We start from the raw sequence: 60,948 nt of genomic DNA, 5'->3' as shown, positions 1-60,948 counted from the left end.
ATCTATCCACCCACCCATCCATCCACCCACCCATCCATCTACCCATCCACCCATCTATCCATCCATCCACCCATCCATCCATTCATCCATCCATCCACCCATCCACCCACCCATCCATCCACCCACCCATCCATCCACCTACCCATCCACCCATCCATCCACCCACCCATCCATCCACCTACCCATCCACCCACATATCCATCCACCCACCCATCAATTCATCCATCCACCCACCCATCCACCCCATCCATCCACCCATCCACCCATCCATCCATCCATCCACCCATCCATCCATCCATCCACCCACCCATCCACACATCCACCCATCCATCCATCCATCCATCCACCCATCCATCTATCCATCCATCCATCCACCCATCCACACACCCATCCATACATCCATCCATCCATCCACCCATCCATCCATCCACCCAATCCATCCATCCATCCATCCATCCATCCATCGCAGTGGCACTACAGCTCATGGAGGGTTCTGTCCTGCCTCAACACATCCCCCCATTCAGATCTCTCATGAGCCTTTCGTCTCCACGCCCTAACCCCAAACAGTTGTAGATCTGTCTCCACACCATCAATCCATCGTATTTGTGGTCTGCCTTTGGGTCGCCTGCATTTTGGGTTTTGCCAGTATACAGTTTATCAAAAATATAAAAAAAAATATGTCACTTTCTCACGGGTTCTCACCGATCCTAAAGTTTTTGACTTTCTAGATAAGATTAAATCTATTGGGAGTAAACAGCTTACAACGCAGTGGAAACACTTGGAACAAAAGAAATGTCCGTCAATGACGTTGTGCTGTTATCCATTTGTGTTTTATTCATTTCCAGTTCAAGTTGCCAAGGTAAAAGTTAATAGGCCTATTAATTAGAGCTAGATCAGTCGCGTGAGTTACGCTTTAAATGAAATGTAGATAGTCTATTTATTAGGTTATAAAATACGAAGGATTTAATGTGAACAAATAGGATCACACGTAGACTTGCATATGTATGGGCTATAAATAATAGGCATATATTGATATAGCCCTATTACTGAAACATGTTAATTCATACTGGGATGGATGCCTGGTCGAGCTGTATGCGCGCTAGATTGTCGTTCGGTCGTCTCAATGATTCCGGGTTCCTGCCCTGCCCGCTGCCATCCCCCGTCGTCCTGCAGGATGTTTTTGGACCAGGGAAATAGATTATCTTCAACTCTGAAGGAATATCCGAATAATGTAAAACATTTTACAAACATTTTTACAATGAGGCTGTAGGTAGGCTGAATGTTTAACCCCCCCCCCCCCCCCCCCCCCCAAAAAAAAAAAAAAAAAATTTCGCCTCAATTATTTTTCGTCAACCCATATTTCTCTGTATGTATGACTAGACCTAGACATGTTATAGATTAATGACTTTTTTTTATTGCATTATAATAAGTGTAAGTAAGTAGTAGGCTAAGCAAGTGCAATCGTAGCCTTAAATAATTTAGTAAAGTGGGAAAACAGTCACTTGCTTAGAAGATTTATTTTGAAAAAGACAAAATGACTTTACTCTTGCCAATTATAAATTGTTTGGTTTTTTAATTTAATTTAAATATTCTATACTCTATACTAAGAAATAGTGAATTTTCTTTTATTGTATTGTATGTAAATGAAAACAAAGGGACATAATTGTATCGTATGAGAAGCACAAAGAAATAGGTCTATAGGTTACTGCATATTATGTTATCCTCTAAAGTCTAAACGTATAACTTCTGAACGTACAAAATGACCTATATTTTGACATGATGCACTAAACTGGCCTAGCACCTTCCAACTTGACGTCATTCTGTGGATAGTCAATAAGGGTCAAGTGATGTGATAGTCCTCTCCAGACGACACTTGCATGATACTCCAAGGGAATGTAAGCGAGTCACGCTACGGCAGATCTTTCTTGTACGCGTGTGTGTTAATGTGTGTGTGTGTGTGTACAGGTGTATGTACCAAGGTAAATATTTAATTAAGATAATGTACATCTTACTTACAGTGTGTGTGAACTAAATGAGATACATATTTTATGCGTAATGTGGCCCACGGTTAACGAGAGTGTCATGTGGCCAGCACATCGACCAAGCGCCTTTGCTCAGAGGCGCCCAAAGATCCCTAAATGAAAAATTCCCCAGTCTTCATCAGGATTCGAACCTGGGACCGCCGGTTCGGAAGCCAAGCGCTTTACCGCTCAGCCACCGCTCCTCCAGTGTCCAACGTAGCTCGCTAAATATTGAATGTGTGAAAAACGTGGGAGAGATTGTCGCAAAATATTTGTATGAAAAACGTGGGAGAGATTGTCGCAAAATATTTGTGTGAAAAACGTGGGAGAGATTATCGCTAAACATTGGATGTGTGAAAAACGTGGGAGAGATTATCGCTAAACATTGGATGTGTGAATAACGTGGGAGAGATTATCGCTAAACATTGGATGTGTGAAAAACGTGGGAGAGATTATCGCTAAACATTGGATGTGTGAATAACGTGGGAGAGATTATCGCTAAACATTGGATGTGTGAAAAACGTGGGAGAGATTATCGCTAAACATTGGATGTGTGAAAAACGTGGGAGAGATTATCGCTAAACATTGGATGTGTGAATAACGTGGGAGAGATTATCGCTAAACATTGGATGTGTGAATAACGTGGGAGAGATTATCGCTAAACATTGGATGTGTGAATAACGTGGGAGAGATTATCGCTAAACATTGGATGTGTGAAAAACGTGGGAGAGATTATCGCTAAACATTGGATGTGTGAAAAACGTGGGAGAGATTATCGCTAAACATTGGATGTGTGAAAAACGTGGGAGAGATTATCGCTAAACATTGGATGTGTGAAAAACGTGGGAGAGATTATCGCTAAACATTGGATGTGTGAAAAACGTGGGAGAGATTATCGCTAAACATTGGATGTGTGAAAAACGTGGGAGAGATTATCGCTAAACATTGGATGTGTGAAAAACGTGGGAGAGATTATCGCTAAACATTGGATGTGTGAAAAACGTGGGAGAGATTATCGCTAAACATTGGATGTGTGAATAACGTGGGAGAGATTATCGCTAAACATTGGATGTGTGAAAAACGTGGGAGAGATTATCGCTAAACATTGGATGTGTGAATAACGTGGGAGAGATTATCGCTAAACATTGGATGTGTGAAAAACGTGGGAGAGATTATCGCTAAACATTGGATGTGTGAAAAACGTGGGAGAGATTATCGCTAAACATTGGATGTGTGAATAACGTGGGAGAGATTATCGCTAAACATTGGATGTGTGAATAACGTGGGAGAGATTATCGCTAAACATTGGATGTGTGAATAACGTGGGAGAGATTATCGCTAAACATTGGATGTGTGAAAAACGTGGGAGAGATTATCGCTAAACATTGGATGTGTGAAAAACGTGGGAGAGATTATCGCTAAACATTGGATGTGTGAAAAACGTGGGAGAGATTATCGCTAAACATTGGATGTGTGAAAAACGTGGGAGAGATTATCGCTAAACATTGGATGTGTGAAAAACGTGGGAGAGATTATCGCTAAACATTGGATGTGTGAATAACGTGGGAGAGATTATCGCTAAACATTGGATGTGTGAAAAACGTGGGAGAGATTATCGCTAAACATTGGATGTGTGAAAAACGTGGGAGAGATTATCGCTAAACATTGGATGTGTGAAAAACGTGGGAGAGATTATCGCTAAACATTGGATGTGTGAATAACGTGGGAGAGATTATCGCTAAACATTGGATGTGTGAAAAACGTGGGAGAGATTGTGAACAAAAAATCATCCCCTTTCATTTCTTCTGTAAAGCTGTTCGTTCCTATTTCTATCTATTTCAAAAATCACACACATACACTGTTAAATACAACTTACCGTCCACAGAAAATTGCCCAAATATCAACTCTAGGTCACTATGGGGCGCCAGATCGCCCTTGTCTGTGAGCTACATGTCCGGAAGTCCGTCACTGGTCATCGTGAAAGAAACGGGGACGACTGAGTGCATGAGCAGAGGGAACTGCCTGTCAGCGGTAAAGAACATTCAGAACAGCGATGTCCTCATTCATGGTCAGTACCACAAGTTTCCTTAAATGGTGGTAGATGATGGTACAGCAGAATTTAAATTTTTAGTGGTCAATAGTCCGAATGAACCATAGCGCATGATGTAACACATCATTTCTTTATAACTGAAGAAAATGTAAGGATTCAAATTATTATTTGAATTTTGGTCTTACATTTTTTTCCTACATTGTTTTTTTTACAAAGCTTATATCAACTCACTCGGTCTTTCTGCCTGTCTGTCTGTCTGGTAAAAAGTGTGTACACGTTATTTCTTCCACATCCATTCTCGGATCAAATTGAAACTTTGCACAATTATTCATTGACATAGACAAGACATCAATCAATAAAAAATGTAACCAATTAGACTATTTATTACTGGTTATTATTTATTTTGTTTAATAGCAACAAGGGAAACTAATACTTCAGTATTCACAGATATGGCTAAATTTGTTGGGTTTAGTAAAGTAAAGTTTCGTTTTCAGACCTTGTGATCTATAGGGCAGACGATGTAAAGGTCATCTGTTTCTGTGGCCTACGGTTTACGAGGTTATCATGTGACCAGCACAACGACCAACTCATTATGGTTTTAAAATGTGTGGTACATCAATAATTCCGTCTTCTGTAGACCGGATGCAAAAAGTTTGCATTTCAAGGCTTCGTCTCCATTTTTTGAAATCTTCAATAAACAAATTTCAAATGAATACTGATTTGAGTGTTTATGTCGGAAAATGTAACATCATTCACATAAGAAGGTAGGCTACAAAGGAACCCTAATAGCACAAAGCCAAAAAATCTTAAAACGTGTTCATGGCGCAGACCAATGAAAGCCAACGAGAACCTGGTGTGCCGACAGGATGGACAGCAGAGTCCAATGGCGAAGTACTGTTGCGGTGTTATGAACAGTGTGTATGTGTTGCCATGCTCCACCGGGAGTCACGCGGACTAAGTTAAATCAAGTCATACCGACGGTAAAGATATACAAGAAAAAAAACAAATCTTATACAGGTGTGAATGTATCAATGGACCCAGGGCTGGTCCTACAGGTTGCGGGGCCCTATGCGAAATGGCTTGCGCGGGGCCTAATTTGAGTTGTGATAAGGATAATAAGTGAAAATTAAGATTTTGTGTTAGAAACGAAATTCGTCTTTGCATTTTATTTATAATTTACTAAGTACAAAATCACTGTCAAATTAACTTTACGAGCCATCTACAGTAGATTGTAGTTTTCCAACAAAAAGCCGATAAACATTCAGATCTGTCTTTTAGATTTAGCCTAATATCGACTAGCAAAATATCGCTTTAGTTGTTTTTTTTTCCCTAAGAAGTCGAGATAAACATCTATATTTGTATGCCAGTGACTATTGAAGTAAATTAAGCATTTGAATTTTTTGTTTTGGTTAAAATTCGGATTATTATTACATTTTTTAGCGGCCCCCGTAAGGGGAAAAAGCCGCTATTAGGTTTGTGCAAAATGTCCGTCTGTCCGTCTGTCCGTCTGTCCGTCTGTCACACTCAGATCTCGAAAACTAGAACAGATATGAAAAATATTATTTCATCATTAAATCCGGCTTGAAAAGTTTAGGTGCAACGGCTACTTTTGGTTTTCTAAAAGCAAACCGTTTAATTTATAAAATTAATTATGCAAGCGATTTTTTCATAAAAATACACCAATTCTAAAACAATTACGTAAATGTAAGGGAGGCAATGTTACAATATGCTAACAAAGATGGACAATTTTTGTGTATTTTCAGTATCACTAAGTCAAATATATTTTTAAAATGTACAGGAAATGTTTACAACAAATACAAATAATAGTTAAAGATGTTTTTTCTGGTCAACTAGCTGCTAAAATTAAAAGAAAACATTTCTGTTTGTTTATAAAGGCTAATAATGCACTTTGTATGTAAATATCACGCACATTTTTTTAAATGGACTTTTTATGCAGCGATTTTCGTGCAGTAGCGTAACGTCGCAACATGATATGGTACTAAACCAATTCCTTAAATTTTTTTAAAAAATCAGATTTTATTTATTTTTTGTTTAGTGCCCCCATCCGAATAAAAGAAGCTTATTTTTGTGCGTTTTGTCTGTTGGTCGGTCTGTCCGTCACGATTAGATTTAAAAAACTAGAACTCTAAAAGCTATTGAAAATCTGATTTACCCTTTAATGTTCCTCCCATAACATCTCAATAGTTTTAAGTATCTAAAATTGATTGTTCCGGATTTTTTTGTGCAAAACTAATCAACGCCAACAAATGTTTGTTTGCTCTTCTAACTTATAATATTACATTCAATTTCCATGCTTAAACGTTGCAAAAACACATTATCAATAATATGTTGTTCCGTTTTTTATGTAAATAGCATATTAATGCTAAATCATAATCTCTATACTGACTTATATTTCATTAAGTGTAAAAATGTTCCGGATATTGTTTTATAAAACATGAATTATGCCTAATGATTGTTTGAAATCGCATAAGGCTTTTAAAAAAAGTAATTTACTAGAATTGATTACTGAAAATTACTTTTTAGACATTTAATTTTCTTGTAAAACATAACATAGAAGTTTTGAAATCGATAAAGAAAGTTCCGGATTTTGTTTCTTACAAATCGTCGCCAGAAATTTCCGAATTTATTTAAAAATCTACTAACGCCAAATAATTGTTTGAACTCCCTCTTCTAATTAATAAACAAATAATCTTCTCATTTACGAAATAATGTTTTTACGGATTTTTATGAAAAATATTTTAACTCACTACTCTCTTACAGTACATTTAACTTTCTACCTAAAACATTAAAAAATCTAATTATCGTTAATATTATGTTCCGATTTTTAAGGAAAACAGAATCCAAACACCAAAGTAAGGTATGAAAATCTCTCCACGTGGCTGTAGTACATCTAATTTTTATACGAGACCATCCAAAAAATTTAATTAACGGTATTACATTTATCTGAAATGCTCTTTTTCTTTTACTATTTATACAAACATCCGGAACAATCTATTATATAAACTTTTCAATTGTGTTCATACCTAAAAATTATTGCGATGTTTTGAAACGTAAAATAAAGGTTAATCAATTTTTAATAACTTTTAGTTGTTTTTTTTATATCAAGATAACGGACAGACCGACTGACAGACAAAACGCAAAAACAATGTGGCTTTGATCCTTTTTAAATAATATCTATTAGAACTCAGTGCACCAATGTCTATGAACCCTCGTTAAATATCTCGTGTAAATAAAGACATTTTTTTTTATGGTACCGGTACTAGCCTATTGTGAGGTAATGGAATTTTTTTTCTTTGACGTCATATGAATGGACTCTTTAAATGTAATGTTAAAAGAACGCACTCGGTGCACCAATGTCTATTAACCCTCGAAAAAATTGCTTGTATTAATGAAAACATATTTTAGTCTAACTAAGCCGTGTGACGTAGTGTTTTTTTTTCCTTTGACGTCACATGGAATGAATTCTTTAAATGAAATGCTAAAAGAACGCACTCGGTGCACCAATGTCTATGAACACTCGAGAAATGGCTCGTGTTGATAAAGGTGATTTTTAGTCTAGCTAGGCCTTGTGACGTAGTGTTTTTTTTCCTTTGACGTCATATGGAATGAATTCTTTAAATGAAATGCTAAAAGAACGCACTCGGTGCACCAATGTCTATGAACACTCGATAAAAGGCTCGTAATGATGAAGGCGATTTTTATTCTAGCTAGGCCGTGTGACGTATTGTTTTTTTTCCTTTGACGTCATATGGAATGAATTCTTTAAATGAAATGCTTAAAGAACGCACTCGATGCACCAAAGTCTATGAACACTCGGATAAATGGCTCGTATCGATGAAGGCGATTTTTAGTCTAGCTAGGCCGTGTGACGTAGTGTTTTTTTTTCCTCTGACGTTATATGGAATTAATTCTTCAAATGAAATGAAAAAAGAACTCGGTATAGTAATGTTTATTAAGCCTCGTTATGTGACTCGCGTTTAAAAAAGGAATGATATCTTGATTTAGATCTAATCTAGATTTTTTAAACTAGATCTAGATTTTTATTACAGTATATCTAGATCTGGATTTATATTCTAATTAAAATTATTTTAGAGTCTAGATCTAGAATTTCTAGATCTAGTTTAGACTAAAATAGACTAGATTAAGATGTAGAATTTCAATTTCTAAACTTAAAGTGTAAAAAAAAAGTGTAGATTTTCATTTCCAAACGTTTTGATCAATATTGTAATGTTTTAATATACTAAAACTAATCTACTATTTTTTTTATTAAATTTAAATTTACGGCAAATGAATCTTTGAAACATTATTACTTTTGACCATCGGATGGCTGCCTGGTCGTGCGGTTTGCGCGCTGGACTGTCGTTCAGATTTATGGATGGCCCAGGGTTCAAACCCTGCCCGCTCCCATCCCCCGTCGTCCTGCGGGAGGTTTGGACTAGGAAGTAATTATCTTCAACTCTGAAGGAACATCCGAAACGTGTAAAACATTTTACATCAAAATTAAATCACCTCTTGAATATTATTTGCGAATATGCAGATCCGACAGGGATCCGACTTCGACGGGGGCCGCCTCTGAGTTTGTGTAACACAAACTCTCTTTGTAATCTTGTTAAAATGAAATCTGACAATGCGTTTTTTTTTTAAATCGCGAGTAGGATTGGCGTTTTCCATATGGAATGATACCCCGAAATGACAACTTTGTCTGTTTTAAGATTTCCATGAGTTTTCAGAAGATTTTAATAATTTCAGATTTTCATGACTTTTTCTTATATTTCATAATTTTAGGAGAATTCCATGAACCCTTTAATGACAAGTTAAAATGGTTTAGTTTAATAATTTACACCTAGAATTCGCATTGCGCGGGGCCTATGAAAGTGCGGGGCCCACTGCGGCCGCATAAGTTATTGCAGTGGCCTAAGACCGGCCCTGCTATGGACCTCATTCACCAATCGTAAACAAACAACATTTAGCCACGTGATAATATTGATAAAACAATGAGAAAAAAACGTATCACGTGACAGCCTTTATGGATGTGGCTAAATTTTTGTTTGTTTAAGATTAGTGGAATGAGGTCCATTCTTTGGATCAGTCACGTAATAAAACTGTAATAGCTGTAGACCAAGAACAATAAATCTGTCCGATTAGAAATATTTTTTTATCGATTTTTGTCAGGTAAAAGAAATAACTGTGCAAAATATCAGCTTGATTCGAGATTGGGTGTCGGAGAAATAACACGTACAAACTTTTTTACCAGCCAGACAGATTCAGTTGATACCGGTATAAGCTTTGTAAAAATATTCTACAATAGAGAAGATACCCTTTTTTTTCTCATTAGGTAAACAAGATATTGCTTGCAGCTTTCTAGTTGGAGGAGATGGCTTAGTCTACGAAGGTCGAGGCTGGGACATACAACCAGAGTACCCAGACAGTTTAGGTAAGGAATTTACATTTCAGATGACCGGTTCTAATAGTGAAATTATGCTAGATATGTTAGCCTCGCAAGGAGTAGCTAGCACTCTGGCACAAAAGAAATGGGAATTGTGGGGTTTCCAAGATTCACTCATGTGCCTATTTTATTTAAGCTGCGGCTATCTAGATGCAGGATTTTAGCGGCTTTTTTTTTTCGCCAAATAACGCAAGTTTGTGTATAATTGTATGGCCTGTTTACAATTTTAAGGAAATCTAATTAATGCATATAAAGAGGATCGAATCTGTTTCTATGGTAGGCGATTAAAGAAGGTGTCATGTGGCCAGCATAACGACTTTACGTCGCTCCCTCCCAAACTAATGTTAGATACCCAATACAGTTGCGGATGGAGTGTCCAGAAAGTTTCGAAGTTAAAACGCCCATTCTTCACCGACATTCGAACTCTGGATTTCTCGCTTCGTAAGCAAAGCACTTTACTACTTATAACCACCAAGCCCCTTCTCGTTTTACCAAAACAAAAAATATATAAAAAAATCTTTGTTTCAGCTCATCTAGCTGAACATTTTGTGCTGGGTTGGCCACGCATACGATTATGAAATAATAAATAACCACCTATACACCAATGAAATGATAATCTTTATATGCAGGTACTTCGAATTTATAGGATCTCGCTAAGGTCATGTGACCTAAGTCTATGACCTATATAAATTATGACAGTCATGAGTATAATAATTTTACAGTTCAACAAAAAGTTCGAGTAGAACTGAAAGTCTACTGGCAGGGGCGGCATTAGTAGTACGCGGAGCCCTGTGTCCTACTAAGTAGCCCACCAGTACCGTACGACAAAGCTTTGCGGGTAATGATTGTCCCACTCCCAACCTTAAAGGACGCCTCTGTCGATATGCTACATTCTGTGCATAATTAAGTATGTAAAAATTTTCCATTGACCAAATATTAGGCCAAATGACGTTGATAGACTATTTATCAGTGATATCACGATGTAGATAAAAACATTTAATATTTAAAGCGCTTTTAATCTGTTGAATGCTTGTTTGTTTTCACTCGTAGATAACTAACTTTATTTGTTTTTTTTTTCCATAGAGATTTGTGTTATAGGCAAGTTTGATAAAAACACCCCGACCAGCGCCCAGATAAGCGCACTGGCGGCATTGATCGAGTGCGCTATAAGTAAAGGCAAGTTGACCAGTGCGTACACGGTCCAGACACCACGTGATCTGACAGCCACCTCGGACAACCCTGGCGACATGCTGTATAGCCTGGTGAAGCAACTGCCCCATTATTTTGTCACCACGAGTAGCGCGACGTCTATAACACAAGCCACGACAATAAGCACATAAGGGAACATAAAGACAGTGAAAAGATTCATGTGAATCAACTTGTTTTACGTCTAAAACTAACAAAATCTAGTTTTCTCAACTACAATTTCATTCATAAATAAATATATTTCAAAATGCATTGACCAACAGAAGTTTCTTTCTGATAGATCTAGCTTTTTTTTTTTTACAAAGCTAATATCAACTCACTCCGGCTGTCTGTCTGTCCGTCTGTCTGTCACAAAATTTTGTACACGTTATTTCTCCCACTTTCCCATCTCGATCAAATTGAAGCTTTGCAGTGCTACTTACAACACATGAATCAATCAAAACATTAACCAAATAGTTAAATAAAAAAGAAACTGGCAATTAAATATGTTCGTTATCAAAAAAGGGAAATAATTCTTACAGCATTGAGAGACATGGCTATAAATGTGGAATAATTTCCCTCAGATAAGCTTTGCTCTTTTTCTTAAAAAGTCTTTTATATTCTGTTTGATTATAATATAGGAGGCGCGGTGGCGGGGACCGGGGTTCGAATCCTGGTGAAGACTGGGATTTTTAATTTCGGGATCTTCTGGCGCCTCTGAGTCCACCCAGCTCTAATGGGTACCTGACATTAGTTAGGGAAAAGTAAAGGCGGTTGGTCGTTGTGCTGGCCACATGATACCCTTGTTAACCGTAGGCCACAGAAACAGATAACCTTTACATCATCTGCCCTATAGACCACAAGGTCTGAAAGGGGAACTTTACTTGTTTATAATAAAAAAAAAAGGATCATTTGGGTTCACGCTGCGTAAATAGTTAATTATTAATTACCTAAGTGGGCATGCAGAGTTAAAATGTTAAAGAGTCTGCTCAAGTGTGTGATAGTTTCCATAGGGGGCTAGATGATATCATCAAACGACTTATCTTCTTTAAAAAAAAAAAGAGTCTGTTTGTCGGACAAATTGTTAAAATATTTCATGACCTCTGATGCGAGATAAGGGTGGAACAATCCGTCACAGCCAGGTATCTCCAAGGGTTCTAAAATTGCAACAAGACGTTAAGTTCTAGTTGATATTGGGGACGACAAAACTTGCAAATGGAACGGCTAATGTCAAGGGAAGTAATACTTTTAAGCATCATTTTATTACTGGAAAACAAAAAGTAGCATTGACCTCCCTTGAATGTCTCGACCAACGACAAATAATGAACCTTCTTTTTTTTTTTTTTTAAAGATATTTCAGAATGTTCTATGAATGAATAAACCCATTCCTTAAACATCAAATCTTCTAAAGCAGTTTTCATTTCTTTTCATTTTTAACAATGCCATTCAGTTAGTAAATAAAACACATAATAAAGACCACAAAATTGACAAGTTATGTGAAAAAATATATTTATTAGTCAATAGGTTTACAATATTACAGGTCATAGGTGTAAGACATCACTTCTGTAGCTTCTATAAACAGATTCCATTAATTGGAATATTATTAAACCACAATCACTTTGGGCACTTGGCTCCTACAGGCCACCTACCTCAGATCCTGAAATGGGGCCCTTCATGTTTCTACATTAGGAAAGCAGCTTCCTCAGGAACATGATGCAGATTGTGGGTTGGTTGAACTTTACTTCCAATGTGTAATGTACCATTTGTTAGGGCATGGCATCAGAGGTTGTCATTGGTTTAAAGTGTGTCTTTCTAGTCTCTCATCACATACACTTCAATAATAAGTACATTCATTTTTATTTTATTTCCAGTAGCGATGGAAGAATATAAGTGAAAAAGACCTTGCTATCTATAGGGCAGATGATGTTAAGGTCATCCATTTCTTTGGCCAACCATTATCAAGCAGGGTGTCATGTGGCTAACACAACGACTTACCACCTTTACTTTTCCCCAACTTATGTCAGGTACCCATCCGAATTGGCTGAACTCAGGGGCGCCCTATAAATCCTGAAATTCATAATCCCAGTCTTTACAGAAATTCGAACCGAGGACCCAGGTTTGGAAGCCAAGTGCTTAACCATTCCCCTGAAAAGACTCTAGGATAACTTATTACCTTTATCAGGAGGAGTATATTTATTCCATAAATTACAGTAACTATTACGAAGCTATAATATTAGCAGAGCAGTTGAAATATAAACAAAGTATTTCATTGTAAGAGTATTCATCACAATTGTTGAGCTTTTTATTACATTTACAAGAGAAGAAAGTACAATACTGACTTGTGCACATTCCTGTAGTGGAGCATTCCATTTACTTTAAACAATATACAAAAACAATGATACATACTTTTTTCACTTAAACTCCTACAAAATTTGGATAAACTTTGAAAGTAAAAATATTTCTCCACCATTTGAAATGAAAAAAGAAATAGATACTTGCTTATTTAAGACTTAGATCCCCCAGCGCCATTTGGCACATTGGGCATCAAGCTTGTCTCCATACAGGTCTTTCACTGGCAATATCTGAAGCCTCATTCCACCTCGTGTCCACTGCTCTGAGGTTTTACATGAAAGTGGGGTGCCAAGTTATACGAGTATGCCCGTTTGCACTTTCCTCCTATTGGCCTCCAAAACAATGCAACTCTTGGTATGCTTAATTTGTTCTGTTAGAGGACATGTCCCGCAAACCTCATAAGACGCTCGATCGCGACCTCATTAAACGGTCGAGACGAAGTTCGACAAGATTTCTTTGTTGAGACCCGATCTTTGTAACTAACTCCTAAAATCCGTCTAAGCCATTTTTTGTTGAGCCACATTTAGTCTTCTCAAGGTTCATAATTTATAGATCAGTGCATCTCAAAATGTGATCGGTAGACACACAGGGGTGGATAATGTGAATAATAATCAACTTGCCCCTCAATGCTGTTTAATACGTCTATTGTGTACTGTTCTTTGACAACCTAAACCAAAGATTTGAAGATGTTCTTCACTTGGATATTCCCAACTGGGTATTTAACCCTTTGCACATCGACTAACTCAGATCCCAATCACAGTTAGTTCCATTCTAATACAGGAGCAGCTTATTGAAATAGCCAAAAACGAGGAACTGAAACCAATGTTTGAATAAGGAGACCACAGATCCCAATTGAATATCCTGCATTATGTGTCATTGTATAGAAGTCGTTAACTGCTTTCCTGTCTTTTTATTTGGTAACATTGTGGATTCACTGCGATAATGAACCTTATCACAAATAATAGAAATCGACTAAAAATGTGTGCTCAGTGAGATTTGGGTTTGCTAATTGAGTCAGACAAAAATACACTCATAATATCTCATCCATGTCATCATTATTTTGACATAATTTAATTTTAAAGAAAAACTTTCTATAATTTCAATAAACATATTTCGCACATTTTAAAAAATATTTATAATTTATATGCTATGCATTTCTGTAGCTGTTTTCTTTTAGGGGTCCGTGGGCACATGTTGACTATATATATAGGGGTTCTCAAGTTAAAAAAAAAGGTTTGGGTGCACAGTTTTACTTAGTAGTGGCAGGTAATTTGGGGGAAGGAGGAGTTGTTTCTAAGCTTTTTGAGAAGAAAAAAAAAGCTTTCTGTGTTTGTATTTATGATAAAAGAGGAAACTGAGCACCTCTTTTTTTTATAAATTACATACATTCTACTGACCACTACTCATGAAAAGTCTATTTACAAATCACATGAGAGAAAAACAATTTGAGAAATTGTGAAAAAAATGATGCCAAAAAAAAAACAAAAATAATACAAAATATCTTTTTTTGTATGAAATATTCAGAGTGGAGATTGTTAAAATGACCCAGTAATGAGAATTTAAAATATCGCAACTATGAGGCTATCCCTGATTAACTTCAATAAGTAAACTATTTGTTTATTAGAGTTATCTGTGCTACACTAAGACCCCTGGAGGATCTTCTCTAGTTCTTCTGATGAATTCACAGGTAATGAACAGGTAAAGTTTTGACAAACATAGGCAGTTGCCTTGTCCTCTAGTTTTTGGAAGGAGTCCATCAAACTGAGGTTTTCCTTTAAAAATTCATCCGTTTTTCCATCTGTCGCCAAGAGAACTTTGTTGGGCAGGAAGTGGCGATGGACTGTTGCGATTAGTTCTCTCGTGTCATCACTTTCTTTGTCTCCAACAATGACAATCTTTTAGAATAAACAAAATTCTGGTAAACATTATGATGAATAGTTTTATTAGAATCCTGATAATCAAAGACTTAAAAGAGGAGAACTATATCTTAGGCATTCATTTGATGAGAAGGTAATTTCTCTGATCTCCCCCCCCCCACACACAAGCCCACAATGTGGTGCAATAACTCTGTCTAAAAAATAAGCATATATTGCTTAGTGTAAGTCTGCACTATTAGTTCATGGATATGTTTAAATTCATTGCATTCTGATCCTTACTGATGTATGAAGGTCCTATTTGAGGAATTATCTCCAAGACTTAAATAGAACATATTCAAAACTTTTCTAATCTTTTTCTTAGTATTAATTTGGAATATTAAGTTGGAAGTCAATAAACAAGTTTAACAATGGTATATAAGGATGTAACTATCTTGCTGGAAAGAATTGGGGTAAATTAAAAAAAAAAATTAGTAAAAAGTAACATTCTTATCATTGAGACAATTTTTTTTTTCAGCAATGTTTTGATCTGTTTTTGTAGTTTATTGGCCTCACAGTTGCGTAGACATTTAATTTTTACACACCATCAGTGAGATAACAAGCTATATTATTATTACTATATTATATTATTACTTTTAACAATATATCAATTTGGAAACATGACATCAATGAAAACAAAAATGGACCAACATAAACACATTCTAAATGGACAGTGGGGAAAAGCAAAAGTAGACGTGACATGATAAACAAATATGACAATTTGGCTTCACTTCTCACATATTGTTAGGTAAAAGGCGTTTCATCTGCTAGGCACTATGTTCATTAATTACCTGTCTTCTGTTTGAGTGATAAAACACAAGAGCAGATACGAGCTCGGGCACAGCCATGGGAACTTTCTGTATCCTCTCTGCATATACTTTGAATATTCTCTCAGCCATTGCTGACCAATCAGGTTTGTTCAAGATAGCAGACAACCTTAGCAGGTTCATGGCTGAAACAGAGTTGGCACTAGGTTCTGCACCATCTTGATCTGTCAATTTTGTAAAAGTAAATTTGGTTATCTTGAGACAATCAGTGCTAGAAAACAACATGGTGCTAATACAAGACAGGGTATAAGGCAGCGGTTCTCAACTTTTTTAGCTTGGCGACTCCTTATTACAATTCCTCACTTTTTCCCGACCCCCCCACATTAAATTATTGTCGTTTATAAGTATGATGTTACAAAATTATAATTGGAGGCCTAATGTAACTATCTAATTTGCATTGCCAATGCTTAATGTTTAATCACGGTACAATATGTAATAATATTCTTGAAAAAAGATATTTCTCCTTATTGCCTAATTACAAATTAATGAAATAACTTCTTTTTGACGTGCATCTATTCACATTAGTATTTCCTATTCACATTCCACACACGTGACAATTTTCTGTATTTAAATTTGATAACTAACAGGCTGTTTCGAGAAATAAATATATTATTGCAAATGGACGAAGACGGTGCAACAGAGATAAATCAGAACATGGCTGCAAACCCTTGATCCAGAATTGTGTAGGCCTAATTAACGAGAAATGTTTCACTTTTAAACTGTTTATGTCTACTAAAAAAAATTTAACTTTGACTTTCATAGGATTTCTGACAAGTGCAAATGAGATGCTGAGTAGTATCAGTATCACATCAATTTGCCAGGTTCAAAGTAATTTCCCTCATAGAGAGCAGATACGATTGGAAGTCTGTAAATATTATTTTCGTTACAAATCACATACTCCGCCCCCCCCCCCTCCTGCTTTAACTAATGGGGCAGGCAGGGGAAACAGTGGTGTATGTCTTACAAGTGTCCAATAGCTGTGGGGAGACAACTGAAGTGTCACTTGAACTACCTTCAGCAACAGTTTCTTAGCAGAGCCATGCTTTCCTCCCCTGCTACCATTTGGAGTTCATTCAATGTTCATGTTGTCCAATGCGTTATGGATTTCTAAACAAAGTTTACGCATTAAAATTCAAATTTATGGATGCTCTATTCAACCCTTTTTAAAACGTACATTTTTCAGTTCATATACTAAGGATTTTTCACATTTATTTATTAATATCGCATAATAAATCAATTAAATGGCATCAAGCAATGCTAAATAACATACAAAGTACCATGAATAGTTAACAGAAAATAGACCAATAGATTATCCATTAATCTGCATTAATTTAAACTTATACAAATATATTTGCTGGACAATCAAAATGTTTGAAATCAATGATGATTCAGTTGTCAGCAGCATCTATCCTCGAATAACAATATATTTAGTAAATTTCAATAGAAAAAAACTTAATTAGTGACAAGTTCTACATGTTAGAATGGACAAAAAAAATCCATATTTTCGATGGACATAAGCGACCCCTGACAAATTGTCAATCGACCCCCAAGGGGGTCATGACCCACAGGTTGAGAACCCCTGGTATAAGAACTTCAAAATTATGCCAATAATAATTAACAATATGGCATACAAAAATAGGAGTGGTAAAGTGTTTGAATTCCAAACAAAGGGGTCTCAAGTAAGTTTGAATCACAGTGAAGATGTCAAGATGCCCCTGAGTCCAACTCTTAATCTGTACTTGACTTTAGTTGGAAAAAGTAAAAGTTGTTGTGCTGGCCACACGACACCCTTGTTAACTGTCATCAACAGAAACAGATGCACAGATCACAAGGTCTGACAGTGTTTCCTTTACTTTTTTTTATGGTATTAAACAGTTTACTAAAAAAATTAATTTTTACATTTTACCATAACTACAGACTGATTATGAATAGCTCAAATTCAACAATTAGGTGTAAAAAAGATGCAGGCATGTTTAATGAGGTAATGGAACTCTTTCAACTGTCAATACTTTGGGTAAAAAGGTTTGTGGAATAAGTCTTTCAACCTAATGTTTTGTTTGCACACCCAGACCTCATTTTGAAATTAAAATTCTAATTTTCTTTAAATTACTCTTGCATAAAACTTCTTTCATGCTATACCATGCTCAGTGTAAGGTGGTCCAGTCTCTTTTGAGAACATGTGGGGGAGAAGGCTTCAGTGTTGTCTTTAGATGCTTTTCAAACACAACTCAGCTCAAGTCATATTTTGTATTGCCTTGAGCCCCCTTGTTAGGTATTCAGGAAGTTTATGCCAGGTCTTCAAGAACAATGATTTATAGTTTATAGGCTTTACGAATAAAGTGAGTCAAAGAACAATGTTTGTAATATTAGTGTTACATTTCACCCTCATAGAGAAACTTAGAATAACCAGGAGGAAGGATTATAACAATCAAAAATTTTTTTTTTTAAGTTTTAAGTTACTCTTCTTTAGTCATAGGTCATAAGTGGATGTTACTTAGTGAAACTCACCCCAACCAATAAGTTATAAATAGGTTACAAATCAATGGGTTTGAACAGTAGGCCAATAAAACAATAAAAAAAAAAACTACAACCAACCTTCTTTCAGCCTGAGGACAAGAGAGTTATCCTCAGATGCAGAGAAAAAGCCTCCGTCTTCTTCATCCCAAAATAGTTCATTCTGCTTGACCTGAAGCTCTTCAGCCCATGCCACCCATCTGTCATCAAAACAGGCCTCATAAAGATCCAGGAGGCCACGAATGATGTAAGCATAATCATCCACAAATCCATGGATTGGCACAGATCTAAATATACAATTTGAAGTTGACAATAAAAACATTTTAAAAAATTCAAAAACAAATTTTATGAGAAGGTAACCTACAAACAACTAGGATGACAAGAGATATTAAGTTTTAGATGTTTTCTAGACTTTAAGATAAAGAGATATTAAGTTTTATGTGTTTTCTAGACTTTAAGATAAAGAGATATTAAGTTTTAGGTGTTTTCTAGACTAATTAGGCTGCATCACAAATGAATAAATCCAAAACAGGATGACCTTGTGACCATTGTAAAAAAAAAAACGCCGGCCTAAGACTGTAAGGTCATATCACGAGATCCTCAGGGCTCTTGAAGACTTTTCTGTGAGAAATAGTACCAGGGAAAAAAGGAGAGGAGTACAAAGGAAGCGATGAGAGGACAGCCAAAATGTACTGGAAGAGGCTAATCCAGACAAAAGACAAAGAGGAATGGAAACAAACAGTCAACATATCCAACAGACAGTGAAGTGAATTAGACTTTTGTAAAGTTTCTAAGCATGGCGTAATTAACATTACATTAGGTTGGATATGTCATTGTTTTCAAGAAACATAAAAAAGGGTAATAAAATAATTTTTTTTCTTGTAGGTTTTTAAAAAAATCTATTGAAACATGTTTTTTTTTAATTTTTTTTTGCTTAAGTAGCGTCACACTTGACTGGACATAGCTACCAGAAAGTGGTTTAGGCCAGGTTACGCTGGATTTGTATTGGTGAGACTGAAACATCGGGAAAGACCTTGAATTTTTTAAAACAAAGGACAGTTCAGTAAGAAAATACATTCCTAAGCGAGATCCCAGGAAATGTAAAAAAGAATGAAATCATTTTGAAGTCTTTTTTGGAAACTATAAAATGATGAAATGCATGCAAGATATTGGGGGTTCTTTGGTCATGTGATACGTAGTTGTTAGTAGATATAAGTAATTAATTGTTCACTGTGCCTTTTTTTAAATTGATAGCTTATGTCAGTAAAGCTACTTTAATGCTAATATAATTTATACTTTGATTTGTTTGCTGTTGGTTATTTCATTTGGACGAGTTTGAAGACATTAACAATTATTCAGACCTATTTCAACATTCAACACTGACTTTTTGATTATGTTAATAATAAAGTAAAGTTCCCCTTTCAGACCTTGTGGTCTATAGGGCAGATGATGTAAAGGTCATCTGATTCTGTGGCCTACGGTTAAAGAGGGTGTTATGTGGCCAGCACAACGACAACCGCCTTTACTTTTCCCCAACAAATGTCAGGTATCCATTAGAGCTGGGTGGGCTCAGAGGCGCCCAAGGATCTCTAAATAAAAATCCCAGTCTTCACCAGGATTCAAACCCGGGAGCCCCGGTTCAGAAGCCAAGCGCTTTACCGCTCAGCCACCACGCCTCCTTGTTAATAGACAGGCACCTCAACACCTACAAATGTTAGATTACTCCGAGAGACACAAGTCTAATTGATAGTGTGAACAACACAACAGCTGACATAACCAATGAATCATATTATTTAAAAACATGAAAGCTATTCATCAAAATCCTACATTTGAGTGACCTCTTTGTTTTCTGTGGTGTAGCAGCTTCTCAAAAGTGTGCCAGACTGATACAAGTGTTGACGGACAAATGATGCGGCCTGTATAGCTCTCTTGATCAAACTTGGATCACTCAGAGCCTGGGCTCCTCTAGCAAACCCTGATATCATCAGACCTTATCAAGAGAAATAGAATATATATGGTTTCACTATTGCCAATTTTTTCCAGTAAAATAAATCTGAATATTATTTATAATTAAATAGTGACAGTTTTAAAAATAAGGGGAGACAACCTAGGAATTAGCTAATCAATAAAGTCGTCAAATTATAGAGAGTTATATCCCTTGAAAACAAACAAACTTATAGAACAAATGTTTGGGTATTATAATATAGATATAATTAAAGGGTTAAATAAATTATACAAAATGTACACATTTAAAGCTAATACTAATCAGTGACTTCCGTTAATACCAGCAATGCAGTAAAAAATCCCAGGATTTAGACCACAAGATTAGATAGAAGATAAACATTAAAGAGATAATGCTGAATAATAACCTCATCACTGATAGCTTTAAACTTTTTTTTTATTGTTTTGAAAGAGGGATACTGGAGGTCACTAGAGGAAATATATGGAAGCTTCTGATCATTTGTTATGCACATAATTACAGCAACCTACAACAGAAGATAAGGCCAATGAGTGACAAGTACTTTATTTTTTTTTAAGTACCTATTTCAGACCTTGCAATCTATGTAAAGATCATCTTTTTTTTTCTATGGCCCATGGTTAATGAAAGTGTCAGGTGGCCAGCACAAAGACTGACTGCCTTTATTTTTCCCCAACTAATGTCAGGTACCCTCAGTACCTGGTGGAGGATCCCAAAACCCCTCGATTAGCCAAGCCCTTTACCACTCAGCCAACGCGTCACCAACTATCAAGCATTTAATTAATTTAAAATTACGAGAATGTTTAGAATGACTTTTAGAATTCGTTACCATTCCAAGCTGTTACTATCTTGTTGTCCAGGTGTGGTTTGGGGCGCTGCTGCCTGACTTGAAACAAAATACTGATGCATTGGGCTAAAGCCTGCGTCACCGTGTCTGTTGTTAAGCCGAACGCTGCTGCAGTGTCTTCCACTGTGGAGCTGACAATGAGTACATTCTTACCCTTCAGTTCTTCATGAGGATCCTGGAATTTAATGCAAACAGTTTATAATAAAAAAAAAGTTAAATAAATGTTAATTGTCTTTTTTATTTTGTTTGTAACTAATGAAGGCTTTGTGGCCCAAAATAGTTGGTTTTTACAAAGTGATGCAGGGTTATCTATATGTATGTTTATCACATTTACTATACAACAGTGTATAGTGACGTCACAACATATATCTACTTGACTCTAAAATTATGAACTCTGAAAATGTTTGAATTTCAATCAACTTAAGAAATTTATTGATGTATTTTGCTATCAAATTATTAATATATATAATATATATATAGGAATTAGACATAATACATTTTCACCTTTGATAAAAGTCCTTTAATAACTATGTTTAGTCGTAGCGAAGTGGGTGACTACTGTCAATCAAGACAAGAACAGAGCGGTACAAAAACTCGTTCGTACCTTACTCTGTCAGACTATATCTACGCCAGCCATTGATCAGGAAACATGAAAAGGACCAAGAGTGTGTAATCGCTGAATGAACTCTTTATGTTGTGTCTGTTCTATTTATGTGTATGTTTCTCTTGTGTTGTCTTTATATGAGAAGAGTCCTTGTAATCACAACAAATTTCCTTATGGATCAATAAAGCAGTCTTTGTCTTAAATGGCTTTCTCAATAATTTTCTTCAGAACATTTTTTTGTTTCTAAATAAAAGCATTATGTTTGTGAAATCTTTAATTTGTATCTTTTTATTCATTTATTTGTAGTTTATAAAAATTGAAATACAAAAAAAAATAAAAATGATTCAATAAGCACAATGGCCAAGATTTGCACCAAGCTTGATGATGATAAGTGAAAAATTAAGATCAACCTGAAGAGGATCAACATTGCCTCCTTCTTTAATGCCATAGAAATGGCAGAAAACATCTGACAATTTCACGCTGTTTTCTTTGACGACATTCTCTGACAGATGGTTTTCCAATTCCTTCTTTTCCCAAACACAGAATGCTCCTTCTTTTTTATGGTCACTAGAGGATTCTGGTAGTGAATCAGCATCTTCTGCGCTATAGAATCCACCTTCCTGGTCGAGGATGAAATGTATGATCCATGAATTTATTCAACAAAAAAGTTCTAACAGTTTAATCATTTCACAGTAAAAAAAACAACAAAAAACAGATGCTTTTGTTCAAACGAGCCATTAAAATACAAGGGCATATAGATGCTCCATTAAAAGTTTCCTAATATAATTTTAGAGTCCCAATAAAATTGGGCATATGAATAGTATTTTACAGTCATGTCTAAAATGACTAATTAGTGAACTAAAATGTCACAATAACATTCCTTTAGAAATTTGGGACTGTCAACCATTTTTTTTTTAAATTTACATTTTTTTTTGCATTTACAGGCTTTAATTAAGCTTTATGTAGCTTTTCCTACTCATAAGATACGTATGGTATGGACTCAGTCACATTATTGAAGGTAGCTATGATACATGACTTAGTCACATTATTGAAGCTAGCTATGATACATGACTCAGTCACATTACTGAAGGTAGCTATGATACATGACTCAGTCACATTATTGAAGGTAGCTATGATACATGACTCAGTCACATTATTGAAGGTAGCTATGATACATGACTCAGTCACATTATTTAAGGTAAATATGATACATGTCTCAGTCACATTATTGAAGGTAGCTAAGATACATGTCTCAGTCACATTATTGAGTACCTAATGTAAATCAAAACACACATTATATTTCACTGTAAATATTGTTTGGTTCAATAAAGATACCAGTGCCAAGAGCAGCTTTTCTTATGGAGGAACAAGATGTGCTTACAAGAAAAACACATTGGCAGTCACTATTGTTTTTAGAGAACAAACATTCTGCTGTATTTGCAATGTCATTGTACATCCATATTTGAAAAATGATTAAGTAAAAAATACATCGCATTATCAAAGTCAAATATATTAAACTTATCAAATAAAGAGATGTATTTTCATTTTCCAAATAGGGTCTTTAATATGCTTTTGACAGTGTCTGCAACACAATCGACTCAATATAGCATCGATTTGCAGAAGACATTATATGTCTCTGCCAACACAATGCTGTCTTTTTTCACATAAGATTAGTCTAAATTCTCCTAAGCACTGTACATCATTTTGTTTATATCATATAGCCAAAACAAAAGGTATACCACAAGATGTGTTGCTTAACACATCTAACACTTCAGTATCAGCCTTCCAGCACCATTCTTTAATTGACTTTATTTGAACTGCAATCTTTTTACTATGATGAAGTGTGTGCCAGTAGAAAACATTTTCGCATCTCAGAAGATCATCATTTGGCTTACAGTGCTTCCCTAGCAGGCTAAGGGGGGGTCCTCTATGTACATATTTGTAATGGAAAGGGGTAAGGGATGCCTACAAAAGATTGAGGTACAAACACTAACATATAAAGACATTTATGACAGCTTACTCTTTGGGGTAAACTTGATTATCATTTCAACTTACTGGATGACTGAGATCTCTGTTGACATAAGTAAATATATCTTGAGCTACATCAGCAAACTCTGAATTTTTGGTTATCTGAGGAAACAAAAAAAAAATGAATAAATTCAATATTACAAGAACCCTATTTATTTGCTATAACTATGGTGAATATTGTTGCAGAATATATATTTTGGAGTACTTATAATTAAAAATAAGACATCGTACATACATTTCCACCTAATTGAATTTAAAAAAAAAATAAGAATTTAATTTTCTTCCCAGCTTGGATGGGTTTAACAATGTGCTAGAATTTAAATCTATAAAAAAAAAATAACCATCAATAAACAAGCAGAAAAAAATGAGACTGATTGTTTTTATATCAAAGCAGATCTCACAATATTTTGATATTTTACAATCAGAGATTTTTATAGCTCATGTGCTGTCTGTTTGGATACACACTATACAGCACACAGTAAACTCCACAAGAATTAAATCATAATTTAAAAATGAACTGAATTAAAATTGAACGGCACGGAAGGACCTAAGTAAGTAAGCAAGTAAAAGCTATTGTCAGAAAAATATTTACAATCAAAGAGTGAGATTGTCTTCCTGAGAGTTTATATATTTCTGTATTTCTGTTACGTCTCAATACAACAGCATGTGCACAGATTTGTTAAACTAAACACAGTAGTAAGTTTATTGAAGTTTAATCCTTTTAAATCCAATGCACAGCGTACAATATGAAAATAAATTAAAGAATTATTAGTACAAAGAACAAATAAAAAAAATACAATACTTTGTGCTGTACCTGAAAAGCATCAACATATGAAACTGCCAACTGTGCTTGGTCATACAACATCTTCTCAAAATGTGGAACATGCCATTTCCTGTCGGTGGAATAGCGATGAAAGCCCTGCAGAATTGATTATATGTATCAGAACTCTAGTTAGAATGATATACTTAAAGTAAACCATAAACAAGTAATCAAGAGCTCTGTGGTGCTTCAGGTCAACTTATATATAAGGACGATTGAAAAGTAGGAAGGTGGCTTTAACTTCTGAAAGAAAGATCAGGTCAAGAATTACCTCAAGAATTACATCGCACAGGTGATCTTCTGTTTACTATGCTAAAGTAGAGGATCTGGTTCAACTGATAGTTTATATTATAAATATCAAGGTAAGAAAAGCAAAGTTAAAACAAAAAATATTTGAGACTCATCTATGAGATGAGAAGAATATCTTATACAGAGCTTAGTTTAGAGAACTAGATTTGCAGAGCCAAGTTCAGAGAACCCTGTTTAGAAAGTTTTAGAAAGCCTAGCTAAGGAATCCAAATTTAGAGAGTTCAGTTCAGACAGAGTTTAAAGCTGAGAACAAGCAATAGAAAAAAGAATACTTTTTACAAAACAAAGCTTATCAAAGGGAAAGAACTGCTAACTACTGCATTTTTGTCTGAAAATTACATGGTTATGGCATAGCTCCCTTTCTGCTGTATAAAACAAAATTTATTGCTTAGTACAAAATAATTAACTAACAAAGTTTCAACTTGATCCGAGACTGGAAAATGGGAGAAAAAACATGCTCAAACTTTTTACCAGACAGACGGACAGAGTGAGTTGATATAAGCTTTGTAAAAATGGGTTTAGAGAGCTATGTTTAAAGACCTAAGTATAAAATTATGCTCATTAGAGCAAAGGATGGAATTTTAAAGACATTAATCTCTACCTGACATATGTGATCATGGATACCACCTGCAGACATTTTAGTAAGTGTAAACAGGCACATCTGAAGGGCCTGGACTCCTGTCCCACTCGTTGGGTCCTCATTAAAGATTCGGAATAGCAGGTTGAATATCACTAAAATTGGAAGAAATAAATAATACATTCATATCAAAGAAGATGAATCAGGATAGAATATCTCCACTTTGAAAAAAAAAAATTAACAATGAACAATGACAAAGATAAACATAAAAAAAACTATGTCTTGGCTAGTTGAATATTAACTCATTTTTGCTTCAAACTTTGAGTGTCAAGAGCATGAGCAGTCAGTCCTGGGTTTAACCACTAGATCTAGTTAGTTTTCTGAACACTAATTACTGTTACATTCAAAAACTGAACCCTCAAACTGACATTAAGTTTGAAATACTTCAAGAATGTACCTATAAATTGAACTGTGCAGTTTTAAACAATATTTATATAAATTATATAATTCATCATACCTTATGATAAAGCATTACAGTATCATTTGATATGAAGATAATGTGAAAAATAAAAAAAACAGTACAAGCTTGATAATGTTTCCAGTAAATATAGTTTTAATAATTTTAATAAATGCCAGGATAGCTACCGTTATGCGCGCTGGACTGTCATTTATCAATGGTCCTGGGTTCATACCCTCCCCACTCCCATCCCCTGTCATCCTGCGGGAGGTTTGGACTAGGACTGAAGGAACATCCAAATGTTAAACATTTTCCCAAACATTGCACTGTATCACAACAGAAATATTAAGCTAGTGTTACTATTTCAAGGGATTCAAGCCATTATTCTGGTAATACCTTACTAAAATTTGATCATTAAAATGAATTCTAATTCCTGAAAATAGTTAAATTGCTCTTAAGAAATGTCTTTAGTATATTATGACTTATGATCATTAACTAGTCTAAAATTTGTGAATCGTTTCTGTACTGCTGTGCAAAACGAAATAAATATATCAACCTGGCTGAGGGAATTTTGGCGCTGAACCAAAACCTCCTTCTTCTTCATCAAAACTTTTCTTATACATGTGTAAACATTTGAGAAAGACTTCCTTAGACGGTACACTGTGGTTAGCATGGTCAGAAGCATGAAGGTGCCTCATCAAGGCATCCAGAATTTTCGTTCCTTGACTTTCTATATCTGATTGTTTGTCCTTCCACTGCAAAAAAAAATGTTGTTTTGAAAAATTATGTTTCTCATGAGAACTAAAGATTTAAAAGAGAACTTATTCTCTTACCTATTTTACCAATGATAAATGAAATGTTGAAGTATAAAGAACAATGAATAGTCGGGATCAGATACTATCTTAGTGGATGTCATGAGTAAATTATATTATTACTCAACATTGGGGTTTCTACAAATAAAATTAGAGGAGAAATAGAAAGAATAATGTGACAGACCCTAAGGATACTCTGAAAGGAAGAGGGATTATGAGTAATTGATTAAAGAAGAGAGTCGAATGTTAGGTCACTTTGAGAGTAGATGTATTTTGTGATATGGTTATGATACACTAAGGTCATTGTTCTGTATAAGGATATTAAGTAAAATACTGTTTGAAGTGTCAACTCAAGTGTTTTAGCGAAGTGATAATTGTGAGAGATAGGTTTGAGATATATTGATATGTTATTTTATTTTATAATAAATGTTCATTTGCTGACATTGAACTTTGTTGAATATAATAATAAGGCTTGTCTTCAAGTCTGAAGATTAGTGAGGACTGCAGTATTTCCCATGGCTATGCAGCCCCAGCTGTGACCTGCATATTTTTTCACATCCAGGGCAAGCATAACCATTGTCCCCCGTTGTCCTGCGGGAGGTTTGGACTAGGAAGTACACTATTTTCAACTCCGAAGGAACATCCGAAACATGTAAAACAAACAAACAAAACATTCCAGAACCTGCCCATTAACTTCTAGGTTGCAAATGCAGCAAAGGACAAACTATTGATAAATTCTAATATGATGTCATGAAAAATGAACATAATTTGTCTCAAATTTATAGTTAAATTCCAATCAACATTAAGACTTAAAACAAAAAAAATTAAAATGTATTTTCTTTTTTTTTGCTACAGAATCTCAGTCAGTCTACATTAATCAAAGAACAATGCAGAAAATATTTTCTAAGCATCTTTTCTTACATGTTTAATAATAATCTCCAGGATACTCTTGAACCCAGGTCTGTTGTAGTATCTGTCATCAGGAGGGAAGTATGTGCCACCCAATATTGGTTTCAGGTCAGGGGTCAGCCAAACACTCATTGGCCAACCTCCACTTCCAGTTGTGGCCTGCAACCAAAAAAAAAATTGAAGAGCTGACCAAACAGAGTCTGCTATAATTTGTCTTACATAATAACCATACATTTTTAAACATGGAAATATGTACCTTGAAATGCATGCATTATGGAAAGAAAAAATATGAGATTAAAGAAAATAGTTCAAGGGAATTCTCAAAACACTTTTGAGAGATTTCAGAACTGGAGCGCAACTTCAAAGATTGCAGCTGTCAAGACAAACATTTTTAGGGACTTGAAGTGCACAGTCCAAATCACAAACACAGTTTTCCAATTGCAGTATTGAATATTTATGAATAATGCTTCCTAAGATTTGGCTTTTAATTCACATAAAACTTATCCCCTCCCAATAATTGCGGTTTAATAATCCTCCTTTTAAATAGTTTTATAACATGTCTTCTAATTGTTACAAATTCTTACATTGTTACATAATTTCTTACATATTCTACGATTTTTTTGTGATTTTTAGTCTTTTATTTACAACATTTTGAGGCCTACTCCAGAAGCCCTTCCAACTTTCATGGTTACATAAACTTAAGTTATCTGTGCTTTGTTTCCCTAGCACAATGTTTCTCAAACATTTTCCTTAATGGAACACTTCGCACGATCTGAGCACTTAGCGGAACACAGTTTGGGAAACACTGCCCTAGCCAATTGATTTCACCTGCTTTTGTTTTTGTTGTAGTGAACTATTTTCTATAAGATAAGTTTGTTAGCTCAAGGCTAACCCTCATTGTCACCTTGACATGAAACAAGTAATAAACTTGTATCCTCAAAGAAATACATCTCCTGGAACTTTAAACATAAAGAAAAAAAAAAAGACTTTCTTATGCGCTGTTAAGAAAGGTTACCTGAACAAAGGTCATATAAACTTTGTCTACATCTGGCCGCTCTTCCCGGTCCACTTTGATGCTTACAAAATTATCATTCAGTATTTTGCCGATCTCAACATTCTCAAAAGACTCTCGTTCCATGACATGGCACCAATGGCAGGTGGAGTAACCCACTGATAAGAAAATAGGCTTATTCTCTTCTTTTGCCTTCTTGAAAGCTTCATTGCCCCAGGGATACCTAAGTAGCGGCACAAAATTATTCATTGCATAATATAAAGACAAGTTGAAACAATTTTGTAATAAAGGTTTAAAAGTGAGAAGTGAACACACACAAAAAAAAATGATCTGAGTAAAGAATCGAAGGAGAAGTCTGTATCTGCTATCCCACTCAGACTCCTTTATCTTTTTGTTAACAGCACAGAGTAAAATCAGTTGTTCCAGCCAAATAACAACCATGTTAAACTTTGTCCTTAAAGTAAAGTTCAGACTTGTGGTATATAAGGCAAATGATGTAAAGGTCATCTGTTTCTGTGGCCTACGGTTTACAAGAGTGTCATGTGGTCAGCACAATTAATGTCAGGTACCCATTAGAGCTGGGTGGACTCAGAGGCGCCCAAATATCCTGAAATAAAAAATCACTAGGATTCGAACCGGGACCCCCTGTTCAGAAGTGAAGCACTTTACCGCTTTGCCACTGCACCTCTAAACTTTGTCCTTGGATACCATGGAAAATCAGTTCACATGCCATATTTAACTCAAGATCTGAATTGCAATTTGGCTATTTACTTTTAAGCTAACAGTTAAAACCAAAAAAAAAAAAAGTTGATGACTTATACCAGTTCACTGGGTTATGAGAATGCTGAAGGAGGTATGGTGATTTCTCTTCTGACAATCGATTGGTAAACTCCAGTGGGTTTGATGACATGGCTCTAAAAAATCTGAAATATATATAAAAAAAATAAAATATAGAAAAGTAAAAAAAAAATGAAAACAAATTTTATTAAGAATATTTAACTTAATTCAATATATATAAAAAGAATTATAACCATTGTGTGATTTTACTAATGGTGTTATTCTAGTCATAAATGAATATTTATTATGAATCTCATGCTTCTAATTTGTATCTGTTCAAGTTTCTTTGTTTTCTTGAGTTGCGGGGTACCAAATAGAGGATGCATATTACATTTTAACTCTTTCTCTCTGTAATTATTTTTCTAGTTCTGATAGTATTATTCGTTTTGCTCATTTGTATTTCACTATCCTGTTATGATTAAACTTCAATAACTTAATTGTTTGTTATAAGAAAATGTTATATTTGGTATTGAATTATAGGAGAATGCATGCTCTTTTTATACTACAAAAATTAAATTTATAAATCCAAAAATTAATTTAGTTTAATGGGAGTGAAATCAACGTTGGCATTCCTCAATTAGGAGAGAAAGAATTACTACGTATACTGGTGTAACCAAGTTCAAAAGTTTGTTATATTTAAATAAAAATAATTAAAGTTCCCCTTTCAGACCTTGCAATCTATAGGGCAGATGATGTTAAGATTTTTGCCAGAACACAAAACCATCAACTTAGGATTAAAGAAAAAAGAAAATTAAGATTGTGTTTCATCCTGAGGAAGAAACATTTCTGCTCACTTTAAATTGTAGGCACATTTTATGCTGTTTCTTAACATTTACAGAATAGTATTGATCTCTGAGTTCTTGATCTTGGGAGTTCTTGAAGTCATGCAATGTACAAACTTTATTGACTGATTCTGATGATAAAAAAAAGGTTATATACAAGAAAAGCACTTGATGTAGTTTTTCGCAATCATAACTCTAGAAAATCTAATTTATTGATGGTTTAACTTTTTTTTCTTCACGACACATACTATACTATTTCCGACACATACTATTTCCTTTACCTTGTGAAAGCTAAGTTTATGGTGAGGTCAAATTCAAGAGGTGAGGAATTATTTTTTTTTACTACCCGGTGGTGAAGGAAATGGGTCATGGGCTTAAGGCTATTTTCAAGTCTGATGGCTCATCAGCTTAAAGAGACTATTTGAAGTTGTGGAGGGTGGCAAATGGTGCAATGGATTGTGTTGTTGCGCTGGAGTAAAAAGAAATTAAACATTAAAACATGTTTTTAGATATATTTTCTTTGATGATATATATATATATAGAGAGAGAGAGAGAGTATATGAGGAAATAGACTATAAATACATATTGCAAAAGTGAATCAACTTCTTTTAATATAATCTAAATAATTTTTAAGTAACACCTGTACAGATATAATTTATTAGCAATTACTTGAATTACATAAAGGTGTTCAATGACGGTGCTCACTGTTCAAATGAAGGAGAAGGCCCAAAAACTGTGTTCAATATAGGAGCATGAAGTGACCCAATTTATTTTAAAATAAAATCTTGACTATGGGTGGTAATACAAAGGAACACAGCTATTTCTATTGTCCTTTAGTTGAATAATAAGGATCTGCTTTCAGTTTTTGTGTAAGTTAAACCTTCACCAAATAAAAAAACAAAATAAAAATGTGACCTAGTTCTAGATCTAGTAGTTCCTGAAAGTCGGTGTCCAGTTATAAGAATCTACCATAGTTCAGACTCCAGCTAGATCTCTAGATACGATAGTATCATAATCATAGTAGATTTATCTAGATCAAGATCTAGACCAGGGGTGGGCACCTTTTTCCATTGAGGGCCGCATTACAAAACTATTAGGAATGGCGGGTCGCACACACACATACATATATATAGCTTATAAAAATAGGTTGCTAACTGTGTATAATGTCCTTAAATTGACATGTATACTGTATTACACATTTACATTTCATTTTCTCACACTCGTGATTGAGGTATTACATGAGTTAGCAGTTTCTGAAACTAATTTTACGAATATTTGTTTGAATTTTGTTATTGTCTTTTTTACCTTATGTGAAGTATTTAACGGATTGCAATCGCGTATCATGTTCACAGTCGTACAGTTGTTTACCAGAACAGTGCGAAACTTTGGCATCAAAGTTATTTAGGTGTACCCATAAAATTCTTGTGGAAAGATTGGAACTTCTCAGGTCATTATTTGCTTGGAGGTTTGTCCTCTGGAGTGGAATCAGCTTCTGCACTAAGTGGTGAGCTAAGGGTTTTGAAAACTTGTTCCAAATTCTTGACGACTTAAAATTCGCTTTCAGTTTCCACAATCAAGAAATCCAACCTTTTCACTAGAAATAGTTTCACCTTTCAGTAAAGGAAAATGACAAATCCTGTTTTCACTTGCTTGCCTGAAGAAATCGGAAAGCTTTAATTGAAAAGATTTCACATGTACATACATTTCATGTGCAAACAACCCATTGCGAAGTTGTTGATGAAATAGATAAAGTCTGTTTTCCACTCTTCATAAAAATATTAGTAACGAAGTCACAGTCAATGTCCTTCAAGGAACATAATTTTTTTCCCTGGGATTCTTCTCAATACCTTGTCCATGCTAAGCCAGCGGACACTACTGTGGTACTGGCTTGAGTTTGTGTCTTTGACTGAATGTTACACATATGATATTGCCATAATCTTTGCTTTCATTTTTTTTTTTGGAATGACATGACATTTAGCCTCTTCATCATAAATGATATGAATCATAAGTTTTTAAATTTTTAATTTATTTGCATTTAATTAATATGTATGACCTGTGCCTGTGGCCTCATCTTACTTACTTCTGTAGGTGTCCGCGGGCCGTATAAAACACGCTGGCGGGCCGCATGTGGCCCGAGGGTCGTAATTTGCCAACCCCTGATCTAGACTCTAGTACTCTACTCTAGTCTCGATTCAATTTAAGATTGAAAATTCTATTTTATAAAAATAACAAATGAGTCTAGAACCATAATGATAAACAACACGATATTATTACGACAATTACGGTCACGGTGCAATACCTGGACCTGAATACGGTATTTAATAGATCTAGATCTAGATGACAATATATGTAGAATCTAGATAACTATACTAATTTTTTTATGCATTCATCGATTTTTAACTAACGCCAGATTCATTCATAAGCAAAATTTCTTTAGATCTAGATCTAGATCCACGTATTTACATACTTTAGTCAACTTTAGTGACTTTACTAAACTTGACTTTCTTTACACATAACACTCCTAATTTCACTACTTTAGTCATAGTCAAGGGGAACCATTCCAATAATTTAGTCAAGATCAGTACAATATTAAAAGCATTAAACATATGAACTATAAATTTACCACAAAGTCATCCGTCTCTGTGGCGCAATCGGTTAGCGCGTTCGGCTGTTAACCGAAAGGTTGGTGGTTCGAGCCCACCCAGGGACGATTTTTTTATTGCAACCTTTTTTTTTTTTTCAGACATTATTTTAGAGAAGATAAATATATTGATTATAATTTATAGCAATAATTATACATGACTGACTAGCAACCAAGGTTCTATCTGTCGTACTTCTGAAATTCACAATACACAAGCTATAGGGCCTAATTTTTAATTAGTATGGTCAAATATTAGGTAAACCTAGTCAGAGTTGGACTCTGAGCGAGCCGACAGCGGGGTGATCTAACATCTGAGGACGCCAAGCGAAATGGTGATTAATTTTTTTTTTGCACTGTCAGACAAATGCGTTCATTCCCATCCCACGCATTCTAATGTACCGTACCAATACACTTTACATTGAAATGCATTGTTCTGGAGTTATGGAACAACAGTTCCCCTAAACCAGCGGTTCTCAACCTTTTATGCTCGGCGACCCCTTTTTACAATCCCCCACTCTGCCGCGACCCCCACCCTTCCGCATACACAAACAGCAATAAAAGAGTAGACAAAAAAAACAAAAAACAATCCATTTTTTTCAATCGTCTTTGGCGACCCTTGACAAATCGTCAATCTAACCCCCAAGAGGGTCGCGACCCACAGGCTAAAAACCCCTGCCCTAAACAATTTTATTTCGGCCAATATATATTGTTATGGAGGGTGTGTGCTAGTTTCTGAGGTAACCATGACCAAAAAAAAAATGGAGTGGGGACGAGGTAGTCTGTCGTAGTCTGTCTTAGATGAAATAAATATATATATAAATACTGGGGTGAAAGTTCAAACAAGAAAAACACTAAAATTTTGTACAACTTACAGAAATATTATTTTGTGTTAATAAATAATGAATGTTAGATTTAAAAAAAACAATGGGATAGTAGGCTAATATTAACCACGCCCGCCCTCCCCCGGGAAAGAATCCATGGTTATAAGAAGCGAATGTCAAGATCTACTCTACACAATCTACACTTTATAATATTCCAATGATAGGCCTTTAGATCTTGACTTATAGAAGGTGATGCACACAATAATTTTCTTGAACATAATTTATCAATCTCTTCAAGGAATGCGGAAACGCTCTAAGATAAATATTTAAGACCGTTCAAGATATTAGAACTATTTTCTCGATCGCTGGCCAAAATTAAATTTATGTATTTTTATTTTTGTTTACTTTAAAAAAATTATAACGGTAAAATTAAAGTATAGTTTTCCAGGTGCGACCTTAACGAGCTATAATTAAAGTATATAAAAAAAAATTCTATTCCTAACGATATACAACTGTTAAATTTAAAGGGGAAACAAAACTGTTGAAAATGAATCTAATAATCGATAGACTTCAAAATCTTATTTTATCTTATAAACTATAGACCTTACTTCAAAAAAAGAAGATCCTACGCGAGATAGCGTCTAGTCTTGCGCAAATTGCATGTTTACCAATGATTTCAATTCTTCCAAATAGGCATAATATTTGTTTTACAATCTTCAGGAACGTCTATCTATTCTTATAATATTTTCTAAATGTAAAGATACATTTGTGTCAATTTTGGGAATAACCACTTAAAGCGAGTTTTAAACAGCTAAATGATTCTATTTAGAAAAATTATAACAGTCAAGCAAGAGTTTTTAATGTTCGTCTAATAATGCCATTATTTTTTTTTTCCAAAGGTAGGCCTATATTGTCTAATTTAGAAGAAAGTTGTTAGAGCCGATTTCAAATGCTCGTCCAATGTTCAGGATCCAGCCATTTTTCCAAGTAGAGTTCGAGTGCTAATAGGAGGAATCGTAGAGTAATATAACACCTTCACGCTTCTTTAGTAGTATAATCGCAGAGTTTGTATGAAGGCTGCCTGTTCGGTAGGGTGTAAAAAGAGCTTGTGAACAGGGTAGGTAACTTTCTAAATTGGGTTTTTAAAAATAAAGTTAGTAATATCTTAATATCTTAAAGTACATTACTACTTTTAAATTTTAATTAATGAATAACACAAAATGTAACATTTTTATTTTAAATATAATAAAAAAATGTTTTTTTAATTTTAAAACTGTTCTTTTACTTTTTTTTAACACAAACATTTATTTAAACAATTTATACCTTTTTAGTAATGTAGATTTTATATACAGATGCTATAATTCACCTAATTTTCGTTGTACGGTATATATAGCAAGGTTATGAAATTTTTTAATGGTTCATTATTTGGACCAGAAGTATCCTTTAAATAACTCTAAATACATAATACAATAATTTGGTCTACACCAGTGATTCTCAAAGTGGTCAAAATAGATCCTCAGGGTCTACGAAGAGATCCAAGGGGTATACGAAATGGGAAAAAAAAATTGGGGGTCTAAGAGATGTCCATGGGGTCTAACGAAAATGGATTTTCATTTAAGCAGGTCGTGACTTTAATTTTCACGTCTCACCAATGTATTCCTTACACTAATATATACTTTGTACCTTAGTTAATCATTTCAATATTTATCCTGTTATTCAAACGAAAAATTGTTACATTTATTTCAATACTTATTTAAATAGCTTATTGTTTTCTACATGTAACAAAAAGAAATGTAGATTATAGGCCTACAGCCTTGGTTATTTAAAATTGGGATTCATTTCTTCCTTGTCAAACAAGCGGTTGCCAGGTGCCTTTTTTTTTTGACGATATGAAAATAATTACGCTGGAGAATCATTTGAGACAATGCCACTCTGATAAAAAGATTAAGATTTGAAAAACTTTTGAACTCTCAAAGACAAAGCTCAGAATAGACCCACAAAATCTCTCTTCAACATCAAATAGAGAAGATGATAGTTTGTGAGCGTCTTAAAAGATCTCTTTACTTATAGCCAAATATGGAAAACACTACAGATAAAACATTGATTTTACCAGCTGTTAAAGTAGTTTTAAAAAATGCTTTACAAAAACGTACATCTAATATTATTTTAAACACATTTCTTTAAGCAACAATATAGTAGGCACATCGGTGGTATGAGTTATAACAAAAGCTTTTTATGTAATTCTTTGTAAACAACATATACAGTTTGGGATAAGCGGCCTCGCAAGCTCTGACTGGGTGTAGCGATGTGTGCTGCATTCTGCCTGAGGGTCATCTGCTTCTTATTTTTCGTCTGGGTTGACGCACAAAACAGTTCCCATGGCAGCAGAGGTTTGAATTCAGTTTTCCCCCTGCTAGGTGGGTTGCAAGCCTAGGCTAATGAGTCCCTTCGCCCAAAGTTTAGGCTACTGGTTTAGACGCCAGTTACTTCGCCCCTTCTCCTGGTTGAGACAACAGTTCCGCTGGCCCAATTTTTGAGCCAGACTAATTAATTAATTAATATTTATTGTTTGAAGAACTACTTCTTAGAACAACAATTTTTTTTTTGAAACATAATATCTGTAGCAACGAATGATGAGCCTGCAACCCCCCTCCCCCCCCCCCCCCCAACATTTCCAGTATCTTTGGTGGTTCCAGTAATGCATATCAATTGTTATTTAAATAGGTATATATTTGAATTTTATCAATAAAAAAAAAGATAGAGCTCTCTAACTTACAAAGTAAATTTAAATTACTCATTTGCTCTTTGACTCACTGCAGTTAGAAATTACTTTAAAAAAATGGAGTTTGTCAATTTGCAATAATGCACAACCGGTATAAGTTAAGCACCGGGTCTACCGAAAACCAGAAAACAAGTTTGGGAATCACTGGTCTACACAAAGCAATTTAAAACTTTAAAATATTATGACAACCTCAATGTAATTATTTGTATTGCCATGTTTGCAATCATTGTATTTTAAAATGTAACTATTTAATGTGTACGCTTACTAATAAAATATGTATCTTTTTGTTAAAAAAAAAATACCCAATAAAGAGGCCAATACCCAAAAAAGAGGCAAAAGCCAAAGGATTCCTAGGATGTAAACAGCAAGACAACTGAAGTCAAAAGCTAAAAAGCTGAGGTATCCTAAAAAACAAAAAAAAAAGAAAAAAAAACAAATTGGTCTACACAGATACCATAAGTCAGCTAATTATCAATCAATCCCTTAGTGATCGGATCCCCATTAAAAGATCGGTCAGGCAAGGGTGTCACCTTTCCCTTTTTTTATACACCTTCTGCCTGGAACACCTATTAGAAAGCCTTAGGTTAGACCAATAACTCGTAGGTATCAAATCCCAGGTCCAAATCCTGTAGTTAAAATCAAGGCATATGCAGACGATACTATCATTTTCCCCCTCTTGAGAAAAAGACGTTAAAATAATAATAGAGAAATTTTTTTGGGAGGGTGAGCGGGTCCAAAATTATTAGCAATAAATCAGCCATAATGGGGTTAGGTAGGTGGGATATCCCCCCCCCCCCCCCCATTTTTCCCTTTTAGGCTTAGGAAAGAAAAAGAGATCTATGGCATCGCGTGGACCAGAGACTCGGCACTTTACATTAAAAACAATGGGATGAAATAGCAGACAAGACAAAGAAATAATAAAAACCTTTCAATATATGGGTTCAGAAATTTTTGAAAGGGCCATTATAGTAAACAACCCGATAGTGCCCAAAGTTCTGTATCTGGCCAACAGTGTAGAGCCACCTCCTAACTTTATAAAAAAACATATACAAAATCATCTCCAGAAACAGATTGACCAACATCAAACATAACACGCAAATACAAGATAAAAAAAGAGGGGATAAGCCTACAAGATATCAAAACCAAAATTAAAGCACTTTGTTTATCAGTAATGTAGTTAGGTCCCCTGAAAACTAGAGATGGGAAACGAACCGAACCCGAACCGAACGAACTGAACTCGAACCTCACTTATGACCGAACCGAACCAGAACTTTAAAACCTGCTTGGTACGAACCGAACCGAACGAACCCTCCTTATCTTAACCGAACTAATTTTGCAATTAGTAAATCCCTTTTTTTTATAGGCTACTTAACAATAATAATAATAAAAAAATTTGCGAGGCGCGTATGCAACAATATGGGTCAAAACGTTTTGAAGAAAACATTTTAAAACATCTCCGCTAGTGTGATTCTTGTCGAATTTCTTCCGTCTATGGCAATTTATTATAGTGATAATTTTTGTATGAAAAAAGAAAAACAACGTCCGCGACATAGACGTCTTAACACGAAGAATATTTTTTAAAAAGATCACGCCTATTACAGAAGTACGTGTGCAATATGTAGGCCTACCCAGAATGTCCCTCGCATAATACTATTGGTCATGGCTGCCTCTTTATTATTAGATTTGATATGGCCCTCGACTTTTTTTTTATTAGGATGAATAGTGCGTTCTGAAAGAAAACACATCAATATTAGCCTTTCTTTTTAAAATTCTCTCTTCTTACTAAGGGAAAAAGGTTACGCTTAGCACCGAGTACCGCCCGAAATTAAACCCCTTGCTGACTTGAGGGAAAACCTGCCAACCATTATTCATCACATTTACTGTTTTTATATTGTGTATATAAATTCAGCAATTTGTAGTTTGAAGTTGCAATATTTAATATGTCGCAAAGTATTTGTTTTATTTGTGTTATGTAAAAATTCAAATGAAAGTGTTTAAGCTAATAAATTGCATTAAACCTTATAACTTAATTTTGCTATTACATTATTTCATAATACCGTACCGAGCCGAACCCGAACTTTAGACCTGATCGAACCGAACCCGAACTCGAACTTAAATCTGACTAAACCAAACCGAACCCGAACTTTAAAAATTGGGTTCGATTCCCATCTCTACTGAAAAGTTCCCCTTAAATACCAACAAGAAAAATTAATCTTTCAGCATTCACATATATGGTTAAATATGTAGGGTTTTGTCTCCTTATATTCACATTATGTTTCTCTCACCCATTCTCGGATCAAGTTGAAATTTTAAACAATAATTTATTATACATAACAAAGCAAGAATCAGTCAAACAAATTATCCAATTAGTCCATAAATTATTGGTATTAAATTGTTTTGCTTGATATCGAATAACAGAAATAACTTCTTGATTGTTGAGAAATATAGTTGTAAGTGCAGATTTCTTATCGCTAGATAAGCTTTTTTTTTTAAAGGATCTATATATATAATTCTTTTTATGGCCCAACCATGCCTGACACTACCAGCAAGTCATGGAAATATAACTCTTTTTTTTTCTGCAAGTTGGAGTAGAGTTACCTACGTAACTTTTTTTTTTTTTTTTGGGGGGGGGGGGGGGGGGGGGGCGAAAGTAATCTTTTATGTATTCACCCGTCATTAAAATAGCAGGGTCAAATTTAAATACTGCGGGGACCTATGCGGAAAGGATTGCGCAGGGTATTGTAGGCCTAAAATAAAGTTTTTTTTTCCGTTAGTAGGATTGGCGTTTTACAATATTGAATGACACCCAAAAATGACAAATTGGCTTTATTTAAGGAGATCTTTATGAGTTTTCAAAAGATTTAAATAATTTCCTGAGATTTCCAGGACCTTATCTTACATTTTGCGATTTCAGGAGATTTCCAGGAGGTCCTGATAAATCAGGAGGCCGCGGAAAATCAGTTATGAGTTATAATAAAGTTACAAAGACAGTTTGTGTGGACACACAAATTTAAAATCGGCCCCCGAAGTGGTCCGCCTAGAAACAGACGGACAGATCTAGACATTGGTAGAGGATAGAACATATTAGGCTGTAAAAATATATACTTAAAAAAAAATCTTCTGGATTTCGAACCCAAAACCTTCTGCGTGTTGGGCAGAAGTGATAACCACTACACTACGGAAATACATATTGAAACGTACAATATATTTGAGCAACTGGCTGCATGCGGTGTCGGAACGAGACAGCTGGAGGTCACTCACGAAGGCCGCGGGATACACATTTGAGACCAAAAGAAAATCTGCTGCCGAGGACAAAAGCAGACCACGAAAAGAAAATGTAAATCGACCACCTGCGGACAATGGTTATGCTTGCCCTGTATGTGGCAAAATATGTAGGTCACAGGTAGGGCTGCGCAGCCACGGGAAATACTGTATTCCTCACTATTCTTCGGACTCGAAGACAAGCCTTATAATAATATTTGAAATCTTTCCTTATACTTTCTGTTTGATACAAACTAGAAATAGATCTTGCTAGATCTAGACCAAGTTTTAGATCTAAAATTAGATTCAAGATCTGAGTCTAAGCCTAATTCTAGAAATAGATCTAAGTCTCTAAGTCTAGATCTAGAAATAGATCTCAGTCTCTAAGTCTAAAGTCTAGATCTAGAGTTAGATCTAAATCTAAGTCTAAGTCATTCTTAGTCTAAGTCTCTAAGTCTAAGTCTGTCTATATCTAACTCATTGTCTAGATTCTAGGGTTAGATTAGTTAGAATGCTATATCTTGATATCTTGATATAGAATCTACTATATCTAGACTAGAACTCGTATGTAGATCTATGTAGATCTGGCCACTATTTATTGTAATTTAGATTCAGATTGTTGTCAAGTGTATAGCCTAATGAAGATGTGTGAAAACTGCGCGGTAAAAAGTAGTTTTTTTTTTAAACTTACAATTGAAACAAAGTTCGTATCAAAATTCTTTTTTTAAATATAATATTTGAATCAGTATTCTATTCAATGGGTTATATAATTAATGCAAAATATATTTTATAATGACCCTTTGACACTTTTACCATTTACCACTTTTACTATTAGAGCATGGAATGGGTTGCCTGAGCCAGCCAGGAAAACCAGTGACTTGGCAGAATTTAAGTCATTGGTTTATATGCATGACTAAATGCATGACGCGTAGGACGTAATCATCTTCTTTTTTGAAGTAACGTCTGTATTGCATAAGATAAGAAGTGACCTTAGATGCAAATGTTTTGTACCAATGCGCGAATCTATGAATGAAGTTTTTTTTTATTAATGAAAAAGCTTGTGAACTTTTTAATAAAACTTACTTCCCATGAAGTTTTTCATCGAAAAGTGGTGTAATTTTTGAAAAATCTGCTTGCATATATAGGCTAATTTTAAAAATTAGATGGTTCACTTTTGGAAAAGAAAAAAGTAACAGTTGCATCAGAACTTTGAATGATCTAAAATAACATGATGTCCGATTTTCATTTTCTATTCTAGTTTCTGAGATATAAAAAACGTGGCGGACGGATAGACATGCCACACAAAACTAATAGCGTCTTTTCCCCTTTCGTTGGCCGCTAAAAATGGTTTAATTTAATAATTTACGCCTAGGATTAGTGTTGGGCCATATGAAAGTGAGGGGTCCACTACTGTCGCCTTATAGGTTGCAGTGGCCTAAGGCCGGCCCTACAAAATAGAGGCGTAAGCAGCGCCGCCGGTCGACTAGCTTTTAATATTTTGTTTGTTTGACTGTAGAATTACAGCTATATCAAAGTCTGTTCTTTATTATGTGGTGATGTTCAACGCTTTACTTATTGATTTTTAGACCCCGCCCAAGTAGAAATCAACTGTATACATTGGTATAACAAAGACTGGCAGCCGTTCGGAAGAGAAACCGATCTAATTTAAAAGGATACTCAATACCGAGTATTATTTACAAATAAAATGTGTGAATAGAAGACAGAAGCAGACGATGAGAAAAAAAAGTTAAATAGACATCCGCGGATAACGGTCTTTACTGCATAGAGTCATCAGACAACATATAGGCCTATAGCCAAAGGGGGACCAAAAAAAAAAAAGAGGACAAAGCGTTACAAAAGAGGACAAAAAAAAAGGACCGATATAATTTTGGATCAGCGGTGTCGCATGCTCTGACACTGTACTGTAAACTGTCTAAGGGTCGCCGGATCTGATTTTTTTTCTCATGACGGAGTCCCGAATCTGCGTTTGTTTTTTTCCATTAAATTTGTGATTTTATTTTTAATTTGGTTCTATAGTGAGCATTTGTTTGCTATAAATCTCGCTGATCTATTTAGTGTGTGTGTGTGTGTGTGTGCGTGCGAGAGAGAAGGAGAGAGAGAGAGAGAGAGAGAGATGAGTGAAGACAGGGACTTTAAGCTTATTTTATGATCTCCCTAAGGACAAATCTACACACAAATAGGAAAAAAATCGTTCCTAGGAGGAGGTTATCCGTAAAATTAATAAATATTCTATACATTTTAAAATTTCATTTTCAACAAAGGCTACATAGTATCTTGTTTAACTTGTAAGAGACACCAGTTAGATAAACACGATATATTACAATTATTTCGTAGAGAATAACGTTTCGGACTGAAGTAATTAGTCTTCTAAACAGCAGCCAATCTCTGTTGCCTAGTGATGTCAATTATCTACATCCGGGGCGGACACAAATGTTAAAAAAAGAAACAAAAACATATTGAATATCTCCACTTGGATTGATATCCTAGTAATAATCTTGAACTAAAGTAGCAGTCAGACAATTCATTACCAACTACCCTGCAATATTAGTCGATTTTAGAACAGTAATATGGCTTCCTTCAGTTGCTAAGCAACTATGGATCATCTCATGTAAGTGTAATGATTGCCTGGGCATTAGCTGTGGTTGGAAAGATGTCGCCCAAACATCAGTTTCCCCTTTACCACGCAGTTGATGTATTCAAAGTAACGGCAGTGCCGATACAGTTTGGGGTCAGCTTCGCAGGTTCTGCCAAGATGTGCTACTGGGTGCTGCAAACTGTATTACGGTCGCCAGCTTCTGATTTTTCCTCAGGGTTGATTCCCGAAGCCTTTCCCATAATAGGGTTTAGCTGCAAGGCAGGAGAGGTGTGAATTCAGAGTTTTCCTTCTCCTAGGTGGGTAGCCAGTCATGGCTAACAAGCCCCTCCTGCCCGCTTTTGCCAATTTTCCTGTTATTGAGATAGTTCCGCCAGACTCAATATCTGAGCCTACGTGAAGGCCAGGAGTTGGACAGGTCGTCAGAGGCTATTTGAGACGCATGCCATTAGGAAGCATTTTATAGGTAGTGGAGTCCTTTCATCCATTACCACTTCCGGCAATGACAACCTTGTGGAAGCAAAATAGTAATATAGCTTAATCTCAAACAGCAGAGGTGTTTTTTTTTTAAATAATGTACATCTACATAGAATTTTGATCTAGGTACAGCAAGTTTCCTACTTATTGTAGTCCTTTATTTATGTGTTTATTACAAAGCTTATATCAACTCACTCTGTCTGACTATCTGCGGGGGGGATTTCATTTCGGAGGGGGGGGGGGTGAACCCCCAACCCCCCCCCCCTGGCTACGCCCATGCCTCATATATATCTTACATTTCCACTCAGCATCCCAAATCAACCGTAATTAACCCACGTAAACTCGCTATGAACAGTGAAATTGAAAATATAATTAAATATGTTGGTTTAAATGAAATGACAGTTCTGGAAAACCCTGGGAAATCTTATAACAGAGTACAAACTAAAGGTATTGAATTTATTTCCTCTTCAACTTGATATAAAAGCTTTGAAAACGTTTCACTTATGAACACTGGATGCAGAGTTTTGTGTATTTTTTTTTAAATTCAATAATGTGTTGACTTGCTTAAAGTTTATAGTTTACTTTTTAAGTTCAATGAAAGTATTTTTTGACAAAATGTAGAACTCATGACATATAATGGAAAAAAATCAGTTTGTTTAGTTTTAAAGTACTTTTATATACGTACACACTAGTTTTGCAAATTTTTCTTTTCATACACAATTTAAAAACCTGTTTCAAAGAGGTATATGGTATATCCCAATTAGTAGAAAGGCCACCAGGTAGCATACAAATCGAGATAATAATTATAGATTTTTGATAACCATAATGCATAGTCTTTATGTCTTAAGTTACTTTAAAAATACTTTAATTATATATATATGTGGTGGGTTTGGCACAGAACAAACTAAAGGACAAGGCGACTCGTAGGGCGATTCAAAACTTTACTATACACTAAAGACAAATACAATGTTTCTTAACTATTCTGCCTGAGCGTGTTACATAAGGTTCATTTGGTCTAGAGGTGTTAGAAGAAGCAGTGTGTAGTGGCGGCTGCAGCCATACGTGAACACATGGTGTAGAACCAAGCACAAAAGGGAGTGGAGACGAGTTAGGTCCAGTAACATACGGACATTACAGCGATACGAGATGCCGGTCGAATGGACAGTGCCCACGTTGGTCTGCCTTGTCATGCGCGGACACAAGGTGCCATCTAGGGTGAAGGGTCACGTGGATATCGGGGTGGCCGGTGTTCTCTAAAAAGATATCCTCTCCACTACAGAGCCCCTAGCTTGAAACGACCCGTCCCGGGGCGTTTAGCCTAGTAGGTTTCTGAAAACTGAAACAATTGTTTCTTGTCAGTGTCTTCTGGAACGACAAACATCTTTCCAGTTTGTAACGTGCTGGTTCCATCGGTCATACAAAGTGGTCTGTCTTCCTCTATCCATAATGTCTGGGAAGCTGTAGAAAGTGTGATAGGGAGCAGTGAGCGAAATCGTCTTTGTGGCTGGTTAAAATGCTTGTAGTTTCTTCTTTGTCTATCTGGCCTCCGGACTCTGTTATGCCTGTTCTTGTTTGGCTGCCCAGAGTTAAAGTTTCTATTTCTCGATGTTTGAATTGAGTGACTTGCATCTGTATTGTACATTGCATCAGCTTGTTGCTCATTGGTTCGTTGTTCTACTTGGTGGGTTGGCTGTGAAACAATGGGTTCACTGTTGCTCACAGATTGAACCTCCGCTGTGAGTTGTGGTGATTGCTGACAGTGACGCCTTACATGTCCAACTTCCCAGCACTGGGTGCAGACTGGTGATCCATCATCAGTGTATGGGAAGAATCCTCTCTTCGTCTTTGACCATACAAGACCCGGCGGTGCTGTTGGTCGAATTCTGTTTTGGTTGCCATGTTTCGTGTGTCTTTGTGTGTGTCTGCGTTGACTATGTGGTTGACTAGAGAGTGGGTTAGTTGAACTTGGCAGACTGTTATAGCCTGACCCCTTTATCTCTTCAAGTTGCTTCTCTAGCTTGGCCAATTTCGCTAAGAGAACCTCAGACCACTGCTCTTGGGCTCGAGCTGCATCTTTGTTCTGGTTCTCCAACTTGAACGCATTGTTTCGTAGCGTTTGAAAGCTTGTCTGGGGATGTTGCACTATGAACTTAAACAGCTCTCTACGTAGGTCAGGATCACTGATTCCATAGGCAAATTGGTCCCTCAATCTTTCCTCTTTGAAACATTCTATGCCTTCTCTTTGTTCTTGTCGGATAGCCGTTGTGAACTCCTTAAATAGTCGGTGAGAAAATTCAAGAAGTGACTCGAGTCTTCTCTGCTGCGACATCAGAAATGTAATCTCTGCCTCTCGCACAGGTATGATTACTTCAAACGCAGAGGTAAGTGCATCGAGCAGAGCTTCTGGATCACTTCTGATATGAGGTGGCTGAAGATCTACCTCTACTCTAGCTGGACCACTTATATTCGCAATGATGGTTGCTGTCTTCTCTTGAGGTGAGAGGTAAGGTCGAAGTTCCCATAGATCTCTTATTTCTCTGACGAAATCTTCAATTGAAACTTCATCATTTCTGCCTTCCCCACTGAAATGTCTAATTTTTCTAGCAGGTTCTATGATGTAATGAGAATGCTGACAGGCCAGTTTCAATGCCTCAAGTTCAGCTTGTAGTCGAGTCAACATCCCCTTAGTGACACGTTCCATTCCCTCCGGCTCTCCTCCACTGCACATGGGACCCATGTCTCTCCCCTTCACTGAACTAGGTTCCACCATATTTCCCTCCATCTGGCTGCAGGTCTTAAGAAACTCTAACAATAATAGTAACCTAATAACGAAATCTATCTCAACAGAAACAATGTTCAAGCGAAGTAAAATCACAATTAAGAAAATATAAGCAAATTATATTAAAATAAACTAAACTAAATCTAACTACCCTGAAACAAAAAGAAGAAAACAAAAAATAGAAAATATTTGAAAGTACAGAAACAGGAATAAACTAACTGTTACTTGTTGACATCTACGTCTGGTTGTCACTTTCTTAGTTTCGGTTGTCAGGAAGCAGATTCTGAGACGTCTTCTGATCCCACAGTGTAGTCTCTCTTCCTGACCCCACTCGTGCTACCAAGTTTCTGTGGTGGGTTTGGCACAGAACAAACTAAAGGACAAGGCGACTCGTAGGGCGATTCAAAACTTTACTATACACTAAAGACAAATACAATGTTTCTTAACTATTCTGCCTGAGCGTGTTACATAAGGTTCATTTGGTCTAGAGGTGTTAGAAGAAGCAGTGTGTAGTGGCGGCTGCAGCCATACGTGAACACATGGTGTAGAACCAAGCACAAAAGGGAGTGGAGACGACTTAGGTCCAGTAACATACGGACATTACAGCGATACGAGATGTCGGTCGAATGGACAGTGCCCACGTTGGTCTGCCTTGTCATGCGCGGACACAAGGTGCCATCTAGGGTGAAGGGTCACGTGGATATCGGGGTGGCCGGTGTTCTCTAAAAAGATATCCACTCCACTACATATATATATATATATATATATATATATATATATATATATATATATATATATATATATATATATATATATATATATCTAATAGCAAAACCAGAGAGAAAACTTAACTCATTCCATTTGAGATGTCTCCGTAGGATCTTGAATGTCACATGAAAAAAAAAAAAAGTGTGCAATACTGAGATCCTTGCGCGATCAGGTATTCCCAGCATCTTTACAGCCCTCAGACAACGCCGCTTGCGCTGGCTTGGACATGTTCGCCGGATGGAGGACAAGCGCATCCCAAAAGTCATCCTGTATGGTCAACTCGCGACTGGCTCAAGAAAAACTGGTCGCCCCCCACCTCCGTTACATAGATGTAATAAAACGTGACCTCAAATCAGTGAACATCAATACTGATAATTGGGAAGACATAGCTAACCCTAACCCTAGACCGCAACAGATGGAGAGAGACAGTGACCAAGAAAGCTATGGACAGTGAAAGTACATGGGTCTCAGCTCAGGAAGAAAAACGTACAATCCGAAAAACGGCCAGCTCCTCTACCACCGAAGCAAAAGCCACCTTAACCTGCGCTATCTGTGGACGGGAGTGTCTCTCCAAAATAGGGCTTCACAGACACATGAGGAAGTGTGCTCTGAGATGAACCATAGTCGTTCTACGACTAAAGGAGGCCAATGATGATGATGATGATGATATATATATATATATATATATATATATATATATATATATATATATATATATATATATATATATATATACATGGGCGCCCGCAAGGAGTGCAAGGGGGTGCACTTGCACCCCCTGGATTCTGGGCAGCCAAATTCTATCCAATTTTTGTACCACCAGATCAATCACAATCTAATTAACAACTGAATAAGTAGTGACTGCAGTACAGTTATAGTAGACTAGCCTAGGCTTATCAGGAATTGATGGCGGACCACGTACGTGCACCCCTCTGTATTCTGAGTAACCAACTTTTAGCCAGTTTTTTACACCTTAAAATCAATTAACTTCGGCTAGGAAGCAACTTAACATGCAGTGCTTCCACTGAAATAAAGTTAACAAGGATAAGTTATTATTGTAATAAACTAGAATAGGCTAATCTGTAGTTCATGTCCGACCTTGTGCGCTTTATTATAGGTTTGCAATTCAATATTCTATAGCATGTTAGTCGTGACGATTTTTCACTTTCACACTAGTATTGTTATCATTATATTTAGTAAAGGCCTAGAATATGAAAAATTTTTTGTGCTATCTTTCGATTTGATATATGGGAAAGTTTCCTTGAACATAATTGAGGAGTGCAGTTATCTTGGTAAATGTATTTAAGTCTGTTAGCGCTTAAAATAGCAGGTTAAACGCGTCAACCAGTTTATGATAGAAGAGATATAAAGTTCTTCCCATGCCATCTGAGTCAAAACGTTGATTTTTTCTATGGAGCACTGACTACGGTATGAATTATCTGCGTTTTCTTGGTATTTCGGTAATGAAAATGCAGATGTCTCTTGCACTGAACTGATGTGTATGAGAGTTGGATTTGTTGATGGCGATTGTATTCGAGAAGAATTCCTAGGATTTGTCCCTGTTGTTGTTGTTCTTCTTCTTCTAGCCAGCTTTATTGCTTCTGAGCTGTGAGCTCTTTTGCAGACTGTGCCAAGGAAAAAAAGTGTGCTGTTTTCTTCAGTTGTTCAGCACTGGTTATGTTGGGCTGTAGTGGAGGTAGGGTCTGCTTAAGGTGGATTAGGGAGGGGCATTCAAATAGGATATGGTTTACGGTTTCAAAGGGGTGGGCGCAATGTCTGCAAAGGGGTAGTTGTGTGGAGTTTATTTTGTTCAGGTGGTAATTTAATAGTGGTGTGTGTCCTGTTCTTAGTTGGAAGATTGTAGATTGTTCTTTGCGGGGGAGGAAGTTAATACTGTCCAGTTTGTTAGGCGTAGTCATTTCTTTGTACATGGCTCTGCCTGTGTTTCCTGATGCCCATTGGTTGAGCCTTTCCTCTTTGTGATTGTTGACTAACATTGACCTTAGGGTGAGGTAGTTAACAGGTCTATCTGGTTGTTCCATAGATGAACCTGCCTTTGATAACTTATCTGCCTTTTCATTTCCCATGATGCCAATGTGTCCAGGGATCCACTGTAGTGTGATATTGATATTTAATTTTGATATCTAATGAATTATCACAATGAGTGTTGTCAACTCTCTTGGGCTGTTTGAGGTGCTGTTGTTAAGTGCTTGCAGAGTAGATTGGGAGTCTGGTCCCTGTTGTTAAGAAAGACGCAGTGCCTGTATCTAACGTCATTGTCAGCTAAAACATTAAGTACAGTTTAGACATGGACAAACTACTCGGTCAATGCTACGTTGGCTGCCCCCATGATGGGTAGCATTCAGAAATGTGTTCAGGCTAGGATTCATGAACAACATCCAAAAGCAGACCTTGTCCGTTGCGCGTCCCACAGACTTAAACTTGTTATCATTGACCTGAATGACGTTTCAGATATACGTAATACTGTTGGTGTCATCAAGAAAATTACCTATTTCTTCCGTAACAGTCCCAAGCGAGAGGGTTGTTGCTAAATTAACCTCTTTGGTGTGAGACACGATGGACGGAGAAACACGAATTAATTCGCGCTTTAAGTTACAACTTTGAGAAGATCTTTGAATGTTTTAAAATAACGATTGTAAGTGAAACCAGACAATCTGCATGTGTGTGTAATCAGTGCCTGCTTCTCGTGTGTTTCTGATTTGTCTTTTAATTGTCGTCAATTATTCACCCCGTTCTAAAACAGTTTCCACGATGTTGCAGTCTGTCCATCACAAGCGGCCGCTCAACAGTCACATCAGCAGTCACATTAATGACATAATCAAAAAGCAACTTGACCATTCTGAGAGATACTTCAAAGATGGCATCCTGAGTAAGGTGACACTGCTGGCAGACAAACTTGGTAATGAGTTGGTGCTGCCAAGACTTTGCATTCGACAGATACACCGAGCAAAAATCCTATGTTTACATTTTGGGATTATTAAAGAACACGCCTTTACATTCTGTATCTTGATTAGTTAGTTTCTTCATTAACGTCTCGCTTTTCAAACAATGATACTGCTCAGTTCAACATGCTTTGTCTACATCCTAAAACGATTCAAGAATTGCAACGTACAGAATAATATCAGAAATGCCAGATACGCGTTCATTGCCGACTTGTCCATCGCAACGAGAAGCAATTCAGTAGTAAAGTTATTGACATTTTTGGCAGCGTTTGCATTTTTTATTTGATCGACCGTTGGAATGCACGGGCCGCACGGATAAACAGTACATAGTTTTTTCACGTTAGTTTTTTATTTTATTTCATGAAACAAGTATTTACAGTGAACTTAATATCACATCGGTATTGTGGAGGGGGCGAGGGTGCACCAATTCTTTTCTTTAATATTCTCAGAATGTGAATACGAGGGCGTGCCGAAAATGCTGAATAGGTTTGTGAAGCATCTAATTACTGTTTGAGTAGACGTGTCAGGACATGCATATGCAAAAGGAAACCTTGAGTAACTCATCAATAATTGTCAATAAATATTTATTTTTAGTGGTAGAAGGGTGTGGTCCCTTAAAGTCAACACTAAGTCTCTCGAATGGCGATGTGGCTTTTACTAAGTTGCCGGCAGATGGTTGATAAAAACGAGGTTTTATCTCAGCACAGATGGGGCAATTGTTTGTTACAGTTCTTATTTCTTTAACTGAATATGGGAGATTCTTTGACAGAACGAAATGGAGCATTGGCACTATGCAAGGGTAACAAAAAGTGTTGTAAAGTTCTTTCAAAGACCTAGGGATGGTTGTACTTGCACAGAATCCACGAGAAAGAGCATTGGTGGCCATGTTGTCAGTCCCCGGTCGGGGACATCAAAACTGTACATTGATAGTTATATTCTCCGCCTCTGAATTTTTTGTTTTCAATCTTACGGCGATGACGAGGGTTAAGCATGGAGGATACTGACCTTTGATCCGTGGTGAGCTTGAAATGCGACCCTAATAGGAAATGTCTCCATTTCTTGATTGATTCCACGATAGCCATTGCTTCTTTCTCTCTACGGAGGATTGACGTCTCTCGCTAAGAGATAGTGTTCTGGAGAAGAAGGCAACTGGACTTTTGTTCTGGGATAATGTAGCGTATATAGCGATATCCGATGCATCTGTTTCAACCTCCAGCAGCTTATTGTGGTCTACATCAGTGACAACAGCCATTTCTAGTTCTTCTTTCAACGCTTGAAATGTATCTTTGACTCTTTCAGTTGTGTACCATAGGATGGATCTTATCTGAGAAATGTCCTATCCAGTTGGCATAGTAGGAAAATAGACCAACAGCTCGCCTTTGTTGATTTAGGTTCTCGGGTGGAGTAAGTTAACGCAAGGGCAGTAGTTTGTCGGGGTCTGGCTTCATCTCATTATGGGAGACTTCATCACCTAGTAATCTTATTCTTGAAGAAGCGTATGCACACCTTTCTCATTAAGAGTTGGTCCATATTTTTTGTATAGCCGAAGCTTGCTCATTAGTTATACGATATTTGGATATGATCACATCCGTTTTGCGTGGTCACAGCGCCTTTATCTATTGCTCGGTTATCTCTACCATGGCTAGTCTGTAGGTCAAATCGATGGAGTTCCTCGTTTACTTAGAGTGTACTGCTACGTGGATTGCATGTACTCGATACTTTGGAAGCCCACCAAAGGCTATGGTTTCTTTTCCAAGTTCGACTCTGCTTTCTCCATTACACGTTTGCAAGAGTTTGACAGGAATAGGGCAATAATAGATTAAACACAGATGTTGCCACCAATTTGTCACCTCTTTGTCAACTGGTAGAAAATCAATGTTCACTCTGTCCGTATTTATAGTCAACAAGTACAAATAGGCCTGCTTAACTCTTTTTCTCCGTAATTATTTACCACATTCTGGTGGAATCAACGCTGGTATCGTCAGCTAGGAGAGAAAGAGTTAATGCATTACAAACAGGACTACGTGCATTAGAGATGAGGGACTGCAACCGATGATGTTGTAAAAGTAAATCTAGTTAAATGAGATGATTGTAGTTATTGTATTTCTGAGGAGGCGCATGACCCTCGTCAACTTTATTTATTATTAATGCAATAAACGAAATAAACCAATCGAAACGATAGTTACATTTGTGAACAATGGGAAAAAAAGTATTTGTAAATTAAACTTAGTTTTCATTATTTCGGTATGTTTGATAATGTGGAGACTCTTTTTTTGGGTTGTGGCCCTGGGCCGCTTCACAGCTTTATATTGTAAATTCAGTCCCTCGGGGGACGGACGTTTTCACCTTTTTTGAAAAAAAAAAAAAAGAAGATTAAAATGTCTTTTAATGTGTTACAGGCACATAGTACATGAAGATTTTGACTTATTGACAAAGTCAATAGACATTGCTAATACACTTAATTAAAAAAAACAACAACTTAAAATCTTTATCTCCGTTATTATTTTTCACGTTCTAACAGATTTGTTCATTTTTTTTACATTTGTACATTCTGCCCTGTTATGATTAAACTTCAATAGCATTTTAGTTTGTAATCATAAAACGTTACTTTTGGTATAGAATTTTAGGAGAGAATGCTTTTTTTTATATAACCCAAATTAAAGTTCATAAAACCAAAAATTAATATAGTTAAATGGGGTCGAACCAACGTTAGTATCGTTGCATTGAAGACAAGGAGTTAAACAACAATTATCATTGTGATATATAATTTTGACAAATGAATAGAGAAAGTATTTCTAATCACACAAATGTGTAAGAAAACAAAACTCTTCCAAGCACTGCTGCTTTGTAGTATGTTTCATTGTTCATTACACCAAGATTGGCCGCTCCTGTGCGAGCGAAGTCAAGATGAATTGAAAACTTTCCAAACGTATGTTTGGAATAAATCAGATGATTCATTGCTCAACTATCAACAGAGGTACTGCAATATGAGGTGTTCAGGTAGAAAACTGATCAGACACTCATTAAATGAACTTCCATGTTGGGACTTGGAGTGTATTACGTGCGACTGTGATAGACCTGCCTGTGAGTACTACCGTACTTGCTGTCCAGATATTACAGTGCCTTTTGAACGTAACGGCCTGATCATGAAAACATTTGTAATGGATCGTATGGTCAATGCATTAAACAGCAGCGAAGTTGCTTATAGAAAGAGGAGATCTGCGACTCTTCTTGGCTGTAAAGATAATAGTATCTTGCTTATCCGCTCTTGCCATGCAGACTATGATGACAACCAAACTGTCATTGAGTTGTGTGAAGAAGACAGACAGCCACAGGAGCAGACGGTAGAAACTTTTATCAAAGCCTTCGACCTGGAGAGGCAAATAGTTTACAGAAACCAATTTTGTGCGCTGTGCAATCACGTGACTAACGTAAGTTTTTTCACTTTCTTTTAAAGCCTTTTTCTAAAAATACAGGTAAAAATAACTCTTTCTCTCCGTAATTATTTTCCTAGTTCCGATAGCATTATTCGGCTTTGCTCATTTGTATTTCACTACAATTTTCTGATTAAACTCTAAAAACCTTTTTGTTAGTTATCAGGCAATGTTATACTTGGTTTGGAATTATAGGGAAATGTATGCTCTTTTTACACAATGCAAATTAAAGTTTATAAATTCAATAATCAATTTTTTTAATGGGGTCAATCAACGTTGACATCGTCAAATGAGAGATAGAGTTAATTCATCTCTTGCTCTTAGATACCAACGCTATTTGAAATAACCGACTATAAATATATTTAATACATCTAAAAACAGGTGCATAAAAGCAACAGATACTTTTGTTTTTGATGGCTGACTGTTTGTATCGCTTCTGAACTGTAATAAAGATGATCCAAAAATGGTACATTGCCCGAATTTGTCCCTTGTGTCCAGCAGACGTTTGCAGTAGAATAAAACTAGGACGCAACAATCTTCATTTCTAAAAAAAAATGCGAACGTTATGTCATAAACAAGGAAGCGCGGTGGCTGAGCGGTAAATGCTTGGCTTCCGAACCGACGGGTTCCGGGATCAAATCCTGGAGAAGATTGTGATTTTCAATTTCGAGATCTTTAGTGCGCCTTCATGCTATAATGAAGAAAAGATGAGTAAAATAAAAAGCGGTTGGTTCTTGTCCTGGCCACATGACACCCTCGTTAGTAATGGGCCGCATAATCAGTTGACCTTTATATCATCTGCCATACAGATTGCAAGGTGTCAACTTTACTTTATACCATAAACAAACACCCTTTGTTTTAATGTCACCTATGAGAACAATTAAAAAAATAATACCTAAAAATCTTAAAGATTTATATACTTTGAATTTTTTTTTGTTTTAAAATGAAATATGCAAATACAAAAACAAAATTTAATAAAATACTCTGAAAGACACAAAGATAAAGGCACATTCATCGTTCCATATGCTAGGAGAAATTTGTACAAATACTCCTTCTTCCGTAATGCTATTAGAGCATGGAATGGGTTGCCTTAACTAGCCAGGAAAACCAGTGACTAAGCAGAATTTAGGTAATTGGCTAATATGCATGACTGAATGCATGACGCGTAGGATGTAATTATTTTCGTTTTTTTTGTAGTTACGTATGTATTATATAAGATTAAGATGAGATTTAAAAAGATTACAAAGACAGTTTGTGTGGAAACACAAACTCAAAATCGGCCCCCGAATTGATCCACCCAGGCATGAAAAATTGAGGATTTTAATATTTTCAGAAGAATATCGGTATCAAATTTTATTAGAAGTGGTCCACCCAGGCAATAAAAAGGACAGGTTTCAATATTTTCAGAAAGAATATTATAATGAAATTCTATCAAAGGCAAATGACAGAGAAGAATGGAGAAAGATGGTTGACAGATCCTGTTTGGTGCCCCAAAGGTCCAGCAGACCAAAGGATGGGTGAAAGTGAATAAGAAGTTAGATGTGAACCTGGCCTAACTGATGTCTAATATGAGTATGCAATTGTTTTGTAAAGGGTCAAACCCTTATTGGGGGCCTATCACTGCGGCCATTTTTGTTCACGCGATAATATGAAAAACTACTTATTAATTGTTGTTTTAAATTATGTCCATCTTATTTGCATAGTAAATATATTTTTTCTCTTTAAAAAAAAAGTTAACATTTTTTTTTTGTAAATGTTTTATTAATATGACAGAACTTACATAATTTAGCAATACAATTGTGAAAAAAAATTTTTTTTTGACCAAACATATAAAACATTTGCTTAACTGTGTTGAAAAATAGTACAGGTGCATTGCTCTTACTAAAAAAGCCTCCAGTGTTTGTTACTATTAATAATGATTAGTTGAAAACATGGTGTATTTGTATGGAAAAACTGCTTGCATAATTGATTTTAAAAATTAGATTTTTCGCTTTAAGAAAAGAAAAAAAGTAGCCGATGCATCAGAACTTTAAATGATCTAAAATATCATGATGTCCGATTTTCATTTTCTCTTCTAGTTTCTGAGATCTAAACGGGACGGACGGACAGACAGGCCACACAAAACTAAAAGTCTATATCTCAATTTTGTAGGCCGCTAAAAAAATACCTAAAAATATAGATCCATTTACTGGGAATTTTTTTGGTTTGGTTTAAAAACATACGCAATAAAAGCACACACTATTAAAGGTTTTCTTAAGCAAGATTTCCTAGGCTGTGATTCTTGTACTAAAGATCAACCCAATCGCGATGGGGACGTGGAAGATTCATCCCACCATTTAGGAAGGAGAGCGGGTAACAATTTTTGGAGAGGTCACACTATTTGTTATGATAATTTGTCACACTTCTAAATATTATTCGCTGAGAGGTTCAATATTAGGCTTGTATATTTAAGATATCTTTATGTTTTTTTTTTTTTTTTTTTGATAGTATCACTTTATGTATAAAGAAAAAGAAATGTCATTATCGATAATGTATTTAATTAGTTTCATTTCATGTCCAAGAAAACGCCAAATACATCTTTGAGTAGGTTGAGAATAACACGTTCTAAGTTTTAAATAGCCATTTAGCTTCTTTGAATAAGATAGAATGCTTAATAATGTCAGGCAAGGTTCGAAATGATTTTTTGATTAAATTTTGTAATGTGGAAATGGGTTAATGTAAAAGCAATATTTCAAAATATAATGTTAGTATTTTCTTCCTGTCCATTTCTTTTGTTTTGTTTTAACGTATTAACCCTAAACTCCTGTTAGAGATGGAAGGGTGAAGGCTAGGGATCACCGTGACAAATAGCCAGAGCTCAAATCACTAGACCATGTCTCCGACTTTTTATACCAACCTCTTTTTAAATGTAATTAACATTCGTATTGACAGTTTACGTTGTTGCCAACTAAGATAGAAACAGATAACTTCACGTCCTACTACCAAGCCAACAGCAGAGAAGATATGCTAAAGCTAGTCCTCCAGAATGTCATAAGAGTCTACAATGACTTCCCTTTTAAGTTTAAAAGGCTGATGTGTAATTTTGAGAGGTAAATGTGTACATTTTCTTGTCTTGTGATTTTTTAAAAACACGTTAAAAGCACGATATTGTTAATAATTTTGAATAATAACGCTGCAGCAGTTTTAACGTCGCCAAGGAATTGAGAAAATTCAGATTTCATATAAGAATAACATTGTACAAGTGTTATACATATAGCTTTATACATTTTTGGGGGGTTAGCCGGTATTATGTTTCTCCCTCAAGCTAAGGTCTGCGGACTTTTTCAGTGCACGGACCAAAGGTTTGGAACTCACGCCCCATTGATCTCAGACAGACAACATGCTACACCACTTTCAAGGAGAACATTGAGAACTACTTGTTTAAAACTTTTTCAGATTAGTTTTTAATATCCACTGTCATGTTTGTGTTTGTAATGATATTATAGCGCCTAAAAAAATAAAAAAGGCCAACATTTTGTTTGTTAATAGCGCTTTATAAATAAAATTACAGTCATGGGCGTAGCCAGGGGGGGGGGGTTTGGGGTTCAAACCCCCCCGAAATGAAATCCCCCCCCTAGGGGGGGGGGGAAACGAAATTAAGTGACTCATTTTTGCTTTCATTTTGTTTATTTTAGGTGAGATTTTAATACTAAATCATCACTTACTACAGCACAGCCGAGGGTTTTTTTTAGTTAAAAACCATCTACCAGGGGGTTTTAAGTTTAAAACCCCCTACCTGGGGGTTTTGAGATTTAAAAAAAACCCTATCAGGGGGTTTTGAGATACAAATCCCTCTACCAGGGGGTTTTGAGTTTTAAACCCCCTACCAGAGGTTTTTGCAGTTAAATCGACCTCTTCTATAAAACAAAACAAAAAAAGGAAACAAAAATCCCCAAATTCCAACAGCACAGTTCAGGAAAATTTTGATTTTAAAACCCCCTCCAAAATTTACGATAAACCCCCTCTTCAATATAAAAAAAAGCAAATTACACACTCAAAATTCTATGAGCGTAGCCAAAGGGGTTTTTAGGTTAATTTCCCTCCCCCCTCCAGTTGGGGTTTGAAGCTAAAAAAGTACCTATTCAATATAAAAAAAAGCAAATTACACACTATAAAATCTGTGAGCGTAGCCAAAGGGGTTTTGAGTTTAAAACCCCCTGCCAGCTTGGTTTGAAGCTGAAAACTACCTCTTCAATATTTAAAAAAAAAGCAAATTGCGCACTGAAAATGCTATGAGCGTAGCCAAAGGGAGTTTTGAGTTTAAACCCCCCTCCTCCAGATGGCTTTTTCTTTAAAGTTTAAAACCCCTCCAGATGGTTTTGAGTTTAAAATTCCCCTACAGAGCGTTTAGAGTTGTAAACCTCTCCCTTCAATATTATTTTAAAGCAAACTACAGTCACCAAATTCTATGATCGTAGCTAAATGGGGTTTTGAATTAAAAAAAAAAAACAAACTCCAGAGATTTTTTAGTTTAAAACCCCTTAACAGATGATTTTGACGAAAAAAACTTTCCTTTTCGATATAAAATCTAAAGCGAAATACAGGCGTGTAATTCCAGGAGCGTAGTCAATAAAGGTTACAAATTTCTACCAGTGGCTTGGGCTCCATTAATAAAGTGTGAGTAGTCTTCTGCCGAAATTGAATATCATTAAATGTGTCTCAACAAAGATGGCTAAGACAGATTTTAGGAGTCAGTCATAGAGATCGGGTCTAAATCAAAGAAATCATATGCCGAACTGGGAGTCGACCCCTTAGTAAGGTTGTGACAAGGCGTCGCATGAGGTTTTGCGGGACATGTTCTCCGTCAAAATGAATTACGCAAAATAAGAGTAGCGGAAACAGCTTGCCGGAAAATGCGCCGAACGTCGCGAGAGGGTCTAAGTCAGTAAGAATAGCACATTAGGTTTTTGAAATAAAACTTTTTAATAGCAGGTAAATGCTCTGTAGATACCACAGAATATGCATTTTTTAGGCTTTCAAGACGAGAAATAGTGCTCGGCGGCGGGGCTTGGCCCCGCGCTTCCAGACCCACTTGCTAGCAAAGGAGGGGAGTCTACACGTGTTCCACTAATTCGAGAAGAATCTATTCTAGGGCATATTAAGCGTCTTCCGAAAGGGTCAGAACGTAATAAAGATTAATATGTACACACACACACACATTTTTTTCGGAAAGAGGGGGGAGGTAATTCCCCCCCCCCCCCGAAAAAAAAATCCTGGCTACGCCCATGATATATATATATATATATATATATATATATATATATATATATATATATATATATATATTATAATAACACAATAGAAAGACGCGTAGAAGTTTTTGAGTTTGGATATTTCCGTGGTGACGTGACGAATAATTAAAAAGTAAGAACAAAAATAAAGTAGTAACGAACCCACGTTGTTGATTAAAGTGTTAAAGTTATCAGCCTGAGTTATTAGGTATATTTCTTGTTTATTCTGTTGTTGGTTGTATTAACTTGCCTACTACATCTACAAGTATCAACACAGCGACCATATATATATATATATATATATATATATATATATATATATATATATATATATATATATATATATATATATATATATATATATCACTGGCGGGTCCAGAACTTTGGAGTGGGGGGGGGCGATTTTTTTCCAAACCCTAACCCTAACGCCCAGTAAACCCTAACCCTATGCATAAACGTGGGTAGAGCATATATATATATATATATATATATATATATATATATATATATATATATATATATATATATATATATATATATATATATATATATATATATATTCGTTATATGAGAATGAAATAAGACTGTTTCTCAATTTTCGGCGAAAAAAAACAGTCATGTTGAGGCCTTTCTCTTGCAAGCTTGGGGTTCTGGGAAAGCGCTGTAAGTTATATCGGTGGGGTTCGGGACGAAGCCCCGACACTCTAAAGCGTTTTCTTGCATTTTTCACAGCAGAAACGCATTCTCCTGACGTCTACAGCTCATTGTTTATCAGTGGGGTTCGGGGCGAAGCCCCGGCGCCAAAAGCTTTTTATTGCATTTTTCACGGCTAAAACGCATTCTCCTGACATCTACAGCTTAGTACTTATTAGTGGGGTTCGGAGCGAAGCCCCGACGCCAAAAGCGTTTTCTTGCATTCTTCACTGCAGAAACGCATTCTCCTGACATCTACAGCTCATTATTTACCAGTGGAGTTCGGGGCGAAGCCCCAACGCCAAAAGCGTTTTCTTGCATTCTTCACTGCAGAAACGCATTCTCCTGACATCTACAGCTCATTATTTATCAGTGGAGTTCGGGGCGAAGCCCCAACGCCAAAAGCGTTTTCTTGCATTCTTCACTGCAGAAACGCATTCTCCTGACATCTACAGCTCATTATTTATCAGTGGGGTTCGGGGCGAAGCCCCAACGCCAAAAGCGTTTTCTTGCATTTTTCACGGCTGAAACACATTCTCCTGACATCTACAGCTTATTACTTATAAGTGGGGTTCGGGGCGAAGCCCCGACGCCAAAAGCGTTTTCTTGCATTCTTCACTGCAGAAAAGCATTCTCCTGACATCTACAGCTCATTATTTATCAGTGGGGTTCGGGGCGAGGCCCCGACGCCAAAAGCGTTTTCTTGCATTTTTCACGGCTGAAACGCATTCTCCTGACTTCTACAGCTTATTACTTATTAGTGGGGTTCGGGGCGAAGCCCCGACGCCAAAAGCGTTTTCTTGCATTTTTCACTGCAGAAACGCATTCTCGTGACATCTACAGCTTATTGTTTATCAATGGGGTTCGGGTCGAAGCCCCGACGCTTAAAGCGTTTTTTGGCATTCTTCACTGCAGTAACGCATTCTCCTGACCTACAGCTCATTATTCATTCTATTATAAAGGACCTTTTGAATAATGTGGAAATATATGCTAATATGAATTTATAGTCCCTTAATACATTGCAAATACAACCGATTTGTTCTTTGAAAAGATAAGATACCCAACATATTTAGATTAAGGCTTTGAGGACCGCCGCCGAAAAAAAATATTTGATTAATAATATTCAATAAAATGTAAGCATAAATTATGAGTTATAGTCCTAAATTTATTTAAGTCGAAAAATATGAGAAAGAGTAAGGTTGGAAAAAGTCGACTAGGAAAAGATTATCTGGCTTTTGAACTCATCTGAACCGTGACTGTTATATTGAAAAATTTCGTTTGAATTATAACTTTTCCAAAGCAAAGTCTTTCTTAAAATAGTTATGATAAATTCATGTGAAATTACACAAACTCTGTCTGGAAATGGGAAGGGCGGTAAAATGAAAACGATTAATCCTCGCTCCTTTTTATAATTTCTGCTAATGATTGCATTTTCCATAAAAGAATAGGGGTTGGGCGACTCGATATAAGAATTTACTTTATAGCATATATAAATTATATTAGTGACAGATTTTTTTAATTTTGTAATTTCTTACTATAATACAAAAAGAAAAATTATTGGTTTGTCCGATGGGGGGAAGGTGATTGCATGTATCGCACTTCCACCTGTTTATATTATATAGATATTCGACTAATTTTGTTCACTATAATTTCTCCATAAAAGTAGGACCACCCCAACACCCAAAGGGCTTAGATGGGAAGGGCAGTAGAGGTATTCGCTCCTCCCCTTCCAATCGGCCAAAGATGAACGACATAATATTTCTTCTTCTTCTTCATCTTTCTCATTGTTATGTTGGAGTGTTTATATGACTAGACCAATACATGAGATGAACTGCGCAGTGGTTTCCACAGGGAGCTCTCCATATAGTTTTCTTTCTATTGGGGTGATTTGGGGCCAATGTCTTATACGGGCCTCTTGGTAGAGAGAGAAGTTTTGGAGGACATGGTCGGCATTTTCTGGTGATACCCCACATGGGCAGATTTCACTGGTTCCAATTTTGAGCTTCCGGAACATGTGTTGTCGCAATCTGTTGTGTCCGGTCCTGAGTCGAAAGATTAGACGTTGGTCTTGTCGGGATAGCTTATAGTAAGCGTCATCGTTCTTGTGATTTGGATGAGAGCTCGTCCATTTCTAATTTATTTTA

At 36.0% G+C, this 60,948-nt stretch overlaps 2 protein-coding genes and 1 non-coding gene across 12 annotated transcripts; 2 read left to right on the top strand and 1 right to left on the bottom strand.

Moving 5' to 3' along the window:
• The first annotated feature begins 699 nt into the window (after nucleotides 1-699).
• On the top strand, nucleotides 700-10,996 carry LOC106053407 (peptidoglycan-recognition protein SB1-like). Its single transcript, XM_056018827.1, has 4 exons — nucleotides 700-859; nucleotides 3,907-4,089; nucleotides 9,428-9,526; nucleotides 10,622-10,996. Exons 1-4 carry the CDS (start codon nucleotides 793-795, stop codon nucleotides 10,876-10,878), a joined length of 606 nt encoding a protein of 201 aa, XP_055874802.1. The 5' UTR covers nucleotides 700-792; the 3' UTR covers nucleotides 10,879-10,996.
• Nucleotides 10,997-12,215: 1,219 nt separating this feature from the next.
• On the bottom strand, nucleotides 12,216-32,852 carry LOC106053415 (spermatogenesis-associated protein 20-like). 10 transcript variants are annotated; one of them, XM_056018819.1, is made up of 16 exons: nucleotides 32,788-32,852; nucleotides 30,583-30,770; nucleotides 30,314-30,432; nucleotides 29,504-29,605; nucleotides 28,686-28,905; nucleotides 27,683-27,829; nucleotides 26,506-26,704; nucleotides 25,517-25,647; nucleotides 24,601-24,705; nucleotides 23,814-23,888; nucleotides 22,169-22,378; nucleotides 21,137-21,329; nucleotides 20,157-20,319; nucleotides 18,411-18,616; nucleotides 15,780-15,979; nucleotides 12,216-14,970 (listed from the first exon to the last, which is right to left on the bottom strand). In XM_056018819.1, the coding sequence occupies exons 3-16, from the start codon at nucleotides 30,349-30,351 to the stop codon at nucleotides 14,716-14,718; spliced, it is 2,244 nt and encodes a 747-aa protein (XP_055874794.1). In that variant the 5' UTR covers nucleotides 30,352-30,432; nucleotides 30,583-30,770; nucleotides 32,788-32,852; the 3' UTR covers nucleotides 12,216-14,715. The 10 variants fall into 10 exon arrangements, with proteins under 10 accessions (XP_055874794.1, XP_055874793.1, XP_055874795.1 ...); XM_056018818.1 differs by having other exon boundaries at nucleotides 32,769-32,832; XM_056018820.1 differs by having other exon boundaries at nucleotides 32,779-32,831.
• An 85-nt stretch (nucleotides 32,853-32,937) lies between these two features.
• On the top strand, nucleotides 32,938-33,011 carry Trnan-guu (transfer RNA asparagine (anticodon GUU)). The gene has a single exon. It is a non-coding gene; the product is annotated as a tRNA-Asn (tRNA).
• The last annotated feature ends 27,937 nt before the right edge of the window (nucleotides 33,012-60,948 follow it).

The sequence above is a fragment of the Biomphalaria glabrata genome, chromosome 2 (genome assembly GCF_947242115.1).
Source record: "Biomphalaria glabrata chromosome 2, xgBioGlab47.1, whole genome shotgun sequence".
In the NCBI taxonomy this organism is placed as follows: domain Eukaryota; kingdom Metazoa; phylum Mollusca; class Gastropoda; family Planorbidae; genus Biomphalaria; species Biomphalaria glabrata.
This window is presented reverse-complemented; position numbering and strand designations above follow the sequence as displayed.

Excerpts from the sequence above, each read along its gene's own strand:
- LOC106053407 (XM_056018827.1), top strand. The coding sequence starts at position 793 with ATGTCCGTCAATGACGTTGTGCTGTTATCCATTTGTGTTTTATTCATT. Across the intron at positions 4,090-9,427 it reads CAGCGATGTCCTCATTCATG|GTAAACAAGATATTGCTTGC; the intron begins GTCAGTACCACA and ends TTTTCTCATTAG. Across the intron at positions 9,527-10,621 it reads AGAGTACCCAGACAGTTTAG|AGATTTGTGTTATAGGCAAG; the intron begins GTAAGGAATTTA and ends TTTTTTCCATAG.
- LOC106053415 (XM_056018819.1), bottom strand. The coding sequence starts at position 30,351 with ATGTTAAGAAACAGCATAAAATGTGCCTACAATTTAAA. Across the intron at positions 29,606-30,313 it reads AAATGTGCCTACAATTTAAA|ATTTTTTAGAGCCATGTCAT; the intron begins GTGAGCAGAAAT and ends TATATATTTCAG. Across the intron at positions 18,617-20,156 it reads AACAAAGAGGTCACTCAAAT|ATCTGTGCCAATCCATGGAT; the intron begins GTAGGATTTTGA and ends TTGTATATTTAG.